At 41.3% G+C, this 72,089-nt stretch overlaps 1 long non-coding RNA gene across 1 annotated transcript; it reads right to left on the reverse strand.

Annotated features, from left to right (window-relative positions):
* Positions 1–41,279: 41,279 nt before the first annotated feature.
* Positions 41,280–47,855, reverse strand: LOC144327971 (uncharacterized). Its single transcript, XR_013393156.1, has 2 exons — positions 46,322–47,855; positions 41,280–44,587 (listed from the first exon to the last, which is right to left on the reverse strand). It is a non-coding gene; the product is annotated as an uncharacterized LOC144327971 (long non-coding RNA).
* Between the last annotated feature and the right edge of the window lie 24,234 nt (positions 47,856–72,089).

The following is a 72,089-nucleotide window of genomic DNA, read 5'->3' on the forward strand; positions in this document are numbered from 1 at the left end:
GCTATGCCACTGCTTTGAAATAAATGAAGAGGCCAAGGTATATGCTTAAGAACATCAATGGAGTGGTAGAAATATATATATATATATTCCAGTAAACACCTTAGAGAGTAACTAAATTTGTTCTTGGTATGAGCTTTCATGTGCATGCACACTTCTTCAGGTAGGTGGACTTCCATTTCATGTGGCTCAGTGTGGTGCCTTCCATGGTTCTAGATTCAGTAGCACCTTAGAGACCAAATAAGTTTGTTCTTGGCACGCACACAAAACATCTTAAGAAGCTCATACCAAGAACAAACTTAGTTGGTCTCTAAGGTGCTACTGGACTATATACAGTATTTTTTGCTCTATAAGACTCACTTTTTCCCTCCTAAAAAGTAAGGGGAAATGTGTGTGCGTCTTATGGAGCAAATGCAGGCTGCGCAGCTATCCCAGAAGCCAGAACAGCAAGACGGATTGCTGCTTTCACTGCGCTTGGAAGAACACTGCTGCTTTATTTCACTGTTTTGCTGTTCTGGCTTCTGAGATTAAGAATATTTTTTTTCTTGTTTTCCTCCTCCAAAAACTTGTAGACGCACCTAGTTTTTGGAGGAGGAAAACAAGAAAAGAAATATTCTGAATATTCTGAATACTAGAGTGAAAAATACGGGATATATCTACTGCATCAGACCAACACAACTACCTACCTGAATGGAGTGGTAGTTCAGTGTATTCCTTTTCCCTGGAAACCCCAGCTGTTTCTATAGGCATAGCACCCAACTGGGTTCTGCTGTCTGGTCTTGCTAAAGCAATATAGAATGTAACTTGGACAGTGGGACTGAGTGTCGTGTAAGGGCTTTTACTGTGGTGGGTAGATTTAGAACCTCAAAAGTTTTCTTTTGGATGGATCTGTGTCTAGTTCCTATTGGTAAAAATCCAAAGATATTATAAACAGTTTATTTGCCAATGCAACCTAGCTTAAGTATGGGGAAATGAATAGTTGCGATTATTAGAAAGTGCTTGAGGAAAGTACTGCAAGTTTGTAAAAAGAACTGCAGTCTTCCTTACAGAGATTTGGAATTTCATTTGACAGAAATTACTCCTCATTTGTTTTATACACAAAATTATTTCATGTTCTCTCTTTTTAAGGAGCAAGTCTTCAGGCGCAAAACATTTACTCGTTGCTGAATTGTAAGCTAGGCTGCCAGAACAAAAGAGATCTTAAATCTAAACAATGAGAGACTTTTTGTTTCACTTCTGTGATCATTAGCATATACTAAAATACAGAGTTATGAATAGCAAAAAGTACAATACATATATGCTTAATCTAATGTACTGAATTTTTAGGGAAATTATATTTCAGGGAATTCTGAGTAAAATTACCTGTTTCGAAAGTCTCTGTTCTCCACACGTCCATACAAAAGGGGTGTTTATTAATTCCAAAGAAATGGAATACGTTACATATGCAATAGAGTTTATCAGTTGCCATTGTCTGCATTGACAATACCTTCCATGAACAAAGTAAAAATCAATTTACACATGCTAAAAGGAACAGAATCTGAATGTTACTATAATTTGGAGATACAGAAATTTAGTGTGTAATCCCCCCCCCCGCAACCCCGCCGAAAACCAATCTTTAGAAAGCTAGCCCTACTGAATTCAATGGAACTTAATGTGCTTCATAATGAAGCCTTAAGGGCTTTTGGTTCAAACTCTTACTGCTACTTGTTTTAAGGGGTAGAAGTGAATGTATGACTCAGTGGTAGCAGAAAAACTGGCCATGCTAATAGACTAAAAATTCTACACATTCCATTCAGGAAGTATGGTTATGCTGAGATTATGACTCATGTATCACAAAAGCATAGATTCACATATATGAATACGAAGTTTGCTCTACTGTCCTGTATATGATTTCCCTTTCAGGAAGCAATTATGTTTTCCCAGTAGTGCAAGTATAGTAATTACAGCAAAACAGATTTCCCTAAGCAATTAAAAATGCTTATTTGTTGCCCCCTGCCTACTCTTTCCATTCATGCTCTTTTCAAATTTACTGATTATTTTTGCACTCACATCCTCTTAGTTCTGAGATGGTGGCTTGAAAAATCCCACCATAACTTAATGTTCAAGAAGCTTTGGAACATAGAAAGTTTTCTTATACTGAGTCAGAACATTGGTCTGCCTAGCATGGCCCTGTCCACACTGACTGGCAGTGACTCTCCAGGGTTTTAGACAGTGGACATTCCCAGCCCAACCTGGATAAACCAGGCATTGGACCTGGAAACAGATACTCTACTGCTGAACCATGATCATTCAATACAATACATTGCACAATGCATTCCACAAAGGTTTGCCACAGTCAGCATGCACACATAAGATGGCAGCCCACACACCTGTATCTGCCTTCCACACAGCCCTTACCAGCACCTTGTTTCTTTGTTTGTTCCCCACAGGGCCATCTTAAGCATATCTGGCACCGTGGTGCAAAGATCCCTCTGGCGCCACCCCCAGCAACTCCAAAACAAGGGAGGGGGCTGTAGAAAATGTCCTCTGCCTTTCCTACCGCCCCGATCCCCAGTGTGGTGGTGGCAATCAGGCAGGAAAATGTGCTGGCGGATTTGCTCTCTGGTGTCGGGGCACCCGGGAAGGCTGCACGCTGCCTTTTGCCAGGAAGCAGGAGGAGGACAACGACCAGGAACAGGGCCGTCTTTAGCATTTGCTGTGCACAGCTTCCCTCCTAATCCTCTGTGGGGATCGTTCTCCTCCTGTGGAGGCTTGGGAAGGAAGCTGCATACCCGCCAGCCATATAGTTGGTGGGGCGCAGCTGGCAGGCATGCAGGGAAAGGGGAGGCTGCCGGCAAAGCCGCGCAGCTCCCCCACTTGCTAGGGCGCTCTCCTGAGAGGCCGGCGCCCTGGCACAACGAACCACTAACACCAATGGGAAAGACGGCTCTGGTTCCCCATCTCTTACTGACTGATGCTTCATGCAGAAAGCAATGAAGGAACCTTGAGCCAAAGGATGTGCCCAGATCGCTGCACAAATCGCCCTAGGCACCCTTTCACCCATGGTGGGAAAAGGAAAATCCCACCAGCGATATGGATACCTTTCCCCTCCTTTGTTTTAGTAGAAAACAATCCCTCACGTAACCAAGCATATAACAGGAATGGTGGTTCAGTCTTCAACTCACGGCCTTTACTTTCCTCCAAAACTCCAGTGTGGTGTAGTGGTTAAGAGCAGTAGTCACGTAATCTGGGGAACCGGGTTCGTGTCTCCGCTCCTCCACATGCAGCTGCTGGGTGACCTTGGGCCAGTCACACTTCTTTGAAGTCTCTCAGCCCCACTCACCTCACAGAGTGTTTGTTGTGGGGGAGGCAGGGAAAGGAGATTGTTAGCCGCTTTGAGACTCCTTCGGGTAGTGATAAAGCGGGATATCAAATCCAAACTCTTCTTCTTCTTCTCTCTTAATTTCCTTTGCCCTCTGTTATTTTTCTTATTTTTGTATCGCTTTCAAGGAAGGTCACACCTGATTAGAGCTATTTTCTCCACTTTATAGCATTTACCCAGGCAGGGGGGATACAGTATGGGCCTCACGGGTACCTATAAGGCCCAGCCTACATGTGACATCCTCTCAGCTTCCGATGCCTGAATTTTTTTGACAACAAGCTGCATCTCATCCTCAAAGAGCCAGGGTATCTAACCCTTTTAAAATGCATAAATAGCAATCCATACAATCCTGGTGCAAAGGATACCCTTCTGCCATTTTCTACCAGCTTCACCTTGGAATAAGTAGTATCTGTTAAAGGTAAAGGGACCCCTGACATCTGTTATCCCCCCTAATTGTGTTTTCTTTTTTCCCCACCCCTCTTTAACTCTCCAAGCAAGTTAACAAAGTTTCAATGGATTTTTTATTTTTATTTTCATTTTCATTTTGAATGTCTCATTTCACCCCATTCAGCTCTCTGTGTGTCCATCTAAAGTCTACAACCCACCCAAATCCACATTTGGTACATCAGCCTCCTCCTCCTCTCAGCTTTCCCATTTGTTTGCAAAGCAATTTCCCCTAATATAATGTGTCTGGTTGCTATTTTTATGAATAAGGCACATTTTACCCTCATATATGGATTTTGTGCACATTACTTGGCTGGAGAACTGCATTGCAGTATTTGGAGATGTTTCATAAATTGTTTTGGAAAGGGCAAATTAGGAAAGATCACCTTTAAATGCAAACTGGGACAGATTTCTCCCCCATCCCTAGACGTAAGAATGAGAGATCTGAACTGCACTGAAGGGCAGAGGAATAATGAAGGACCCAGCCTGTGTCTTTGGCTGGGTTTTGTCTGTTTCCTACACACATTTTCAAATGTGCATAGGAAAATGCAATAGAGGAAACTTTAGCAACCTCTCTCTTGCTGCAGATTCAGATAACAAAGACGATCATGACTGCTCCCAGAATACACAACTGCATAAAAAGAAGCCAGCAATGATGGAAGTTGAAGATATACTGGTGGGTGGGGAGCAGAATAGTAGGGGGAGATGAAGACTACAAAGCAAAGCCTAATTTGGGAACTAAGCCTGGGCCATCACTAAATGTTTACTTTCATTATCTAATGTGCCAGTGGATTTGAAACACCGGGGTGGAATTTCGAGACTTTGCAGATCATTTAAAAGCTTAAGAGATTATCAAACCAGTCATTTAAAATGACATTTTCACTGTGCAAATATTTGTCTATTAAATAGGCTGCATGGCACAGGACCTGATCAGCCTTGGCACTGTTACAGGATCTTCATACACTCCAAACCCCACTGTTTCCTCATAAAGCTGTCAAGTCTTCGTTTAATGAAACATATATAAACTCAATGATGTTAGCCATGTCTTGGCAAGTTAATTCATTTTGCCATTTACTCAGTGACTTCTTCTAGTGGTTTTTTTTTTTTAAATCAATTTATCATTTTAGGAACACCCCGCATTTTCCCAGTGCCTTAAGGATGTGAAACCTAAGAACCTGTTTAATATTCAAGCAATCAGAACAGTTCCCTGTATAAAGAACAAAACCTGTTGAAGTCTTATCATGTTATTTTTAAGGCAGCAAATTATTTGAGTTTTCATTGGGTAACAGCAGCTAAACACGCCATGTTAATAACCTCAAAGAATCTTTCAAATGGATTTCTTGATATTCTTTTGGCCGATCTGCTCTGCTGCAAGCTTGCTTTTAAACTGTAGTCCCCGAATCTCTTAGCCCACTGAAAACAACACCAGAGTGAGAAAACAGGAAAGTGTCCCTTTAGTTATTCAAAAAGTATCTGGTTTTTCATAATAAAAGTCCAGCTGAAATATATCTCACAAATGTGACTGCACATTTATTTCGAAGAGAGAGCCTCCACAATTTGAGAGGCTTGGTAAATGGACTGAAGGTTTCGTAATGCAAGATTTTTAGAAAGATGAATAGAGGCTTTTACAGGGAATTTTGCCTTCTGTAAAAATACCCAGGCCTAAAGCAAAAATAGGTTGGATAGTACACTCAGTTAATCTGGTACACTTTTTACCTCTGGAGAGCAGGCTTCAAATCTTATTTAGGTCATAAGTGTGTGTCTGGAAGGGAGAAAAGGAGGGGGTAGATTGGCTTGATGGTCTCAGCACAGCTCCTGAGGGATGATTGTCCACAACATACTCCTCAGCAAAAAAATACTACTGTAAGCAGTCTCTGTGCAAAAGAAAGAAATCAGATGCAATGCAGGTCAGGACCAGGGGTTGCTTAAGAACATTAGTTATTAGTAAAGCCTGTACATTTTCAGCTGTGAAAATAAAAACATGATATGGGTGTGTTGACATCAGTAACCCAGTTTGTCAGGTTCTCCTGACCCCAATAACTGTGAATCTGAAATAGCAACGGTGGTGTATTCAACCCAAACTTGGAATTGCTTTCCAAGAGATAAATGCCTGATTCTGTCAGTTCAGGTTTTTAAGAAGGTTGTGAAAACTTTTTCCATTTAATAGGGATGGATGGATCATGTCAGTTTCACATTTGTTTATTCAATTATATCCCTGTTCTGCATTAATCTGTCTGTCTGTCTGTCTGTCTGTCTGTCTGTCTGTCTATCTACAGTGGTACCTCTGGTTACTAACTTGATTTGTTCCGGAGGTCTGTTCTTAAACTGGATCCATTCTTAACCTGAGGTACCACTTTAGCTAACGGGGCCGCCAGTGCGTGATTTCTGTTCTCATCCTGAGGTAAAGTTCTTAACCCGAGGTACTACTTCTGGGTTAGCAGAGTCTGTAACCTGAAGTTTTTGTAACCCGAGATACCGCTGTATATCTATCTATCTATCTATCTATCTATCATCTATCTATCTATCATCTCTATCATCTAACTATCTATCTATCTATCTATCATCTATCTATCTATCTATCTATCTATCATCTATCTATCTATCTCTATCTATCATCTATCATCTGTCTATCATCTATCTATCTATCTATCTAATCTATCATCTATCTATCATCTATCTAACTTTCCATTAAAAAGCCACATTGAAATTTGTATTTAAATTTGTAATTTATATAAATATGTAATTTATTATGTATTTCATCACAAAACACTTATTTGGGTACATATAGGCATACAGATATGTGCATATTTATGTATGTATGTATGTATGTATGTATGTATTTTATTGCCTTCATATCCCACTTTTTTCCACAAGGATCTCAAGGTGGCATAAATGGTTTTCCCCCCACCCCCACCCCCATTTAATCTCTACATCAGCACTGTGAGGCAGCTGAGGCTGAGAGGCGGTGACTGGTCCAAGGTCACTGAGTGGGGATTTAAACCCTGGCCTCCCAGCTCATAGTCCATTACTATGCCACAGTGGCTGTCTCTCTATGTATATTTATAGGGAGATGGAGAAAGGTGAATGCATGCTTTATCCTAAAACATGTGTTTTACAAAGCATTTTGGAAGGGGACTTTTTCTGAGCTGAGAATTGTAGTGCAAATTTTGAAGAACTGCAATAGCCAAAGGAAGAATTAAGTTCCAATCTGCACATTAGTCCTGAAGGAACGGATTAGGTCAGTTCACACTGGAATTAGAAATTGCATTCCTCACACATCCCCTGCTTTTAGTTGAAGGGTTTTTGCATCTGCTGCAGCTGCTGCTGTGCATGTGTGTTTGTGTGGGGTGTTGTTGTTTTTTGTTATTGACTATTAGATTTTATTGTACTGGGTCTATTAAAGCGGACTGCTTTATTGCAAATTGAACGGTGTGTTTTAGTATTTGTTGTAACTTCCATCCAGACAAATAAGAGGCATGGTCACAGTTCAAGGACACATTCCAGCAAGGCAAAAGCGCTCACTGGACTTAAGGAGTAGGGCTGCGAGGAGGTCTTGGCTTGGGAGGCTACCAGATAGATTCTCATGGGCTAGGTAGAGGGCTGAATTTGGCCCCCAGGCTTGCATTTTGCCAGTCCTTCTGTAGACTCAAACTACACAACCTCAGCTGGGAAGCTGAAAGCAGAATAAAGTAGCAATAGCTGTGGGTGGGTACTCAAATCCTGTATCCCAGGCACCCGAACCTTTATCCCTTTGATGGTCTCTCATATTATCCCGGAATGTCTGGCACCATAAAATTATCAGCTCACATTTTGAACAGGGAGTCTTTGGAACTGGCTGAGCAATAAATACATTGTACATAAAACTTTTCTTGCTGGGAAAACCAAAAGAAGAAAAAAAGAAAAACTCCATGCTTTTTGGTTTGGTTGGTGTGTGTGTGTGTTTATTACAGTGGGGAGGAGAATATTTTTATTTTTGGGAGCGGGGGGTCCGAATCCCACAGAATTTTCTGCAGCTTTTTTTGGTAAAGAGGAAGTAAGCAAAACTTAGCCAATAAATTATTCACGAGGCGTTCTTTGTCCAGCTCTGTTTTTATGATACTCCTTGAGGTTAATTAAGCCTGTGGAGAATTTTCAAGTTAAGGGGGGAGAAAGTTATGGCAGCAAGAAATAACATGTTTGTTTGTCATTAGCTTGTGGCTTTGCTCTCTTGTGGTTTTTTCCCCCCCTCCACGAAAACCACCCTGTGCTAAGCAAAGCTAAATGCCCATATTGCATTCTGGAGTGGCAACCAGCTGTGACTCTTTGATATGCTTCCTTGCAATGTAGCTATATGAAGTTTTGCACGGGGTTCTTTTTCATTTTTTTGAGGGGGAGGAATGGAATCTGTACCGAGAAAAGACTACAAGTCTTTTCCCCATCCCTCTCTGCAACACGAACAGCACTCAGACAGAATGAATGCTATGCAAATACCAAGTCTTCCTTACCTGATATTGGCTCCAGGAATATTACTTTAATGGGGATCAGACAGCAAACTGAATGAAGCTTTCTAGTCCTCGTTCTATTGGTTACTCTCCTCCCAATGTTCGTTGGAGGGGGCTGGGTGTACAAGCTGTAATTTTATTTAGATTATTCATATCCTGCCCTTTGCACAAGTCACAGGGCAGTTCACAATAAAGCAAATAGATATAAATCCATGAAATGCATAAAAATAATGTGGCAAATAAAACTTATAATAGCAAATAATGGAATGTCAACACTAGCTGTAGGTCCCTCCTCTGCCAAATGCCTGCCAAAACTGGTGCCCCTTAACCATATATAATGATGGAAGGATGGGTTCATCTCAGGAGAGCCACATATAAGGAGCTGCCACTAAAAAGGCCCTTTCCCACATCCCTACCCCATTTATACTGCAGAGGGACAACCAGGAGGACCCCATCTGTTCACTGTAGAACACAGTTGGGTCAATCTGGAAGAAGGCAGCTTGCAGATATTTGGTTAAGGAACTCTAACATTATATCATAGGGCTTGGTGTGCTCTGGATACTATTTGGAAGTACGTAAGCACTACTAGTGGTTGGTTAGTTTCCAATACAATATGTCAGGGTTGGTGTTGACTTCTGGCACCCCTAGGTAGGTGTCAGGTCTCAGCAATCATTGCCTATGATTCTATGATGTCTGCCCTACACACACGCACACACAATCTGGCCCAGCACACTTGTCAGTGCCACATGGCCAAATCTACTCACCTTTTATTTTCCCACAATGCCCCTGACCCAGCTTAACTCTAGGGCATTGTGAGCAACTAAAGGGTTAGATAGAGCCAATCACCCAGTTACGGTGACCACTGTAGTCTGATAAATCTGTCAGAACCAACTGCCAGAGAATGGGTCCACCAGCTATCCCTATGGGTATGTATCCCTCTAACATAGTTGTACTGTAGTGTCCAGAGAGTGGACCTCCTGCACGGAGTGTTCTAGTCTTCTATTAATAATGGATTGGATATCATTAACGTCCTACTGGACTTTTCTCAAGGGCCTTCATACAGTGGGTTTAGATTAGGACAATGTCATCAATGTATCTCTAAGAAAAAGAGAAGCATTTCAGCCGTGTTTCTATGACTTTTGCACACATGTTCTCCAGTCAGTCTTTGACTGGATATAAATCAATATAATTCTGGTGATTATGCAATGCAACATATAAAACATACACCTGTTAACTGGCTCCAGGGATTTTGGTGTGTGTCTGTCTGCAGGGAAAGCCACTCAAATCCAATTTGGAATATCAGCTTGATAACTTCCACTAGTTTGTCTAGGAAAGCCTCTTTTATTTCTTACAGAGGAATTTCATTCCAATGTCCTTTACCTTCCCCCATAGATGACTGACTTTAAACACAAACACACACACACAGAAAATGTAACATGAAGCTTTCCTTTTTAAAAAATGACAACAAAAACTGGGAAGTGTGGTCAGGAACCCTCCTGCCTTTCATTCAGTTTCTTGGAATGAAAGGCTGCTTGTGAGAAGATAGCTCTATTGTTACCATTATTTATATTAATAGGAAGAATACTTATGCAGGACCCCTGTGGATGCACATTGATTTCACACACATTTCTATCAGCTCTGCTTGAAACCACATATTAAAACCCACCAATCTTTCCACTACTGCCTGATGAAAACCTCAACAGAAACAGCTGCATTTCACATGTGGTTTAACTTAATATCCTAGCCTGCATGTATAGAACTCCACTGCTTTTTAAAAAGGAGGAACAGTCCTCTTTTGTTTTAAATTGTGAATAAGGCCAGGTTTGAGAACACAATGAGGCTGATAGCACTTCATTACTGCAATGTCCTGAACGACTTCCTTTTATTGCATGTAACATGACAACGGGAGCATGTGTAATATTTGGCCAGCGCATAAAACTGTTAGGCAGCGATGTTGTAAACAAAACCCTGAAGCATTTCAGAGGACAAATGGCACTGAAAAACCTTGCAAGCTTAGAACAAAAATATATCAATTGAATTAGTTTATCACATGTGCTTCCTGGTTTCTTAGATTCACTTGGTTACTGGGTTGAGTTACTTCAAGTAATTCTGCAATGCTGCTGACTGTTTAGCTGTCGAACACTTAGGAATCAAGTCCTTATGAATCATATTCCAAAAAAGGAGGGGAAATCCTGCCTGTTTTCTCTACCACTCGGTGACTGTTTGTGTTTGATTTATCCTTATTGCTGTATCTATGTGCTTGACACATGGGAATGGTCTAGGAAATGCTAAAGTATGCACAGGCTTCTAAAGTCAATCCAGGCAAATGGTTTTTGGAAGTGTCAACCAGATCACCTCTATCTATGTGCTTGTTGACATTCCAAAAGAAAGGCTAGTGAAATACAACTAACCCTTGCAAAAGCCGTGCTGGCTCTGCTTCAGCAAGGCTTGTTCTTCTACACACTCTTCAATTTTATCTTTGACAATGCTATTTTTAACCAGTTTTCTTGGAAAAGACATTAAGCTAGCCAGGCTGTAGTTTCCAGGATCATCTCCCTGCACCCCCTTTTGAAAATTGGTGTTACACTTGCCATTTCCCAGTCCTAAGATATGAAGAAAAAGTTATACATTTTTGTTAGAAGATTTCACGTCTGAGTTCTTTAAGAATTTTCAGGTGAATGCCATCAGACCTGGCAATCTGTTAGTTTTCATTTTGTCTAAAAGACCTAGAACGTCATCTCTTGTTGCCTCTATTTGTCTTACTTGCTTACTACACTCTTGTGCAACTTAGTTCAGCCATGGGATCTGCCCTATGTCTTTCAATATGACATACTACTACAAACCATGGGTTTATCTCAAGTCTGATGATACTTCTCCCCTTTGCAAGGCAGTGATGTTTGGCTACTTTTGCACAAACATATGAAGATTCGAGTCTAAAATAGAGGAAAGAATGCTTGTTAGGAAATGATGGGTACATTTGTTCCTTTAGTCATTGGGGACTGCAATCACAAAATAAGATTCTCTGCATGCTTGCTAATCCATGGTAGCTATTTCCAGAACCAGCTTGCTGACCTCCCCCTTGCCCTCTCCCTCCTGGTAAATGGCAGAGAAACCTCTGCTGGAAAGCTAGTATTGAGGCTGTTCCCCAATGGGCAAGATGCTTCTGCTTGCTGCACAAATCAAGCTGTCACATAATAATCACTTACCATAAGATAGAGAGGGTTATATAGATCAGATCTGAAGCTCTGGCCCAAGGTAAGGAATTTGTCGATAATATGTACGTTCTCTCACATATAGCACACCCACACTTCTAATGGCTGTCCTCCATGATAAATTATCCAAGACATTACGATCGATAATTATACAAGATGTCTGTGAATGCTCATCTGAGGCTGGCATGACTCACATGTTCACTGTTTCCCTGCAAGCTGATATGTTATATGCGTCAAGGTAAACAGTGGGCATGCTTTCACAGTTACGCACAGTATGACAGAAACAGAGTTAGACTCTATTCTTATAGTGAAGTGCCTGTGCATATATGGAAATAAGAAGTTGTTTTATTACTGAATCAGGCTACTGGCCTATGCTGTCCATCAGTAACTGGCTGCCAGCATCTCTGAGGGGTCTCAATTCCTGCTGAGATCCTTTCAACGAAAGATGGCAGGTATTGAATCTGGGACCCCCTACTTATAAAACATGGTTTTTTTTAACCATGTTTACCCTCTTGTAAATGGAATGTACACTTATGCATTCAAAATTACATTCCATCAAATCTAATATGTGTGCATCCAGAAACCTTTTGGGCTGCTCCTTCCTTTCTTCCACCATGTAGTGGCTGTTGGTGTTTGATATAGCCATATTGATCTAACTTTAATTCACTTTAAATTCTGGGGTCTGCACAGATCCTAATGGGTGCAGGAGGTAACACATTATTCACATTCAACTATTCCCACCACCACCTTTCATTCTTTGTTGCCCTGAAAGTAGGATTCATAATTTCACCAGGTTTGCTTGCACTTTAAGACTGCATAAGGGTGAAACAGTGAAGCATGACTAGTAAGAAAATGAGAAACCTGGAAGGAATTAAGGTTCTACTGGGTGTTATGAAAGCCAGAGTTTCAGAGAAACCAGGAGTAAGTAAACTATTGGACAAATTCTGACAACTTAATTGGATTTGACATGGATTTGTTGGAGCCTGCGAGTGCCTCTGCACCTGGCAAAAGCAGGCAAATGCTGTTATTTCATCAACATTGAGCAATGGTTAAATATGATTTGATGTAAGATTTCCCCATAAGGCTACATGGCTGTAAGTCAAGGTGGTAAACATGGATTATTAGAACCTCCAAAGTATTGGAAAGGCCCAATGGATTGTTTATATTCAGTTGCCACCTCAAGAAAGGAGAAAAAGATTTTTATTTTATGTTGGGGCATAAGAAACATGCCCCTTTCTACAAGAAGGAATCATGCTACCGACCTGTGTGCTTCTTAGAGATATTTCAGCAAAGTGTTTTACATTGTTCATATCACATTATCATACCTGTCTTTATAATGGTAAGAGATAAGGCTAAGGAAGGAAAGCTTTTTAGTGGCCGAGGTCTTCTCGGTGTGATCTCTTGGGAGTCGTTCTCTTCCTCACACAATGAGCAAACTAATCCATTAAGGTTAATGGAAAATAAAATATGCATTACATAATGCACCACATTTGTTCCTCAACAACAGCAATGCTCATTGCATTACACACACCTTATTATTAGCATTGTGGATGAATAGAAAAAGTAGAACCTTATAACTCCTTAGGTCTTCATAAAGTTAGTCAAGAGTGTTACCAGATTCATGCCTAATATGGAACTCATTCACTTTGAGAAAGATGTGCTATATATCCAACTTAAGAGTCATAAGTCAACATGTGTTTCAAAAACTTATAGATGTGTAGGAAGATGTTCTTCCTTCCTACAGATTATTTAAATCTGGAACAATACTTCATAATGGTAGGAAGAACCCTTAGAAACCATTATAACCAGGACCGGGCTTTTTTCCCTTGACTATTTCTTTATTTATTTGCTTCCAACTATTCTTCTGAAGTATTGAGGAAATGAATGTATTTCTATCCACCAAAGAGTACAAACAAAACATAGGGATAGAAACAGAAGCCAGGGGGTTTACATTTTAAGAGTCTTGTATCATACGGGATCTTACTGTTTCAAATAATTGCAACAATTTCCATTGAGTTAAGTGCAACAAGTAACAGCCAAAATGCAGAAGTCTACAGTAGATATGTGAGGCCTTCCCAGCTATATACTTTCTACTGCAGAAGAAATCATTCTCTACCCTTCAGAAAGGGGTCTGCATTCAGGAAGGAAAATCAATAAACTCTCACTGACAGACCACTCACACACCCCTGTATTTAGATGGACTCTTTAGCTCTACCCCAATATATTAGGTCCCAAAATACCCAATTATCTTCCATTTATGGCAGTTTTGTCCTTGTTTTCTTACTGCTGAGCTGCATAGTATACAGCAAAGATGAAGGTGAGATAACACTACCAGTGATCATATAAATTGAAGTTGACTCATAGCTTCCAGTACATGGAAAGTAAGTTGCAGGGGTAAGTGACTTTCCACCCACCTGAGATCATCATCTTGTGGTCAGGTACAGAGGAAACTCTAAATATTGTTGCATCCCAACGAAAACTCAAGGGCAATATAAATGCTATGTGTTCAGAACATGAAGATTCACAAGCCACTATCAAGGTATAGCATTTCTAAAGAGTCATATGTGGGCGGGGGGACTGGCATTCTGTATATGACAGTTACAAGGTATATTATTGCTCCCCATAGAAAGTAGAAGATAAAGGGAAAGCTTCTGAACAATACAGAATACCACCCCCCCATAGCAGATGACCGAGAATAAAAGGTTTAAGCAATGGAACAGACTGGTCCCAGTAGATGTTTTCCATCAAAAACATAAAAGCTCAAACAGAAGAGGTCACAAAAGTACACACTATTAATATAATGAGAGAGAGAGAGAGAGAGAGAGAGAGAGAGAGAGAGAGGGAGGTGTCAGTGAATTAGAACTGAAGAACTCTATGTCACTTGAAACATAGGCCTTGGGGCATGCAATACAAATGTACACAGTGTGGAATCTGCTCATTTGTATCAGATTAAAAAGAGGGTCTCAAGCCGTCATGTACCACAGTAGCTAAAACCATCTGGTAATTGAATGTCAAAAATGAACTCAGTTCATGGTGGGGTTTTCAGAGTCAAATAAGCTTAGCAAGCAATTCAAAGCCTGCCTTCTTGGTATTTTTTTTTTTAAAAAATCATAATTAGTCCCCCGCCCCAATAGAAATAATCTTTCACACGTTAAAAGGAATTTGTAAATGCTACAGCAGAAGTAGGATTAGCCCTCACTTGCCTTTCAATTATTGGATGATTGAAGGTTCTTTCTTTGCTTCATGCTGCTTGAGGTATGGTATGGGTAATTTGGAGCATCAAAATAGCATTTGATTTCTCTTTCTCTCTCTCTCTCTTTCTTTCTTTCTTTCTTTCTTTCTTTCTTTCTTTCCCTTCCTTCCTTTATCTTGTCCTCTTTATGTAAGGTAAATTCCAACCAGCCTTGAACAAGAACTCTGAGTGGTTGACATTAGTATCTAGGAGAGGGAAATGTGGAAAGACCTTCCTTCCTTCCTTCCTTCCTTCCTTCCTTCCTTCCTTCCTTCCTTTCTTTCCCACCTTCATGAAACCAGTGCTGTCCAGATCTGCCCTCCAGTTTCTCCAAGGTTTCCTTCCTCTGAAAAAGAAGTTTCCATTCTACTTCCTCGCTCTCGGGGCACTTAAGATTTTTTGGGGGTACAGTGTTTTGAGCTTACTTTATCACTAATAAGATAAGGTGTGCTGAGGGTGCCATGTTGTTGTTGTTATTATTATTTATTATTTCAATTTCTTATCTACATTCACCAAATTACATTCACCCAAGGAAGGTTACAGCAATTTTAATATACAACGTTAAAAGCAGATTAATTACAGACTCAAGAATAGACTGTGTCCTAAAAATATACATCTCAGATTTCAATAGCCAAGGTAACAAAATATGTTTTTGGCATACAATGGAAACTACAGATTGAAGTTGCCAGACACACCTCTACAAGGGAGGAATTCTGCAACTTAGGGATCACCAGGGAGAATGCTGTCCCCTCGATGCCACCCTCATAATTTCTGATGGCAGTGGAACTACCAAATGTTCCCTCTCTACAGATCTTAACACTCAAGTGGGTCAGTAGGGAAGGAGGCAGTCTTTCAGATACTGTAGTGGGGGCTTTAAACGCTTATGTCAACACTTTGAAAAGGGTTTGGAAATTAACTGACAACCAATGCAACTATTTTAAAATGGGCTGTGTGAGTTCTGAATGGAACCCTAGCCAGTAATCTGGCTGCTATATTTTGCACCAGTTGAAGTTTCCAAGTAATCTTCAAGGACATCCCCATATTGAGTGCCTGGCAATAATTCAGTCTGTAAATTACTGTGGCCACACCTAGTGAACCAGTCGTAGCTGGAAATGGACACTCCCAGGCATCAAAGCCATGTGAGTCTCCACAGGCAATGTTGGATTCGGTTGTACTCCCAAGCTGCAGACCTGCTTCCAGGGGAGTGAACCAGAACAGGCCATCCATTTCTTCAACTCCAGGACTCAAGAACACATAACACTTGTCTTCAGTCACAGTGTGTGTATTACATCTTCATAATATCTTTATGAAGGAAGCGGGTGGTGCTGTGGGTTAAACCACAGAGCTTAGGACTTGCCAATCAGAAGGTTGGCAGTTCGAATCCCTGCAACAGGGTGAGCTCCTGTTTCTTGGTCCCTGCTCCTGCCAACCTAGCAGTTCAAAAGCACATCAAAGTGCAAGTAGATAAATAGGTACCGCTCTGGCAGGAAGGTAAATGGCATTTCCGTGCACTGCTCTGGTTTTCCAGAAGCGGCTTAGTCATGCTGGCCACATGACCCACAAGCTGTACGCCAGCTCCCTTGGCCAATAAAGTGAGATGAGTGCCGCAACCCCAGGGTCAGTCAGGGGTCCCTTTACCTTTTTAATGTCTTTACAAGCCAATGGTCAGGGGTCCCTTTACCTTTTTAATGTCTTTACAAGCCAATAATGCTTGTTTCTAAAATCATCAAGCTATGGCATCTACAGGTAGAGCTAGGAAAGACCCACTTTTTGTCATTGTAGGCAATATTGAATGCAATGGACCAATTCCCTGACTTGGTATTAAGGATCTTTCTGTATCTATGGGTAGACATGTGTTTGATGTGCATGTGCAAGATTTTTCTCCATCCTAGCTAGAGACCTTCCCCACTATGAGGTTTTCATTTCCTTAGAAGCAGGATAAACATCTGAGGCATTTTAATAATTCTGGGTATAATTTAGGCTGCAATCCTATGCACTCTTATTTGAGGCCAGGTACTATTTAACTCATTGCAGCTTACTTCATGTATGGGCTGTTAGTTTTTTTCAAGATGAAAATTGACTGTCTATCCATCTGCAGGAGAGCATCACTAAACCATCAAAACATTATCATGGAAGGGTACCATAAAAGCACTAAATCGACATAAAATTATAAAACCATAAAATAGAGAACAAATAGCCAACACCATGTCAAATTAATTCTCTAGAAATCCTTGGTGAAACAGGAACATTTTCAGCTCGGACAAAATAACACAATTATAGAGGCAAGTCTGATTTCCCTAGGAACAGTGTTCCAAAGTACTGGTGCCATATACTAAAAGCTTTAGTTTGCATAGAAGCTAAATAGTTATGTGATAACTGTGGGGCAGTCAGGAGGGCCTGGGTTATCTGGTTATCTGGTCAGTGTATAATGGACAAGACTGTGCTTCATATAACCTGGACCTAGGCCATTTGGAGCTCTGTACATTAACAGTAGTACTTTGAAACATAGCTGAGCAATGTACTGGCAGCCAGTACAGAGCTTTCAGCATGGATGTAATATGTTGCTATGGAGCTGCTCTGGCCAACAGTTAGGCTTTTGCAGAATTGCCATGTTCTGCCTCCACTCTTTGAGGCCTCTGAATACCAGGTAGGGTGAGTGTTGTTTTGTTTAGGTTCTGCTTGTCAACTTGCTATGGGCAGCTGAGTAGCCACTGTAAGAATAGGATGATGGACTAGATAGGTGTTTGGCCTGATCCAGCAAGGCTCTTCCCAGCCACACAGAGAGACCAAATACAGCCATACACTTATTTCCCATTACCACCAAAAGAGTACAAGTTGCATGCACATACGAGCTCTGTTCAGTCCTTGAGATGAAGGCATGGTTGGGGTTGAGGATAACTTGGTTCTAAAAATAAGGGGATAAAAATTCCTACTCATCCACTGGAACTGGGAGAGCATTTGTTATCCTCAGATGCAAGCTTGCAAAGGCTTTTGCCGAAGCACATCCCATTTCTTTTTCATTCTGTAAGAAGCTAGGTTTGTGAGAGCAGTGAGGTTAGATCAGGTTAATGATGAACTTGACTTCAAAAACAAAAAACGTGTTGTCTTGGTGCAGAGGCTTACACATACAATAAAAGCATTCCGAAACTCGACACTGCTTCTTCCGTCTGCCAGGTGACCTGTTCACACAGCCAGCTTGCAACACTTTCCCCCCACCGTTCCACCAAGACAACAAACTGACAGCAAACAAGCCTTGCCCATTTTGCATATTCCAATCTACCATTTCAAACAGAGTCCTTTGCTTTTTATCCTAAAGTGGTACTTGTTAAAGGAGCTGTGACCACTCAGGCTGTTTCCTTTGAGGATGATAACACTGCTGCAGAAGCTTCATTATTATGCTAATCGAGCACAGTCTGAGCAGCTTTCATAACTGCCACATTAAATCATCTACCAAGGGGAAGCCTCAAGAGCCATTTACATTGCACCATATGCATATTAATGAGGCTGGAAGCTGCAGAGTTGTTTTCGAAGCAAGAGGCGGGTGGCTTGGAGGAGCATAGAATGTCGAATGCCTCAAAAACCCCAAGATGGTTAAACTTCAGAAAGGTGTCCCACCCCACCCGTACATGTTCATCATAAAGAATTTGCTGCTCCTGTCAGTGAGGGGAGAAAACAGAACAGAGATGTGTGACACAAAAGGCAAGATTTCTAACAAAGGTAGCAGTGATCTGGTGCAGAGGTTCGCACAAATCCCTCACCACAGCGCCAATCGCTTTTCTCTAGAGCAGTCTTCTTCCAATGTGGGGACTCAGGTGTTGTTGGACTACAACTCCCATAATCCCTCACCATTAGCTAAATTGGCTGAGGATGATGGGAGTTGTAATCCCAACAGCACCTGGGCAGCCAAAATAGATGAACGACATGGGTCTGGTTTAAGGGGACTAACCTGCATAGGATGTTGCATAGGACTCCCATCAGCTCCAGGAAGCATCACTAGCAGCCAAGAAGTAGAGGAGTTGACACCCAACAACATCTGGAAGCCACAGGTTAGCCATTTTTGCTGTAAATGAATACACGGCATGCACAGTGAAATCAGATCACTTTTTAATATATGGCCAGCCTAGTCCTACAAGCCTTGTTCCAGCCACCTCCTTCATGTGGATTGGAAGGTGGGGGGGGGGGGGAGAGTCAGAGTTGCATCTCCGCAGTCAGGTTCTTGTGAGATCTCACAGTAAGATAGTCATGATTCTATGATCTCATGAGAGGTGTCTGAACCAATTTTGAAGGCACTTCATTTCTTCAAAGTATGTTCCTTTGGGCAAGTTTGTGACGCTGCCATGCATTAATTCCCAGTAAGAGAAGCCAGCAACACTGCAGCTTACTGGGAGGGGCAGGCACAAGGTAATGGTGAGGTCAGCAGCACCTTGCCCCTCCCACGCAGCAAATCCAGTAAGCCACAGCAATGCTGCTGATGGGAGGTCAGTGAAGTGCTGCCCCACCAACTTCTACTGTGTCCTTGTTGTGGGAAACCCTGAACTGTGTGATGCGCTGGTTTACTTTATCTGATTGCTAATTCTTGAATCTTGCACTTTTCTTTATCTCTTCCTAGACTATGGGTCTGATATGAGGTCGGATTCCCTCCTTCTCTGCTTCCTGCCCCTTTGAAAACACACAGCAAACATAATTCCCGAGCAATATAAATAAAATGTCTTCATAGCCTGTACACTGTGGCACAGCATGCTCTGTATTGTTATTTGTTTGGTAAGGTGTCGATGGCCTGCTTAGAACTTGACGACCTTGTTAAGTATGTTTTAGCAACTTTAAATTCCTTTCCAAAAGAGCCCTTAGATTTACACTTAGAAATGACTCAAATTGATCATTACAATGGGTGCTACAGCAGGCAGATGACTCTGTGTACGTGCCTAATTAACTCTTTAGAGGCATCTGTAGTGGGTTGAGCTTGGTGAACCTCAAACTGTTTAGGCCCTGCTATTTGGTTTAAAATGCCCAGACATAAAATTAAAATGCACTGAAATGTTTAAAACATTTAATTTCAGTTTATCTATTTCCTTAGCAATATATGGTGCAATATTTTCTTTGTACAACATGCAGCAACCATACAATCTAATTGCAGGGAAAGAGAGAATATTTTATTTGCATCCTCACTGATTATCAGTTCTGCCAAGTGTTTCCCTGAAAGCTTGTACAAAAAAACAGCAGAATACAAATTTAATTCTATATGTCTGGGTGTGACACAATATCATTGTTAAGAAAGTTGAAAGCAAGCAAGCAGTGCATTTGGAAGAACGAATTTATGTTAAGAAGTGCAAATATCTAATTGGAGTTGCATTTCTTTAGGAATGTAATCCTTTTATAGAAATATTTCATTACATACCATGAGGAGATTAATCATTGCCAAATTTAGAAATGGGAATGAGTGGAAGTAGAAGTTTGAGCTGCTTAACCATTAAATTTGGTAGCACAGACAAGCAAACCAAAGTCTTATTTTATGGGATTGGCCTTCTATACAATGATAGTCAAATTATTAATTTATTTAACAGAACCTTTGAAGATTTTTCTGGATTCTGTTGACAGAATTCCCCAAATATAAATTAATAAGATTGCATCCATCTATTATTTCTCTTATGCACATGAAAGGAGTTATTCCATTAACTGAATATACTTTGTTCTAGCAGAGTCCTCCACTAACAGAAGAGAGGAGGTGAAGAGTATTGATTTGGCTGGCCATTGTGAGAACAGGGTGTTGGAATAGATGGGCCTTTTGGCATGATCCAAAGGAGCTGTCCTTATGTTTTTAATCTCCCCATCTCCTGCAACAGAGTATTGAGCTGACCACTTGAGAACAGGATGCTAAACTAGATGAGTCTTTGGCCTGCTCCATTAGGTTCTTCTTACGCTCCCCCTGCAGCTTCTCATACAACCATCCACATTGCCCTGGAGGGTCCCCTCAAATAGATTTTTTGGGGGGAGTGGAAGGGGTGTTTAAAGAGGAAAGGAAATCAATTTCCTCCACTCCTTCATTAGAACAGGCATCTACTGGATCGAAAGCGCTTTCCTTTGCAGAACAATTGGATTCTATTCACAATGTTCTACAGGGCAAATGAGAATGGCTACTTTGCAGGTTTTACTCACTCCCAAAATGGAGCTTTCAGTTTTTTTAAATAATGCCAACTATGTCAAGGTTAGTCTTCTTTGCCAATATATATCCGGTTGGTTACAAATGAAATGTTTGAACATTATAGGAAAGTAGAGGAATGGACTGGCTATAGATTGGAGGGTTGAGATAATGGTTCAAAGTCAACATGGTGCCCATCTCATTAACAGATATTCAGGGGAGAAGGAAAGGGTCCAGATAGGTATAGGAAGGGTGGAGATGCTCTCCTTCTAGACCTCTATAAGTATGTGAATGTAGCAAATACTAAGCATGGCATGCATTATTAGAGAGCCAGTGTGGTGTAATGGTTAAGAGCGGTAGACTCGTAATCTGGTGAACCAGGTTCGCATCTCCGCTCCTCCACATGCAGCTGCTGGGTGACCTTGGGCCAGTCACACTTCTTTGAAGTCTCTCAGCCCCACTCACCTCACAGAGTGTTTGTTGTGGGGGAGGAAGGGAAAGAAGAATGTTAGCCGCTTTGATACTCCTTAGGGTAGTGATAAAGCGGGATATCAAATCCAAACTCCTCTTCTTCTTCTTCTTATCTGTTTACAGTTATTTAGAGTGTTTTCTGGAGATTTTATTTATTTATTATATTGGTGGGGAATATCAACATACGCTGATTAGTTTGTAAAGTATTTGACTCTTCTTACAGATTTCCCTATTCCACAGGCCTTCTGTTAAGAATTTTGCCATATACCCATGACCCCAACTAGAACACCATGAGAAATGCTCCCTTCCTAGTTGCTCCTTCCTATCTGGGCTTTTTTTTTAAAAAAAGATGGGCTCCAAAAATAGCACATGCAACCATTTTATCTCTGTCCCTTATTTTCGCTTGTTGTGGCTTCTTGGATGCATGACTTTTAGAGAAGAGGAAATACAGTGGACCAATATCTGTTTGCAATTGCTGCTGACTATGGGATCTGGATGTGCCTGCAAGAGAAATAGTTCGGAGGCAGCTGTGGCTATATTTTGCATTCTCTGTGGGTTTTCTTATGCAGCTGTGCTTGTCAATTCACCCTGTGTGGGCCCACCATTATCACCGGCTTGCCTGGCCTTCCTGCTGCCTACCTAATTGTGTTTGTGGAGCATAGCAAACTGAACAAATTATTTTCAAGTTCTTATCTTTTTCTTGTTATTCAAGGGTAGCATGGTTCAGTGCATGCTGTTTAATTTTACTTACTTTGCTGGCTGATTACATGCCAGAAACCAATAGGAACAGCTTCCTTATCAAAGCATCGTATACGAGAGAAATGTTGCAAAGTAGATACGGGGTGGAGGATTTCCACAGATATTTGAAATTTGGTAAAGGCTGCCACTCCATTTTGTCACTCACATTTTTGAGTGACAAATTGCAGATCTCCTTATTTTAACAAACAAACATTAATTATTTTTCATTTCAGGATTCCATTTGTCTTTGTCACCAAACGTCTTGCAAGCTAGTGTGTTGTAGCGGTTAGAGTGTTGGACTTTGACTTGGGAGACAAGGGTTCAAATCCCTACTCAGATGAGAAGCTCACTCAGTGACCTTGAGCCAGCAGTTGCAAAGCTTTCCTGGAACACCCTGAACCAATGTAATTTCTGACCATTTGGGGGACCATGGAGGTGACCAGGAGTGGGCACTGAAGTTTGCCCCTGGCACTACCACCACTGAATAATATAACCCCTCCCCGATTAAACAAATTGGGTGGTACTCAACTAAGTTTTACTCAGACTAAGTTAGTTCCAATGATACTGTCAATAAAACTTAGCTGAATGTCATCAATTCACATGAAGGGAGTCTTCTGAATTCATTTTGGGGCAAATAGAAAGTGAAGCAAAATGAAGATGATGGACTACACCAAAATGGTGAAATTGACTGGGAAAATCGGAAACCAGAAAGAGAAGAACTTTAAGAAGGAATGGGAAAAATTCACAGTGTACTTAAGAGAACACTGTAAACAATTGCCTTAAAACTTTGGCAGGATTTAAGGTAAAATTGGATTATTTAAGAAAAATAGAGAAAATAAGTGAAGCAGTGGGAAAAGATTGAAAATGGTAACCGTGGAAAGGTGGAAGGGAGTCAAAGGATTCAGGGAATCCTAAATGATGTTTATTGTTTGAATTTAAATTTGCAGTGTAAAACTCAATAAAAAAGATTTATAAATGGAAAAAAGAAAGTGAAGCAAATAGGCCCATTTGGCTCCATTTGCTTTTCTCTCAAAGCTAATGAACACCTTCCATGTGAACTAACTAATATTTTAAAATTACATTTTGGAATTCAAGTACTTGGCATTCATTGATTGCTTTGATTTATCAGGGTCAGATCTAAAATTACAAGAAGTCGTAAGCTGTCAAATATGAATTACCATTTCATAACTATCAAATACTGTCACTTATCAAATACCATTGCTTATTATCTATCAAATGGTATAAGATTAAAAATGCCATTACATGTCAACTATCAGATAGGATCTAATATTAAACACCACTCTGTGACAACTATAAAACACTGCTAATTATGATGTGCAAGTTGTTGTCAAAATACCTTCAACGTTACTCTAGGTAGTTTCAAAGCACATGAGAAGCTGCCGGCTGAAAGATACAGTAACTTGCAGGCCACTAGAAACCTTCCTCTGAAATGGGCAGTCACAGGGTCATGTTTGGGGTGTTTCATGACACAATCTTCATTAATAGCCTATGCAACCCCTTGTGAATTGAGTGTTTATCCTAACACAAGCCCACAGAATCTTCAAAAGCATGCACAGGATGTGGTTTAGCTAGATAATTTAAGAATCTGAACTTAATGGTCTTACAGTGTCACTGTCCCTCTTTAGATGGTTATGTGTATGACTTTACTTACTTTACTTACTTCACAAACTGAAAATATGGGATCCCCTGCTCATTATATTGAGTGGAGCCAGCCCTGCACTTTTATTTATTCATTTATATTTAAGGTAAAAGTCATCGTGCAAATCATCGTGATGCGGAATCATATCATCCGGTCAATACAAAATAAACTTACATGGCATCTATGAGATGATACAAAATATCAACTGCCTGATACTAAATATTTTAATAAAACATTAACTATTACAGTAAAGACCTGAGAAAAATTCCAATAATATTTCATCATTTCATTCAAAGAATATTCAACTTCATGGGGGGGGGGAGGGAATGGATTTTCAAGACAACAAATTAGTTTCAGTCATATTTTTGAGTAGGGTATAGAAGACACTTTTAGAAGGCATCTGAAGGCAGCCCTGTTTAGGGAAGCTTTTAATGTTTGATGCATAGTAATGCATCAACTAAATTTAATATTTGGTTGGAAGCCGCCCAGAGTGGCTGGGGAAGCCCAGCCAGATGGGCGGGGTATAAATAATAATAAGTTGTTGTTGTTGTTGTTGTTGTTGTTGTTGTTGTTGTTGTTGTTGTTGTTGTTGTTGTTATCCTGTAACACACTCACCAGCGAGCCTACAAACTCAAGCCTATGTTTCAGCTTAACTCCACTGCTGCCCCCAAGTGGATATCTTGGGTTTGTTTACTGGCTGCCACTGCTAAATAGCCTTGAGGACTTTGCTATTTTTTTCTGTGTTTTTCACTGTCCCAGTCCTACTGGGTAAAGTGGCCTACTAATTAGCCATACTAAGGCCCTCAGACTTATTTCAACCAAACTCAGTTGTTTCTAAATGTTACTAAATGTTTTTGTAGGTAACAAGTTTTGGAAAATATGTTCCCACTCCCCCTTATTTTCCATTAGAGCAAAACAGAAACAATAGAGAAGAACACAACCTAAAACTAGACTACGTTGTTTCATTAACGATGCCAATACTTACCAAAGACTTTAGTTCAGCTTCTGAGTCCGCTTGCCTGCTAGCTTCTTTCTTCTGCAATGTTCCAACTTCCACAGTATTCTAGCTCATTGGTTTCAGCTTTGCTTGCTGTTGCAATCTCTCTCTCTCTCTCTCTCTCTCTCTCTCTCTCTCTCTCACACACACACACACACACACACACAAACACACACAGAGCACAACCCATTGGCCATCATGTAGTATCCTTGCCATGAGGTATCCTGAACCAGCTTTTCAAAGCGAAGAGCAGGCAAGTCACAAAGCAGAACCAAGTCCCTGTTTGAAGCAGCAGCCAAACGTCTTTGGCTGTTGCGTGTTCAGATCCCGAGACCTCCCTCCTTAAATAAATACACATTTGATTCCAATTTTAGTTTTGGCTTTTGGCAGAATTTAGGCCACAACTTTATTGATTACAGAAAGTGAGTGGTTGCATAGGCTCTGGTTCAACTAGCTCCCTACATCCTTGCAGGTAGCGCTGACCCAGAGCTCTGTCATAGGTCAGCCAAGGGTGAACACCTGAGGTAGGTGAAAAGCCTGGGAGCAGACTCTGTTCACTCCCCAGATGCTCCCCTGGACTCAGGAACAGGCACAACCCCCTTTCAGGGGTTGACCAAACCAAGTTGATTCCCTGGATTCCTTTAACGGAATACCCTTCACATAGGAATGGTGAGACTGTTCTCCCATCCCTATCACCCAAACCAGTGCCTATCCACAACCTTACAAGTTGTGACATTTTGCTACACAGCAGGAGAAACCCAAATGGCCACAGCCAATCAGCCAAGTGGGAAAATTCCTGCTGTGCCCCTGTCCCAATGACAGACGACACACGACGGCATGGCAAGGTCAATCGCAAAAGACCCCAAATATAGGGAGAGGTGGGCGGGTGCTCCAATGCACGAGCTGAAAGAGGAAGCTCTGGGTCATGTGCATGGGTATATATATAGGACCCTTGATCCATTTGCACTGCAACCCATTGGCTAGATCAAACCCAGCATTGAGGGACCTCCAATTGGGCATAGTGGCTATCCAAATGACCTCACTCACAACCAAGAGGTCAGTCTCATAGATTTCACCGCAACACGTGCCCTCTTTGAAGGACACGGTTTGCAAAATAAACTCAAAATCCCTCAGCTACTCATTGAAATGTAAACCCATCACCCACCCCAAAGTGCTGAGAGTTTCACAGGCCTCCCCCCAAGTTGATATTTTCTTCATGAGAAGGAAGCGGTGGGGGAACTTCTTCCAGCCTTTCTTTCTTTCTTTTTGCCTGTGTCAATTCATCAGTGTTCAAATCCCAGTATCACGTGAATTCAGAACTTACACATTGATGATGCTGAAAATAGAAATTGTATTAATAGACCTGGAAAACTGAATACCCTTGTAATGGAAGAAGTACATATGTAACATCGTTTCCTAGCTTGGTAAGGTGAGTTATTTCACCTGAGGGACAACTTAATACAATAGAGTGCATAAATCTGGAATGCTGCCAATACCTCTGTATTCAAGAATTTCATTCACATTAATAAGCTGACGGTGTGTAGATCTCAATTAGTAAGATAAGCTGGAGCTATCAGAGACAATTCAAGGAACACATAGCAGATTTCACTGATCTTCATCTTTAGGCCATGTGTACAATGTTTAAAATGTGTAGGTATGATGCACACAAACACAGATTTATGAGTTGGTGACACCCTTAATATTTTGAAATATAGAAACTGGAAAAGTGACAAAACACCTACGATAAATGAGTGGCAGGTCCAAATGATAGAATATCTGCAGTTGGCTATGATGACAGGGAGAGTTAGAGGCTATCCAAAACAGAAAGTACAGAAAGAATGGAAAATCTTTAAAGAATATCTAGAAAACTTTTGTTATAATAAACATCTCCTGGCAGAACTAGAATGATTCTTGCAAAACAAGAAATATAGTGTTTTTGGTATCTGGTGAAAACAAAGAAAGTAATACAACAATTTGGAATTGTGTGTGAAAAAATAATAGAAATAATAATACGAGGAGTCTAATCGGAAGTCAGATGTGTTTATTTTATTTCTCTCTTTTTAAATTCTTCCTTTGACATTTCTTCTTCCTCTTCTTTTTTTCTTTATACCCTTTTTCTTTGGTCTTTTTTCTTTTGATCTGCTAAGAAAGAGATTAAGAGAGAAAAGCTAAATATGAAAATCTGAGTAAGTTAAAGTGATGTTCTGTAACTTGTCAATCATTGTTAAAGATGGACAATTGTAATGAACTGATGTAGTTACTGTAGTTTTTCATGTTATTGTTGAATCTTAAATAAAGTATGTGAAACTCCATAATAATAATAATAATAATAATAATAATAATAATTTGAATTATAATGAAGGAAATGCCCATACCAGGCTGCTAAAAACTAGTGTTATTTTTCTAGAGACACCTCAGTCATTGCCATTCAAAAGCAATATCTCTGGTTCAGGCAGTGTGATGGAATGCTGTTATTTCCATATTTTTTTCTCCCTTTCTTGCACAGTGTGGAGGCCATAATCGAGGCTTATTCAATTCTGATTATAAAGTTAGACCAAATATTAAATAATGCTTTCAGAAAATCACAGTGTGGCTACACCGTTGATCGAGACAGCACATAACTTAGGCACTTTAAGCTTACCCTGGCTGCCCATTAAGTTACTGAGCCAGGTTCAAAATTATTGTATTAATTTATGCAGCCCTTAGCAACATGGGGCTGAGATAGCTTAAGGACCAACTGATGCCTTATATCCTAGCCTGGTCACTGAGATCTTTGGGGGGTCTGTTGGTGGTCTCTGGTGGTCCAAATGACCAGCACGTAACTACTAGAAGCCATACATTCAGTTTTATGCTAAATGCTTATTGTTTTTCCTGTACTGTACAACACTTATAAATGTGAAAAATTAAGTGGTATATAAATGCCTTAAATAAATGAAGAGCTACAGGTTTTGTATGTGCTTTGTATTAGTTGCATACTGCTCAATGTGTTATGCTTCCTAATGTGCTTAAAGGTAAAGGTACCCTTGACCATTAGGTCCAGTTACGGACGACTCTGGGGTTGCGGCGCTCATCTCGCTCTACAGTGGTACCTCAGGTTACATATGCTTCAGGTTACATACGCTTCAGGTTACACACTCCGCTAACCCAGAAATAGTGCTTCAGCTTAAGAACTTTGCTTCAGGATAAGAACAGAAATCGGGCTCCGGCGGTGCTGCAGCAGCAGGAGGCCCCATTAGCTAAAGTGGTGCTTCAGGTTAAGAATAGTTTCAGGTTAAGAACGGACCTCTGGAACGAATTAAGTACTTAACCTGAGGTACCACTGTATAGGCCGAGGGAGCCGGCGTTTGTCCGAAAACAGCTTCCGGGTCATGTGGCCAGCATGACTAAGACGCTTCTGGCAAACCAGAGCAGCGCACAGAAACGCTTAGAAAAAACAATTAATTTGTGAAGCCTTGACTTAGTTTCTTCAGTTGGAATCTAAAAGAACCTTTGATTACTACAATTGGTGTAAAGAGACTATTACAGCAACTTTGTAAAGGTATCTATATTGTGGCAACTGTGACCAATAGACATTGATGACTTCCAGTGCAATCCTATACATGTCTACTCTGAAGTAAGACCTATTGGGTAGGTAAAGGAATGCGCTCTTAATCATTCCCCTCCCATCTTAACAATCCTGCAACTTTGACATTTCTTTTAGATTTCTCTCTTACGCTATTTTATGGTTAACTCTCTCAAATCCTCACATAAAAAAACAAAAGAAAACAAAAACAAAATTATATCTGTAGTGTTGTTTTTATCTCTCCACTGTGTATATTTATACTATAACAAATTCAGGTCAGTGACTTTCTTTCCTTTTGTTTTTATAATGATGGGCGCAATGGGATACTATTTATGTTTGATTCTATTAATAAAAGCTACCATTACTGAAAATTGGCTTATTCATTTTCAGTGCATCCACAATGGGATGAGGTTATGCGAAGAGAAATCAATAAAGCAGATTTAAGAACACAGCATAATTGTAAACTTTTCAACAGAAGAGACAGAAAACATTAAGTGGGTTTGTAATGCAACCCAAGGAATGGTGACTTGAATGTACAGTAGTAGATTTCCGTCAGTATTTATCAGGAGACTGAGAGATAAGATGGTGCTAGAACGTGATTGGAAAAAGTAATACATATAACCGAAAGATAAGTGTGTTTAACAACTGACTTTATCAAAGTGAGTTGCTGCAAATAGGATGTAGAACTGCAACTGGTGATTTATTCTACTTGAGAAACAATTCATTCTGTGTCACACGTACTTCATTCCTGCTTCTCTTTCAAAGTAAATACAACTTAGAAGATGTACTTCTGCACACTCCGAACTAGGACAAATTCATTCTATCCCAGCTGCAAATGGAACTATTTTGGTATGATTCTTAACATTCTTTTGTATGTCAAAGGTCTTTATTAAGGGATTCTGAAGGGACTCACAGCAAAGGCAGTGACAGACATGTTGCCTATAATTCTTAACAATGTACCCTTAATAGGGTTTTATCTAACTTGCATATACAATTATTATTTTTCTTTCACAGCCCAAATTATATCACTGTAAAAAAGTGACAGAAAACACAAACACAAAAGCATCTCCCACCCCCCACAAATTCTTAGCTGTAGTCACACAAAATCTCTCGTAAGCTGAATCTTGCTGGATCTCACTGTATCTGCTTTTCCATCTCTGCTTCCTCTGTGATCTTTGGATAGGCACCAGAAAACTGGTTACAGGTCACTTTCACAAGAAAAATAAAAAATTAATAATAAAAATTTATTATTTATACCTCACCCATCTGGCTGGGTTCCCCCAGCCACTCTGAGGAACACCATAGAAGTGAGCAACTTCAAATTTTGAGGAACTTTGCTTAATCTTCTCAAATACATTGCATAAAATAAGTTCATCACCAACTTGTTTCCAAGGGCCCTGGACATACCCAAAGGAGAAAACAGGCATTATCCCAACTGTTTGGAGCTAATAAGCTAGTTTCCCATAGTGGTGGCTGCTCCCTGTTTCATCTGTACCACTAAGCATGTGCTACCCTGTTAAAGTGATAGTAGAGGAGTGGGATACACAAACAGCATGAAAGACTGTGTCAAGCATAATCTACAGGTCATTGGAATTCCTGTGTGCCTCCATTTGATGCTAACCTGGTTAACATTAGGATACCTTATACATTGTTGTTGTTGTTGTTTAGTCATTTATTCGTGTCCGACTCTTCATGACCCCATGGACCAGAGCACGCCAGGCACTTCTGTCTTCCACTGCCTCCCGCAGTTTGGTCAAACTCATGCTGGAAGCTTCGAGAACACTATCCAACCATCTCGTCCTCTGTCGTCCCCTTCTCCTTGTGCCCTCCATCTTTCCCAACATCAGGGTCTTTTCCAGGGAGTCTTCTCTTCTCATGAGGTGGCCAAAGTATTGGAGCCTCAGCTTCACGATCTGTCCTTCCAGTGAGCACTCAGGGCTGATTTCCTTCAGAATGGATAGGTTTGTTCTTCTTGCAGTCCATGGGACTCTCAAGAGTCTCCTCCAGCACCATAATTCAAAAGGATCAATTCTTCGGCGATCAGCCTTCTTTATGGTCCAGCTCTCACTTCCATACATCACTACTGGGAAAACCATGACTTTTACTATACGGACCTTTGTTGGCAAGGTGATGTCTCTACTTTTTAAGATGCTGTCTAGGTTTGTCATTGCTTTTCTCCCAAGAAGCAGGCATCTTTTAATTTCGTGGCTGCTGTCACCTTATACATACTGCATCTATTGACTGCCTGGTGCCCAAGTCGCTAGTTCAGGCATCCCCAAACTCGGCCCTCCAGCTGTTTTGGGAATACAATTCCCATCATCCCTGACCACAGGTCCTGTTAGCTAGGGATGATGGGAGTTGTAGTCCAAAAACAGCTGGCAGGCCGAGTTTGGGGGTGCCTGCGCTAGTTGGTATAGCTAGAAGAAAATAAGGACTCTAACATTAGCATACCTTCCAAGTTTCCTGTTTTAAGAGGGACATCCTGACAGAAGTATGTCTGTGGCACCGGCGGAAGAGGAGGCCACAGAGGAGACTGTGCCTTTCCCTAGGCAACACCAGCTGCTGCAGTGTCTCCCAATGCTGAACAAATCAATTTATTCAGTCACTGACCAGAGTGGTTTCCCAATGGGCCAGTACAGCCTTTTCTTAGGCCGTTCTGTGTGGGTATTTTGTCTGTTGTTGGGGGGGGGCAATGCCTGTTCCCCACCCATGAAATAGCACTAGGTTGTCCACATAACAGCTTTTATATTTCCAAATGTGCCCCTCATGCCTCCAAAGTTTGGGTGCCCCTGTATGAAAATGCTGCCCAAATTGAGCCTTTTTGAATGGCTGGATAACAAACTTGTGCACTGATTCATCCATTTTCTGATAACTGCATCTCTGCAGTTTTACTGTTCTGACAATTTTGAATTCATCATTCTGCTAAACTTTTACATGTATAAAAATGGTGCATGTGCACTTGCTTTAGGAATACCAAGGCGGCAAAAAAGAAAAGGAATTGTGGACTAGGCATGCAGTTTTAAATTGCTCCTGAAAATATAACCCCCTGCTACACTGCTCTGCAGAGGTCAAAAGTACAATTAATATTGATGCAGTTGTAGGGCAACAAAAGAATCAAGTCGGCACATTCTTGACTTCCAGACTAGTTAGCACTAATATGTCCTGGGTCAGCATTACTGCAGCTTAGATTTGTGTCTCCTATATTTATCCTGCCAAAGGTTTACCGCTTTAAATTATCTAGCTCTGTGACACAGCATAGCTTCACTCACAATAGATCTTTATTGGGTGGGTGGAGGTCAGGGTAAAATAAATTGCATCAGTGTATTTGTGTGATCAATTGATTGCAAGGTCAAATGCAGCTTAAATTCAGAGGGAGCGCTGGAGACCCAGGACATTTTCTCGAAATCAATGACTGCTTGAAAAGGTGTGATAACTAGAGGCTTTGGACCATTAACACCATCTGGTCATTAAGTCCTTGAAATTGTTATAGGCTTTATAACCTTTCTTATCTAAAGCAAACAATTAAACATTTTAATTACATCATAGGGATGACAGGAGATAATTGAAATTATCAGGAAGTAATGTGGCCACATTAATTTGAGTTACTGTGCCACTGTTTACCTATGGAGTTGCCATGCAGTTAACACAGACAAGAATTATTACCCAGTAGCTATTCAATTAGGCCTGTATCTAGGTTGCTTCTTCCATAAAGGATGTCACAGGGAAGAGGAGATGGAGAGAGACTTTGCTTTCTATTCATTCCCCAGTTCTCAAGTATAATTGGTTGTCTTGTGCCAGGAGGAAATTGTAGGGACCTATCATATGATTTTGGATAGTCCATCTTAACATATGGTCTGTTTAAAACTGCTTTTGATACCAAGGGACCAAAACAAAACATTGTTTAATACACCACTGAGGGAGAAGGTTCAGCTGCTTCCCCTCTATATTTTTTTTTAAAACCTACTGGGTTTCTGCAAACTCCATGCATGAGCCACTTTGGCTCTTTGGATCTCAGCTGTATATAGTTTTACATTCAGCTGTATATTGTTTAACATATTTATGCTCAACTTTTCAAAATCTTACAATAGCCAGAGATAAAGGTGCACCTGAGGCATAATCAGGGGTGATCTGAAATGGGCGGTGGCAGAGAAAGAGCCCACCACTCTCTGTCCCCGAAAACAACATCCTTGAGTTGTGTGTGTTTGGGTGCTTTTAAAAAATCAAGGCTTCTACCATTCTTCAATAAATTATACTGCTTTCATCTACACCAGTCATGTCCAGTTGGTTTATTCCGGCCCCGGTGGCAGTATATTGTGGTAAAATCCTTTTAAAAAGCTCAACAACTTGGGGTGGCCCTTTGGGTGGCCCTCACGGCCCTTCACTTCATCAGATCTGGCCCTCTTTGAAAAAAGTTTGGACGCCACTGATCTACACAAAAAGAAGTCATGACATTTGGGCGGGCAGAACAGTTTCCCTCTTCCCGTCTATCATGTTTCAGACCACTTCTGGACATAGCCCTCACAAGCTTCTGAACACCTCCCAAGCCTCCAAAATCATGGTTCAGTCTTTCTCCTGTCACCCACAATCATATTGATACATTTTCATTCGCTGAGAGGCTTTCTAGATGCTGGTGGAAATATTGCTACCTGAACTTACTGCTTTACACCAGCTTCTTGTGCATAGGATTGCTCCCTACATTAAGCAAGATTGTTAGATTGATAATAGGAAGCGAATTCTAAATTTATGGCAGAGCAGAAACATTTTTTTAGAATTATGCAGCAAGTTTTAACTGTTTTCCTATATTATAAGATATTTGAACACTGAAACTTTGAATTGAAAAAATATTATTGATATTTAATATTTATCTTATTGAACTACTATTGCATGCTTTAATTCTTCCATACCGTACTGTAGAGCTTTCAACTAGCAAAAACCTTCCTGGACTAGGTGACCCTTGGGTCCCTTCAAATTCTAAGATTCTATTATTCCTTCCTTCCTTTTAAAAGCAAGTAATTCAGAATTCCAGAATGGGTGGAAAATTTGGGTAGGGAGAATTTTGGAAACACCTCTAAGATGCCTTTGCATAAGGTGATAATCAGAAGAGGGGGTGGCTATGAGTGAGTTAGAAAACTTTAACTCTTCTACAAGCAGGAACAGCATTTTATAATAGGAAGCATTTCACACAATGTTTCTGAATTTGATTTCTTCAGGCAGCACAAGCAACACTTATCTGCCTACAGTCCCATTTTTCTTTATGTCCCAATCACCACTGGACTTAGTGGACTGCCTACATGGAGTCATTAAGCTTGGTGGAAGTAGCAGGCCTAGCTTTGATCATTACCAAATATTTCTGATGGATGCCTTCAGGCTCTCAGCTTTCTCTCGCTGCTCTTGCCTAGTCTCCGCTTGACATATTCTCTTGTTAAATCACTACAATTTGCAACAGGTCATTCATCTTCCCAGCTACTTCTGACAATCCTCCGGTGCATCGAACCCCAATAAACAGGGAGACTGTGATGATAATGCCATAGAAATGTCAAGGTCCAGGGAGTTCAGTAATCACTACAAAATGACTGCGTTGAGAAAATAATTTGTTTGGGGTTGCATTCCACTAGCTATTTTTCTTTAAGCACTTGCAACACTAAGCTGTTTCATAAAGGCAAGGTTAACAGCACGGGTCCTATTTTAAGGCTCCATAAGTAAATGTAGTTTGAAGAAGTCTGCCAGATAAACAGCCTTAAATTATCTGAATCTGAGATTGTAAGAGGCTTGATAACAGGAAAAGTCAGATGTGTTTCTAGCAGAGTCATGACAAACCAGCAAATGGAGAACAGCTGGGGTGCTTTTGTCTCACGCCTGACTTGTTTTACGCAAGTGAGTTCAGAGCACAGATAAGAAGGCATGACAGGGACTTCCCAAACCAGTCCAGGGAGAGGTGAGGCCACAGAGGGAACTGGTAGCCTATGTCTGTCCTCATACTAAGCTCTCAATGATCTACTTGCCTATGGCAGGAGTGGGCAGCCTCAGGTATTTAGTGGGAGGATGTGATCATCCAGTCTTCTCTATCTTGCTTGAGAATCCTCCAGGCCATACTCCCAGGTCTCAACTTCCCCAACTTACACCTCAGCGTTAAGTGTTTTTGCCTGGGTGGAATGTCTGATAATGCCTCTTGCTTGCCTGGATTAATGTTAAAGTGGTGTGTGTGTGTGTGTGTGTGTGTGTGTGTGTGTGCGTGTGCGCACACACACAGAAATTAGCCTACTGTAAACTGCATCTCCATTGCTTCAGCTGCTTTTGCCTCTGTTCCTTCCCAGCACTAGCACATGGCCCTGGGAAGGTAGCTCAGAAGGGACTGTGGCCCTCAAGCAGATATATATTCCCCATTCCTAACCTATGGAGTTGGAAGAGGCAATCTGAGTGCTCCACTCAGGCATTTATCATCTTGCGATGATAAGGTATCATGGGCCTGGCATAACTGACAATGTACTATGCACAGTAAACAAGGAAGGTCTTTCTGGCAAATATCCCCTCTTGGGGCTAGGTGCTCAAGAAGGTGGAGATGGTCTTCCAAGACTGTTTCCAGCAATAAGTTATTGGAGGCTACTGTTCAGTGCCATGAGAGTAGTCTTCTGGTGTCCTTAAGGACAAATGTTAGACTATGCTGTCTAACATTGATATGATGAACCTGCTGAGAGCTGTCATCAAGAGATTTGAAGTGTCATCAATATGAGCATGACATTCAGCTTTTTCTCTCTGTTCTGAATCAGGAGAGGGGGCTGATATCTTACACCAGTGCTTGAAGGTGATAATGGGCTGGATGTGGAGCCAATAAAGGCTGGATCATGAAAAGACATAGATGGTATGTGACCTGGGTTCTCATGTCCAGGAGATGGGAGACAGCCTGCCGTGAATGGATTGCACTTTGCTAGAAGGAAAAGGTGGATAAAGGCTCTGGTGCCTCAGTGACTGGAAGTGTCTTTTTCCAGCTTGGACAGAAATGGCTTAGCCACTGTACTTGATGCTCTGGCAACTTGCAGTATCTATGCAAGTATTGTAACAAGTGAAATGTATCATCAGTGGCTACAAACTGAAAGCCATAGAAATAAGGCAGCTTTCCAGGTTAGTTGGTGGAAACCTAGGAAAGCAATGCTCGTTTTTGAGATATGCAAGTTACTTTCTAGGGCACCTTCCTCCAAAAGCTTGGCTGGTTTAACAATTTAATTGGGGTTCCTCTCCCACTGTGCCATGAAGAACAGATTTAAGAAACAATCATCATGTTACATGATGCCCTTTTACATCGTGAGGAACTTGGCATGTGTTGCATTATGCAGCAATGTGTCGTTAAACTTCATGGCAGGATACAAAATAATCCATCAGGAGGGAAAGAGAAGCCTTTGGGGATCAAAGAAACTAGTGCACACTTGACTAATTGCTGTTTGGTGCAGCAACAGAAAGGGGGAAATTGCCATTTGTTGAACAACTGCTCAGGGTTGCTTTTAATTATTTGGTTGGTTCTTCTCATAAAGCTTACCTAATTACTATTTGAGCTCATTCTCTGGCTGATCCAGTGTCTGGGCCTCCTGCTGTCTACTTTGGTGCTGATATAGGCCTTAGAATGGGAAATGAATTTGGTAGGCACACTGATTAGGTCTTCTCCAGAGTCCATTGAATATTATTGCAGAAATGAGAACCTCAAACAGAGCAATTTTGAAGTTGGGTTCTTCCCCCCTGCCATTTTAGTGCAATCAACCTCAGGCCTTGGAAATGTAAATAGCATAGATGTGACTCTGACTGCCATCTCCATGTAGAAGAAAACTAAACATTAGAAATGGGTCTATGCCTAGTAGGCAGAAGGTAAGCCATATTTCACTAAGTTGACTGCTGGCCAGTTTCTAGTAGACCATTTAAGCAGCGGTAAGAAACATTGGGCCAGGGCGATAAATGTGGTCCTCCAGTCCTCTCCATCTGACCCTGGGGGCTCCCCTCAAGCCCCATTCTTCACTGGCTCTGTTTTGCACCTTCCTCAAGTGTTTTTGACTGGCTGGAATGTACCATTGAACACTGATCATGACTCTTTCTTGCCTGTACAGTGGCTAGAGGGGTGTGTGCGTAGAAACTAGTCTCCTGTACAAAAGGTAAAAGTTACATGCAATGTTCTGCCCACTTTTGCCCCTGCTGCTACTCACCTCTGTCATGTGGCCTGATAAATCAGATCTGACTGCCAGTGTCAGTGCCTCTGAATACCTGTTGTGGGGGGACATGATTGGGGAGAGAGCTGTAACATGCATCTTGCTTGTAGTATTCCCATAGATATCGAATTTGGAACTGTGAGAATAGGATGCTGGCATATATGGCCCTTTGGTTTGATCCAGGAGGGTTATGCTTACATCCTTAGCTTAACGTGGTTAAATACATACATAAGTACATACACAAGGGGTTCCCTATTGTTATCAGAATCAGTGTGTGGGGAGAGGATATTTAAATTTCCCTTGCCCCCAGTTGAAGTCTCAATGAATTCCGACAAGCACTGCAATTGGCATTAGGAAAACAGCTTCTATTGGCACCAATGGATTTCTGTCCTAATGCTAACTAGTCCATAGTGTATGTTTGCCATAGACATTGTGGTTGGGAGGAAAGGCTTAAAACTTTCTTCCCCACATGCTGTGATTGTAATAAGGTCCACCCCCCTCCCTACAAATTTGTTACTTAATTTTTAAAACTGCACAACATGATCGTTAATCACGTCATTGATGTTACATCTAGTCTGCCCTTTAACTGTTAACGGATCATCAGTGTGCACTTTAATGCGCAGTGGTGGATGGGCTTTGCATATTCTTGCGCAGAAAGAAGATATACAACACAAGGCTGAAGTCATCTCACTCCTGCTACATATGATAGCCTGCCAAATGAGTTTTGCAATACTTGCAGTGAAAGCTATCATGCTTCACCTTGGCAGGCTTACTTCTGATGCTGTCCTTGGATGGAAGAAATGTGCTTCTGTCATACGAACACTTGCATGCATGCACACATACAGCACAGCAAAGTGCTCCACAATGAGATGATTTATGAGGAATATTAAAGAGTCTCAGTTTGGTCACTGAAGAAGTGAAGGAAAAGGAATTTATACCGTACCTTCCCTTTTTATCGCTTTTGCTTTGCGTTATAGAATAATTTGTCAAGAGCAGCTAAAATGAAGAGTGAGTTGGGAGACTCAAGAATTTTGCTAGGCAGGCATTAGAATGAGGAATAATATTTACGGCATATATCCTTCATGCTGTTAATGTGCAGAAGTGAAGTATATTTGGAAAGGGGGCATCATCTAAGTCTTGAACTCTTCTGCACCTTGTGTCTTTTATTTTTCAAAACAACCCAATTCCCTGCCCTCCATAACCAAGCAGTACCTCTTCAACTGGGAAGTACGTAAGTGATTATCTGTCATTAGCAGGAATCCTCACAGGCTTTCAACACGGAAGTCAGACCAGGGCATTGCTGCCCCCTCCAGGACTGATCTTTATGGCCAGATGGTCTGTAAACCTGGCGAATGCACAGTGGCTCATTACCGTGCTTGCATGTAACCCCAAGACCATCAGGGAGCCCTCCCAGCTGTTTTGCTTTGCCACACACAGAGCAGCACTTTCACGGAGCAATTAGGCAATCTCTCTCCAAGTGATGAGTGCAGTATCTGTATCTGAAATGAGAAAATATTTACTTAGGAAAAAAACATAATAATCAGAAGCGCATTTGAAAATTGTCAGTGGAACAAGCTGCTCTGAACAAGATCGTCTGTCTCGGCTCCTCCATACCACCACAATCTCAGAAAACTGCACTGTATAACTTAGTGTGACTTGCGTTTTTGCAGAGGATCATGCCGCAGATCTGTCGATATACTTATCACTTTGATGCGACACTTCAGCGTGGTTCTTCTGGATGAAGAACTTCAGGACTTCCCACTTCAGGAACTTCCCACTTCAGGAATGCACCAGTGTCTATTGATCCCAGGCTTCCTGCTGCAAGGCTCACAGTCACAGCTTTGTGTAGGAATGAAGGGAAATTTGATTCAGTTCACATTCAAGGTGAACCTACCCAAATCTCACTTTCTGAGATGATACAAGACCCATAACACAACCATCTTTCATAATTTGCACTTCTCTGACTTTTGCAGTTCTGCAGCCAAGTAATGTGTACAAAAATGCCTATGCATAACTTGGGAAAGTGTGCATAAAATGCATATATCAGTGAAAATAGCATACAAAAAGGTAGTGCATAAGAGATTACCTTTGTAAGAAGAAGAAGAAGAAGAAGAAGAAGAAGAAGAAGAAGAAGAAGAAGAAGAAGAAGAAGTATATAAGGCCAAATTGTCATATACAAGATGTGTATATAAAGAGATATTCACACTAAAATGAGGATTTAAAAAGCAAATTGCATGATATAGAAATAACAAGAACGGGATCTAAGAGTAGAAAGTTGAGAAATAGAGATAAACTGAAATTGACATACACACCTCTAATTTCCTGCAGCAAGCTACGAAGACAGGGGAGGAGCTTTTGAGGGAGGCAAGCAGGTAGGTGGTTTTGAACTTCATCAGGGTTGGGATAACTGTAGCCTCTTGTGCTGAATCAGGGCATAACAGCATTTTATTCCTGTGACTATAAACCACTGTAACCATTTTGAATTCTGAATTTTAAAATTATTGACCTGCTGATGAAGGACAGGTAATTATCTTTATTATACACCTCAGAAAAAAGTCTGCAAACAGCTTTTTCTGCCCCCAACCCTCCCTATTCCTCCCCTTTTTGTGTGACATTTTTGTGATGTTTTTGGGTCACTTCTTGGTTTGGCACGACGCACGTATGTGTGGTCGCGCACATATTGAACTAGCCCTTTCAGATTTGTACCTTGCATCTTTTTGGCAGAAATCACTTAGAATTTTCTTGCCTGCATAAATAATGTGTGCATGTGTACATATGCACACACACAGCTTTAAAACTTGCCACATCCATACAAAATTTAGATCCATTCTAAATGTGAACTCAGAGAATTCAAAGACAGGAATGAAACTCTGGACACCTTCCTGCAGTTGTCAAACTTTCAAAGCTATTAGATTTTGCAATAGAGGGATGTAAAGAGGACCCTTTCACTCTTTGAAGTACAGCTCCCCACAGTTAAACTTTGATTAAAAAGAAAACCACATGTTCTGACAACTTTATGCAGAGAGTTACACTTGCAGACATCCAATACAATTCCTGTAGGGAAACTAATTAGACAACCTCCCTCACCCCACCCCAGTTGGATATTTTCCCACAAAAAGGTAGCAATGTTGACGGAAATTTAAGGTTTTACTGGATACACAACCAGACCCAAAGGCACCTGTTTTCCTTTTTATATTGTAAAGGAAAAGGGATTGAGGGTGAGAAAAGGTATCGGCTTTAAAACTTTGCAAATGAACAGGATGCAGACATTCCTACAAAAAAACCCCACATGTTCCAACAAAAAAGTGCTGTGTATTTCATTGTCAAATCTGATCCCTGTAACCATTCTCACCTGTCTCTGAAAGGGCGCAGTTCAGTGTATTTTACATTCCCTGCAATTCTGCAAATACAGATAATATTTTAACAACAACAAAACATTGGAAAAATACTGTGATGTCTAGCCAGAGTAAATTGGAGACATTCTGTCCTTCATAAAACAGACTAAAGTTTAAGCAGTTGTGTAAAAGATATTGTGGTCAGGCATTGCACAATAATAATGGGGTTATTGCAAGCCTTAAGCTACACATGGTGCCATAAATGTTTCACCAAGTTGATTTTATGTGCACTATGAAAGAATTAGAGAATCCAACAAGGCCTCCCCTGACATTGTTTTAAGGTAATGCTGACAGTTGCACACATGTTTTTTAAAAAAGAAATGAAAAAAACAACCAAATCACAGTTGAACTTTAAACATTAGATGCATCTATATATTCCAGGATTCAGTTACTTGCCTATACATTTACATACCACATTTCTGCCAATACATGTAAGGTGGTGCACAGTTTAAAACATTTAACAGAAAACAGAAGAGACAAGAAACAAAAAGGGAAAGGCAAAAAGGGAAATTATAGCAACATAATTTGGCAAAACCACTTTCTACTGAGCCGGGCCACTAGCGCATCTGTGTTTTGCAGTTTTGTCTTGTGATCTTCGTATGAAAGGTGGTACACAAATTTAATAAAATAATAAGAATAAAATCTAACTCAGTATTTTCTACAGTGACTGGCAGTGAGTCTCCACGGTTTCAGGCATGACTCTGAAATGGGGTCTGAACATGAGAGAGGTATGAGAAGAGAACGGATGGTAAACTATGGAAGGGCCCTTTCTGTGGTGGCACCGCCATTATGGAACACCCTTTCAGGTGAAGTGCCTTTGTCCTCTACATTATTATCATTAGGTGCAAGGTAAAAATATTTCCGTTTACTCAGGCCTTTAGTATGTGAAGTGCAGTACATTTACAGCAGCAGGCAATTATTGGATATATTTTAAAATGTGATTAAGGGTGTCTCTCGCCACCAAGGTCATCATAGCCTCCAGTAGCAAATGCTGAATATAAAAAGGCACACACCATGCTATGAACCTGCTGCTTGGGTGCTCATATATCAGGGACATTGTTCTGTCCTAGGTGGGTTCTGGATTGAATAGAAACTCCTAGAGAACAGAGCTGTCACAGGACAGCAGTGACACACCCAAGGCCCCAGACAAACAAAGGCTCACATAATAATAATAATAATAATAATAATAATAATAATAATAATAATAATAATTATTTATACCCTGCCCTCCCCAGCCAAGGCCAGGCTCAGGGCGGCTAACAACCAATAATAAAAACAAGTTGAATGCATACAACTTAAAAACAAGATTAAAATACAACATTAAAACATTAAAATACAGCCTCGTCACAGTGTAGCACCCTGCTTGTGGTTAACGCTTAGCTGGAATGAAATATTCAACGCAGCAACAGAGAAATTAAAATAATAATTTATTTGTCAGACAAATAAATGTGAGGCACAGTGGTATATGATTACCAAGCTCTGGCCTGGCCTCCTGCCATTATGGCCAGCACTTATATTTCCTTAATCCAGCCCCCTTTGCTTCTCCTCTGGCTGCATCTGTCCAACCAGCCTGGTTGGAATTCCTATTGGCTGATTGGTATGACCAATCACAAAAATACACTCATTTCCTATTGCCTTTTATGGGAGACAAAGAGCTATATTTCCTTCCATTTATAATTGGCAAACAAGTATTAATATATCTTTACATGTGTCTCAACAAGGAATCTTAATTACCAGCTCACCTCTTTGCCCTCCTTGCCCTATTGCCTTCTAAAACAAATGGTTAATCTTAAATTTTTATCTTAAACATATGTCAAGGATCTTGAGTTTCACATCAACATTGAAAGATCTACTTCATATGAAGGTTTCTAAACAAATGTCTGACAACCATATATATCAGAACTGCTCGGATGGCGTCTCATTTCTGGCAGGGGGGCTAGGCTCATCTGCCCCCCTGGTCTCCTACAGCAATATGACTCTATGAAATAAGAATTTAACATTTCTTTCTTTCTAGATCCTTTGCATAATTACATTTAAACCAATATATTTAAGATAATATATTTCATACATTATCATAGGTAACCTTTTAAAAGAATAAAGCTTCTCAAAGTAGAAGGGAAGGAACTCAGTAAAAAACAGCTTTTAAAAGGAACCTCTTCAGTTCACCCCCCCTTTCACCCTCCTTTCCAGCCTCAAAATAAAATAGGAAATAAAAAGCCTCTTCCTCTGTTCATACTCCAGCTAGTTGTTTTCCATTAGCTCTTCCTCAAACTCTCTCAGTTTAAGAAAGAAACAGTTTTAAAAGACTTCCCAAAAATGCTTTAAAAAGACTTCCCAAAAAGCCTCTCTTTCTGCCAGCTAGATGCTTCTCCATTTGGTCTTGGCCTTTTAACCTTAGAAAGAAGATCTGGCTCAAGTTTAAGGCACATGGTTTTATTTTCCGTAACCTTGCTCTTTAACCTGTAATTCCAGCTTTTATGACTTTGAGAATTGTTTTCTGCTATAAATCAAAGGGGGGGCCCCTTGTCTTAGGAGAATGGCCAAGGTTTTCTCTATAAACAGTTGGCCTTCTTGCCTGGCATGAAACATTTGAAAATCTAAGCCCATTTAATTTAGGAACCTGATCAAATATAAGCCAATATATGCCTTGATTAAAAATGCAGTCTATATTCAGATGCCACATTCCCCCCTTTCAAGCTCAAGGACCTGGCTACAAAGCGTCCTTGATAGCTTGATCTTCCTAAGTTAAAGCTCTGTATAGGGCCATGATATGAGGTAGAGTTTCATTCGAAATCATCTTGCTAATTGTACGTCTAAAACATGAGATGATACATGGCATCATACATAAAACCATTATTACTACCGTCAAGAAAAACAAGCAAGACAATAGTATCCCTTTGAGTCCTGTGACATTAAGTAACCAATTGGTGAGCCATCCCATATCCCATCCTTCCCATGTTTATACTGGGACATGTGCTATATTCTCCATCTTTGTAGCCAACACACGGATTGCCTCACCATTATCAGAAATGTTAAAGCAACAGGCATTCCCTGTCAAGTTCAAGACTCCACATAGACCTCCCTGCTTGGCAAGTACATAATCCATTCCCATTTTCAGCTGCAAAATAGCGGCTCTACTTTCATCCAGCTGTTATGCAATAAGTCTCAAACTCTGGGCCATTGCATTGGTTACAAGTTCCACTACTGCTTGTAATCGAATTATTCTGTTTAGATTATAAATAGGATCCCGTGCCCCTTGTATGAGCTCACCAGGATTCCAGGAGGCAGGATCATAATAGGCTATAATGCGCTCTGGTGGCCAATCATTAGTACCGCTCCAACTTTGGGTACTTCCTCCTGCTATACGAGAAATATCAGCATTCCTTCGTGTTCGCTTAGCTGAACTAGTGGGCAAATCCACATTGGTGGTAATACCCATCCCAGGAAACAAGTCCCACTCCATTTGGAAGGGAGTTTCTTGTATGCCCATTCTCCACATATCCACCACAACCATCGGGTCTGAGGTTTTTTTGGTATGTGGAGTGTATAAGGCGAAATATCAAAAGGGGTATAGAGTTCACAGTGCAGTATGTTAGATTGCCTTTCTCTGTCACAGTTATGTTCCATACCACTTTCCATGCATGAATAAAAGGAGGTGCACAGGGCAAGGTATTCCGAGTTCGATAGGTAGTACCGTGTGCCCAGGTATGACTATTCTTAATATAATCCCAAGTATAGTGACAATGAGAAGAGCCTATCATGGTAGAATCAGCTGCATCTGATGATTTATGTACACAGAATTCCCCTTGTACAGGTATAGTTGAGTTCCATCCGGGGAAATTCTGTACTTCTGTTTGGTGTGGCATTTCGCTTACCATACCAATGGCATTTAATGGTATCAGTAATAAGGGCATACCTCCCTCTGAATCATCTGGCCCAAGAGAGCAAACAAGGCAATTGGTCCTATTTGCCACATTGCCTACCATTTCAGCTAAGCCTTCCCACATATTGTGGTCATGGCTGAATCCATATTTAACAAATTTGGTCAGATTCAAGGACCCTTCCCCTTACCAAGGGATCAGGATTAATAATAAAATCATGTTGATGTCTAGCATATGCATTCCTTCCACAAAAGATTACCTTATTGTGATAGCATAAAACTATTAGTCCCAATATAATTCCCCCAGTGACAGAAATGGGGAACTACCAAGACCAAAACATATATCCCAAGGATCCCCAATGTGTAATATCTCTGATAATTGTTCCACAAGGGGGCAGTCAATCAATTGTATAAGAGAATCTTCCCGCTCACAGTCGCTGGTTCAGACGCTCCTCAAGCTTCAGGCGTGCGCAGGTCAGCCAGCTTCCAAGTTGTGGCTGCAGCAGGCCGGTCGTCTAATGTTGCCCGTGACCTAACCCGTTACCGGTAGGGCTAGATACAGGGGTTTTTAGAAAGAGTCAGTTTTAAAGGATTAGAGGGGTCACCTTTGCACGTCCAACTGCCTTCAGACTTCTTCAAACGAGAGTGATGAATCCAGGGGGTCACCTCAGCTACCTTCACCGCTGTTGGAGTAGAAAGCAAGACGGTGTAAGGTCTACGCCACTTAGGTGCAAGTGGATCACGTTTTCCACTCTTTCACCCATATGCTATGCCAGCCTGGAGCTGATGAATCGGCTTGGCAATGCTGCACGGCGTGTGCTTGAGGGCCCACCTGTTAAGAAAAAAACAACAACAAACAAACAAACACGGGAGAGAGACAAAAACACGGGAGAGAGATTGCACTTATCCCTGTGTCACATGGTCTCCTATTTGTTTGAGGTCAGTTGGAATATCCTGAACAAAGGAGGGCGGCCTCCCATACAGGAGCTCAAAAGGTGACAACTTAAGTCTTTTTGTGGGTGCGCACCGAACACGAAACAGTGTTATGGGTAACACATCTACCCTCCTGAAACTTTAGACACATTAGTGGGCTTCTGGCATGCCCTGCAAATACCTTGCACAAGCGTCTGGCGGTAGGTGGTAAGTCTGGCCAGGTGAATTGCATTGTTTGGATCCCAATTAGGATCTTCCAAGGGAAAGTTGTCTTGGAGATGACGGTCAATATTATAAATATTTCCCACTCTGGCCTGCTCACGCAAATATATCTGTGCCTTTTCAATTATGTCTCTCCTTTCCTCAGTGGTGAAGAGAGTATTACTATTGAAGTCACCAAGTCCATCATAGCCTGAGGTTTTTCTGCGAAAGATGGGGCGTTTTCCAATTCATCAGACTGTAGTTGTGAATGGAATACATTGCAGGGTCGAAGTTCGAGGTGGCCGTGGTCCAGGTTGCCCATTAACCAGCACAGGCTCCTCAAGTGCATCAAATACTCTTCTGAGAGGGGCTACTACGTGACCTTTTTCTTCACTTTGCTCTAGGGGCCTCAAATCATAGGGGATGGTATTTGTCCCAAGGCGTTCTTTTGGCAGCTCTATACGCCTAGCTGTATTGCTTGCTGACCGATTAAGGTCTCCCTGTAACTTCTGTAATAATTCTCTAGGACTTGGATGTACAGGGGTTTGGGGTAGGCAATCAGTTGTTCCACTAAAGGAGACTGTAGATGGAGTTCTACTGGGACTCACAGATGGAATAACCACTTCTGCTTGGGCTTCATTATAGGACTCCAATGCCTCCTGAAGATATTTATCATAATCTATCAAGGAATCAAGTTCTATGACTCCACCCCCATTATTCATTCCACTTTCTTGCCTTGGGGTTACAACTGGTGGAGGGTTTGAATTTGTTTGGCAAGATTCCTTTCCTAGCTTTGGCTTTTACAGCCAATAATTTGCATCGTTGGACTTTGCATTCCCTTATCCATGGAGGATTTTTATTTAATGTGCTCAGCCAGGAATCTATATATGAAAATTGTTCTGGGCACCCTCCAGTTTCTTTGGTGATGTTAGACCAAAGTTTGCTTACTAAATTTATATCAAAGGTTCCTTGAAATGGCCATTCAGTATTTTGTTTTGGCCATTCTAGTTCACATAACGTTCTCAAGCGCTCTGGCGTCCTTTTGACTCCATATGCCCCTGAGAAGGCTTTCTTAAAATTATTTCACATACATTCAAGAGGTGTATTTCCCCCCTTTGAACCCCCAACTCCCATTGTATGGCCCTGTGAAGTATCCACTCAGTCACTCACACACACACCTTACTGGGAAACGAAGTAGCACTCACTCCACACTTAGGTCAGCTACACATTGTACTTTCTCACACATGCAATGCGCAAGATACTTCACCCACACTCTACCTCCCAATCTTCCCTTTTGCCCTACACCAGATCACCATCTGATGTACCCAGCCACCTAGCGTACTCAGTTCCCCTTTACTGAGACGCAGAAGTTTGATCAGGACTTCTCTTCCTCCCAATTAATTGGAGGGCCAAAACCCTTTAGTGCACTTACCCTTAGCTGGTTCCGTTTCCCCCCGGTCCGTCGCCGTCGGTGGGCAGGGTATCAGACAGACGAGACTGCTGCGTTCCCCTGGAAAAAAATTTTCCATTGCGCGCTGAGTAGGCAGTGAGTGATCCTCTGTCTTGTACCCTGCTCAGTAGGCGAAGGGGCTGCGTTCCAGCAGACCACTTATCCGAGTCACAGGGCACCATAAAATGTAGCACCCTGCTTGTGGTTAACGCTTAGCTGGAATGAAATATTCAACGCAGCAACAGAGAAATTAAAATAATAATTTATTTGTCAGACAAATAAATGTGAGGCACAGTGGTATATGATTACCAAGCTCTGGCCTGGCCTCCTGCCATTATGGCCAGCACTTATATTTCCTTAATCCAGCCCCCTTTGCTTCTCCTCTGGCTGCATCTGTCCAACCAGCCTGGTTGGAATTCCTATTGGCTGATTGGTATGACCAATCACAAAAATACACTCATTTCCTATTGCCTTTTATGGGAGACAAAGAGCTATATTTCCTTCCATTTATAATTGGCAAACAAGTATTAATATATCTTTACATGTGTCTCAACAAGGAATCTTAATTACCAGCTCACCTCTTTGCCCTCCTTGCCCTATTGCCTTCTAAAACAAATGGTTAATCTTAAATTTTTATCTTAAACATATGTCAAGGATCTTGAGTTTCACATCAACATTGAAAGATCTACTTCATATGAAGGTTTCTAAACAAATGTCTGACAACCATATATATCAGAACTGCTCGGATGGCGTCTCATTTCTGGCAGGGGGGCTAGGCTCATCTGCCCCCCTGGTCTCCTACAGCAATATGACTCTATGAAATAAGAATTTAACATTTCTTTCTTTCTAGATCCTTTGCATAATTACATTTAAACCAATATATTTAAGATAATATATTTCATACATTATCATAGGTAACCTTTTAAAAGAATAAAGCTTCTCAAAGTAGAAGGGAAGGAACTCAGTAAAAAACAGCTTTTAAAAGGAACCTCTTCAGTTCACCCCCCCCTTTCACCCTCCTTTCCAGCCTCAAAATAAAATAGGAAATAAAAAGCCTCTTCCTCTGTTCATACTCCAGCTAGTTGTTTTCCATTAGCTCTTCCTCAAACTCTCTCAGTTTAAGAAAGAAACAGTTTTAAAAGACTTCCCAAAAATGCTTTAAAAAGACTTCCCAAAAAGCCTCTCTTTCTGCCAGCTAGATGCTTCTCCATTTGGTCTTGGCCTTTTAACCTTAGAAAGAAGATCTGGCTCAAGTTTAAGGCACATGGTTTTATTTTCCGTAACCTTGCTCTTTAACCTGTAATTCCAGCTTTTATGACTTTGAGAATTGTTTTCTGCTATAAATCAAAGGGGGGGCCCCTTGTCTTAGGAGAATGGCCAAGGTTTTCTCTATAAACAGTTGGCCTTCTTGCCTGGCATGAAACATTTGAAAATCTAAGCCCATTTAATTTAGGAACCTGATCAAATATAAGCCAATATATGCCTTGATTAAAAATGCAGTCTATATTCAGATGCCACAACAGGAGGAGAAAGGAAAAAAAAGAGGGGGAGGGGAGGGGTGGTGCAAAGTCCAATCCCAGGCAAGTAGGGAGTCTGGCAAAAGACACAGCACTGGCAGAAAAACGTTCAAGCAACTCTACCAACATGGCTTTTTGGCTGCAGCTGCTGGAACCGCACCCAAGTTCTAGCTGAATTCCATTACCTGTTGTCAAAGAGAGGTCTCCTTGTGAGGAGGACCTTACTCCTGAGAAGATATTGACTCCCAATGGGTCTTCCCTAAACTTTGGCACTTCTCTTTATGGGTTTCCATCTACCATTCAAGGCACTCATATGGGCTTGAGGCCTGTTGGCCTCAAAGACTGAACTCTCCTCCTGTATGGATGACCCTCATCCAGCCTTCTTGTCTGAGAGTCCTCTTTCTCATCAGAAGATCTATTCAGGTCCTGGGCTTCTGTGGAAAGCTCCTATCTCTGCCACCACAGTGCCAAGAATCCCAGGGTTCTCAGCCTCGCTTGCTTATACCACAAGTGCCTGCACTGGTGTATTTTTAATTTTTTAACTGCCACCAATTCCTTCAGGCCTCACAGTCATTTGGTAACATGCTTGGACTTGGATATGAGATGGACTCCAGGGACTAGGTTAATTTAAACTGGTTTATTTAGAGAGTTCTATACACAAAAGCAAAATCAAATGCCTGTATTTGGGCCTAAGATGCTAGTTGGCAGTTTCCACACAGTCCAGAGCTGCTGCTGCTGCTGCTGCTGCTGCTGACTTTAGCATCTAAATGGCTTTTGCCTCAAGCCTAGTAGTCGATCCCAGCCAATTACCTCCATACCAACACCTGACTGACTGACTGACACTCTGATTCTGACACACAGACACTGACTGTTGATCTCCAATTGACCGTTTGTTGTCCAACTGACTGGAGCCTCCAGCCAACCAGACTGAAATGTGCCTCATCCAATCCAGCTTACTCAGTTTTGAAGCATTGTCTCTCTGCTAACCTTTCACCTAGCAACCAAAGCTAAACCAGCTTCTAACATTATAAGAATATAAGGCCACAGTTGTCATAGAATATAGCTTTCTTTAAAACAATAACAGAAACACATGGCATTTTCTCCACAGTTTTGCTGCATAGCTGGGGCTTCAAGTTATCTTGCAGTGAGGAATCCCCCACCTGAGGAATTATTATTATTATTATTATTATTATTATTATTATTATTATTATTATTATTATTATTTTAAATTAAATTTCTATACGACCCTTCATCTGAACTTCACAGGGCAGTATACAATATAAAAACAAACAAATGCATACCATAATAACAAATGAAACACTACCTCCCAGTTTAAAAGACTGTTTAATTAGCCATTTAGCCAAGTGTAATGATGTTCAACCTTGTACTGCTTTCAGTTTGTTGTAATGCTGTTAGTAAACAGATGTCTCATTTACTTAACTGTACCTTGTTTGTTAGAATCATGACAGTCATGGAGGCAATGATAGATGTTTAGGTAGATTTACAATATATCCATTTTCCCCACAAAGAGGGTTGAGGGCCTTGGGTATATTTAGGAGAACAGGTGGGGGTTTTTTACCTGTGGCAACATAAATGTTTGAAATGGTTCCCCATAGATGTCTGAAATGGTTTCATTTTCAAAGAAGATATGAAACCAGCAGAAAGAAGCTTGCTTCCTTTTGGGATATGGTATCAGTTCCAGAGGGATGCGGGTGGCGCTGTGGGTTAAAGCCTCAGCGCCTAGGACTTGCTGTCCGAAAGGTCGGCGGTTCAAATCCCTGCGGCGGGGTGCGCTCCCGTCGCTCGGTCCCAGCGCCTGCCAACCTAGCAGTTTGAAAGCACCCCGGGTGCAAGTAGATAAATAGGGACCGCTTACCAGCAGGAAGGTAAACGGCGTTTCCGTGTGCTGCGCTGGCTCGCCAGATGCAGCTTGTCACGCTGGCCACGTGACCCGGAAGTGTCTCCGGACAGCGCTGGCCCCCGGCCTATAGAGTGAGATGAGCGCACAACCCAAGAGTCTGGCAAGACTGGCCCGTACGGGCAGGGGTACCTTTACCTTTACCTTTTATCAGTTCCAGACTAGGGAATTAATCCCACCACTACATATCTGGAACCCAATGGCAGTACTCTAACCCTCTTTCCTATTCATATTAACACCCAGTGGGGAGTTCCATTAATAGAATCAATCCCACAAAAATTAGCTGAAGCTGAAGTAGGAAATTCTGCTCCCAGTATGGAGCAGACTAGAGGAAATTGAAAATCCCTTCAGTATGCTGCACTTTAGGTGATAATTGCTGCATTCCAAGGAGTTCAAATTTGTGGCACCCACTTTACAGTGGATTGCAACATTTTGATTAGCCAGACTGAAGCCTCACTACTAAGCAGAGAGAGAGAAACTCACTGAATACACACAGGGATAATTTATTGGTTGCCGTCGCTCTGCCAGGGTACCATGCAGCCAAATTAATTATTGAAGAAAGTCTAATATTGAGATCTTTGGGACTTCAGGCTAAGACTGCAGAACGTGTTTCCTGTTTCTCTCCATCAAGCCAATAGCCGGATCCCACTTACTTAGTTCAGACTGTTTGTATTATATCTTTGGGATTTAAAAACCAACCTTCTGCATCCAAGAACTACTTTGTTTAGTTCCTTATGTTTGCAAACGACTTTTTAATTACAGAGCTTAATGGCTAGATAATGCATTTTTGTAGTAATAATTTGGTAATGATCCAAATGGCTGCTGATTTTAACTACTGTGCCAGCTCAGATTTCTGCAAAGAGTTTACTTTTTTAAATGTACATAAAAATTCAACAACTCTCTTGCCCTCAGAAAATTACGTGGATCGAGCGTTGCTTCTTCTTAACCAACTACATGGTATAAAATCAATTTGTATCAAATGAAAGAGGATAGGAGACTATAACCAGTAGCTGCTTCCCACAAGGTTTGAATTGATATGAATGTAGGTCCTAAGATGTAGGTCATACGAAACAGGGAGCACCTCCCATAAGGATGAATTTGTGTGACGGCAGTGTTGCATCTGGCCCCAGAGAGAGGTGGGGTGTGTAGGCACCAAGATATAGAAGCAAATTTCATTGCTGGCTAGAGATCAGAGTAAAACAGGTTATTCATTCCCTCTTCGTCATTTGCCTTGGTACCACCTCACCTTTGTGTTGCAGTCTAAGTACCACTGTTTGCATAAGGGCCACACATGATATCTTCCCCATCAGAGAGGGGTTTGCAGGAAAGTAACAGATTTAAGCAAGAACACCGGTCATTATAGGGAGACATTGGAATGATGGAGCTGTACTCCCTAGACCTACTGCTCATGGCTGTTGAAATGAATCCCTTTAAGGCTAACCTGAATTTGAATGTTCAGGGGGATAGTGAACACCTGAAAGAAGGAGGAGTTAGGCAGCACACTACCTTCACTGAAAAGCAAGATCAGACTCATCCTAATTTGAGGCAGTGTGAGTTGTAAAGTAGCTTCTGCATTATAATAATGTCTCAGTTGTAAAGGTACAGTGAAGCTGATAAAGTTGTGACCCTAATAATTCAAAAATGTGTCATCTTCCCGCCCCCGCCCCAGGTGTGGACACCATAGAATGGATATATTCATGCTATAGGATGGAAATATGTTGTATATATCCATGAATTTCTTCTCATGGTAAAAGAAGACTTGTACTTAAGATGGAAGAAGGATGCTTAATCTTAAGCAGCAACTAATGGCCACCTCATGAGAAGAGAAGACTCTCTGGAAAAGACCCTGGTGTTGGGAAAGATGGAGGGCACAAGGAGAAGGGGACGACAGAGGACAAGATGGTTGGACAGTGTTCTCGAAGCTACCAGCATGAGTTTGACCAAACTGCGGGAGGCAGTGGAAGACAGAAGTGCCTGGTGTGCTGTGGTTCATGGGGTCACGAAGAGTCGGACATGACTAAACGACTAAACAACAACAACAACAACAAGTGGCATGTTCATAGCTGGTTCTCCTTGCAGGTAAAGGTAAATGTACCCCTGCCCATACGGGCCAGTCGTGTCCGACTCTAGGGTTGTGCACTCATCTCACTTAAGAGGCCGGGAGCCAGCGCTGTCCGGAGACACTTCCGGGTCACGTGGCCAGCGTGACGAAGCTGCTCTGACGAGCCAGCACCAGCGCAGCACACGAAAATGCCATTTACCTTCCCGCTATAAAACGGTCCCTATTTATCTACTTGCACTTAGGGGTGCTTTCGAACTGCTAGGTGGGCAGGAGCTGGGACTGAAAGACGGGAGCTCACTCCGCCGCGGGGATTCGAACCACCGACCATGCGATCGGCAAGTCCTAGGCGCTGAGGTTTTACCCACAGCGCCACCCGCGTCCCCTTGCAGAGGAATTATTTATTTAGATGAATCTTGAGAAAAGGAAAAGTTTTGGTGATTTAGCTCCTCTACAATGTTGGCGATATTCTCTTTAATGAGATATAGAAATTATCATATTTTTCATTTAATGCACCAGGAGCATGTCAAAACATCTGATCTGATTCAAATCTAAGTTGTATCACTTTCTACAGGAGATCTACATTGTATCCCTTAAAAAGCAACAGTGATGGGTTTCCCCCAACTCTTGTTTTTGAAAACAAATTCAATTTCTATATAAAATTGTGACTGACTACTTTATTTCAACCATATAGCAAAGAATTTGACATGGGTTCCTTTAGAACATCACAGCTGTCTGGTGCAATTCATGCAATTATTAAATGATCGTCAATTCTAGCTAATATCTGATTTAGTTATTTAATTATCATTATACCACTTATATGTCTAGGGATTGGTCAAATTATTGTGTTTTACTGCTACTAAACTAGCTGTTCTTCTGAGCTCTGCCTGGTAAAATGTTGCTCTTAAAAGTGAATGGGTGATTCAGGCTGCAATCCTGCATACACTTAATTGGGAGCAAGTCCCACTGAATTTGTTGGGATTTATTTCAGAGTAGACATGCATAGAATTATGCTGTTAAAGATGACCTAAACTGGGATGGGGCCTAAAACAGGGAAGAGGAACCTTATTGGAGTGCATTGTTGCACTCCATTTCCCATCAGCTTCAGGCATCATAGCCAGTGGTAACCACTCGTAGATGATGGGAGTTGTGGTCTAGCAACTTCTGGAGGCCCACAGGATCTCTGCCCCACTCTGAAATGTCTGTCACTGAATGCTTCTCCACTGTGTAAGGCAGAAACGAGCATTATCAACATGAGTTACGGTATATAGTAGGGAATTGGCAAAGATCTTGCCTCGTCCTGTGAAACAAACAAAAACAAGGGATAAAATATAGGCCAATGCATACCTACCTGAAGTTATCACTTTGCTAGGATTGGAGTTGCTGCTTTCCTACAGTATCTTAACTGATTTTTTTAAAGACTCAGAACACCAGTCACAGAAAAATTGAAAGGTCAATGTAGTACCTACAAAATATGATGTTGTAGACCTTTTAGGGAAGAATACTGCCGCTGTGTGCTATGAAAGCTTAGTTTGGTGAGGGGACCAGTGGATATTTAAAGGTCAAGCAGGTTCACATCATTTAAAACAATAATCTCAGAAAATATTTTTAAGAAATCTGGCAAAAATAAATAAAGAATAAGCATACTTGTGGTTCACAAACTTAAATTACAGCAAGATCATATTGAGGAGATAAAATTCAAAATGGGTATAAAAATCGAGTGGGGCCAGAAAGTACATAGCTTCAGTTAATACATGTGGTTTACAGACTTTGCCATGATCCTCATCACATGGACTCCTTCGGTTAAAATAGGATGAGATGGTTTGAAGTTCAGCATGCCAGCACTATTCAGCATCTTGAAATTATTCTTCAACGTCTCAAGTGAGAGAAATATTTATTGTGTTGGGTTGAAAATGCATCTTTCTCACAGTCCCAAATAACATATTATGCTTTTCAAATGCATTGCAATTTAAAATCCTAAAAGGATTCCCTTCTCGTTTTACCTGAAAACTAGGCATTTCTTATACTGCCACAATAATCTAGCCAAAAAAGCAATTCACAAAATTATATATTGCAAGGAGCAGGTGTTGAAGGTGTGGTTTTCACAAAGCTTTGAATGGCATCTATGGATTGGGAGTGATCATGTGTAAAGAAAATGCATACACACTCCCCTCTCTTCTGACTGCAGGGCATAAAGTTGAGTAAGATTTGCTTTGTGTCTACTCACAATATTGTATTTACCTTAAGTACAGTGTGGTGTTACCCAAAGAAACAGTCATTAATTGCTTTGGTTTTCAGCCTTAAAAAAAATAAAAATACAAACAAGTTGCACTGAACATACTTCAGCTAAACAAAAATGCTGATTAAATGATGTGTGTAAAGAATATTTTTGTGAGATTTCACTTAATATGAGCATCCCTCTCATGTAGGCACAGAAGTGAGAAGAGAATCCTAACTATAGGAAGTCAGAAGAATTTATCCCTATGAGTCTGGCAGAAGGAAAACAAGCCTTTGACTTACAGCACCCTTTTGCCAGTGTACATTCTGCTGGGTTGCTAGTTCATGTGACCAGGCTGAAAGGGGGTCTTCCTTTTTTTATTTCCTGTCCTACCCCAGCCATGCTCTCGCTATGCGCCTGCCATACTCCCAGAACACCACTTTTCCTGGACTTACCCTGGCCTCTCTTCAGCCAGCTTTGGCAGAGCCAGGATTGGGGACTGACCCTCAATGTATCTCCAGCTGAGCTGGGATGAGTGATTTTAGCTGGCAAAGCCCCAACTAAGACCACCCTCAGCCAGCTCAACCAGAGATCTACCTATTCTCAACTAGCTCAGACTGGTGCATCTTGGGTTTGCATTGCACTGTAAAGGTTCTTGATATTTAACTCTTACATATGGAACCTGAGACTACATGTTGTGATGTATTCTCATCTCCTATAGGATCCTCCTAGGATCCAGCTAGGCAATTCCACCTTGCATCCACCTGCCCCAACATTCAACATCCCATGGTTACTGAGTGCTTTCAGTTATCATTGAGCTGTTTGGGTTCTAGATTTGCTTTCTTTTTGGCTTCAAAAAACATTGGGGTTCCATTGAGCATCCTGTCACCTTCCTCCCATCTGGGCTCATTTTCTGTTGGCGCTCACCACTTGAGATTTCTGTTGGATGGATTGGCATTACAGATGTTCACATGTTCTCACAGCAGGGTTCTCCACAGGTATAACCTACCACAAAGATTCTCTGGGACAGGTCCCATTACAACGAAAAGGCTGCATACCTTTGTCTTCTGCAGCTCCCATTCATTTTAGTGGGGCTTTAGTGTAGAAGAACCACATGATGAATTGTGTTCCATGTCTTTGATGAGCACTGTGGATAAACATGGAGGGTATTTTATAGGCATATATCAAAGTATTCATTAGCAGTAGAAGAGTTCAAGCAGTATGATTAATTCATTAAGCACAGATTTGCCATGTGAATTTTGATAAAGCCTTTTTAAATCAGAACTATATCCTGTGAAAGTGGGCTCAGTGCTGATGTCATCACTGTAAAGAAACCAATTTCCATCTCTGCATTCAGGGAATACCTGATCTGTATTCAGGCAATAAATGATACTTCGTTAAAACTCCAAAGCTATATTCTTCCTACTAGTTCATGGATGGAAATATTGCAGTACTTTAAACAACGAATTAATGAATGTTAGAAGACAGATCTCAAAGTTATTTCTTACGGCTTTCCGAAGTTCTGCATAAGTAGGATTAGTTGATAATCTTCTTTCCCATCACTGTACTATAGCCACCAGCAACTGTATTCATGGACAACTTGTGGATCTGAATGAAATTGCACTTCTAGATGTTCAGTAAAAACACAGAAAGGATAGCAATGAACATGGAGCTGCAAATAAATTATACAGTATACAACCTGAGCCACCTATGGAGGGGTTCACAGCACTGACACCCCAAAGGACCTTCTTTCTCCCATATCCACAGCCTTGGAGTCAGAAATCAACTATCTGACTCTCTCTCCAGCTTGCTGCCTTTACCAGCCTACAACCTTTTTATCCCTCCAGATCATATCACAGCTATCCCCAATGGCTCTACTTTAAACCCTAGCTTTGTCTTCTAACTCTGAGCTGAGGGAGAGGCTTCACCCATTTGCTTTCTTTATGACCCATTACCTTTTCTTTGTTCTCTTAATGGCTCATCACTTTTCCTTTGTTTTCCTAATGGCTCGTCTCCCAGGTGATTTCCTGAACACAGGAAAATCCAGGGATTAGTAGTCTGGCACCAACAAACCCATAACAGTATAATGTAGTACTGGCCACTGATGTATGTGGCTTTAAAATAATATCAGACAAATTCATGGAGGAAACAGCCATGAATAGCAGCTAGTCACATTGGCTATATTCTACCACCACTGCTGAAGGCAACTGTCTGAATACCATTTGTTGGGAATAAGGATTTTGGAGAATGTGCTCACTACAGTACCAAGGTCTCCTTCCTTCATACATAATATCAAGCTCTCTGCCGGTTTAAAATGGCGAATCTCTCTCCATAGAAAGTATGAGATTAAAGTAAATCTAGTGAATATTTCATGATGCAATAATATTTTTTCACCCATGGTCCCACTTTCTTTCATCTAAGGAGTAATAAGATTTTGAAGAATTATAGAAAGAAAAGGGATTTTTTCGTTAAGTGTTACCTTATGTATGACTTACAGAGACAATATTTTTTCAAGGAAATATTTCATCAACATCTTGGCTGAGGTACCCTGTCTGTATGCATAAATCTTCTCTGTGTTACTTGAATGTTATACATGGTTTTGGTGATTCAGACTGCAATAGTTTAAACAAAGAAGATCGCCTGGGCTTAATAAATTCAATAGTAATAAAAAAAGGGAAAGGTTAACTTTAAAAGAAAAATATTTATATTGGAGGTAATTACAGCATCTTGTATTTATACAGCACCTTTCAAATCCAAGTGCTCCTAAAAGTACTTTAAAGATGTGATTGAAGCAAAAGACTTAAGAGCCAAATCTTTGGTTTTATCTTCATCACCTACTCCTGGCTTGCTGTGTGGCCTTGCACTCGTTCCCTAAGTCCCAATTTCTATTGAATACCCACACCTCTAACAATCTACATAGCACCAGGCTGTCACCTTCCTGGACTGCATGTTATAAAAGCTACCCACCCACATATATTTGGCCGCACATTGCTTTGGTATCTTGGTCCATTGTAGGAAGCAAGTAATATGGCCTTTCTTGTATTTTTTTTACTTAAAAAGGTATAACGATGGCAAACTTGGATGGCTTTTCATCAAATTCAAAGAGGGAGAGATCATAATACTCCCTCTCTTATAATACTAGAACCCAAGCCCATTAAATAAAGTTGAATTTTGGAAGGTCAAAGTGACCTTACACAGTGTGCAAGCCTGGGCAGTGTGTATGGAGGTCCTGGGCTGCCCAGACGACAAGACTCTAAGCCTCACTGACGTGGTCCAAAGGAAATCAGAGTGTGACCTCCACACACACTGCCCAGGCTTGTGCTTCAAGGAGGTCATTTTGGTGCTGCTAATACAGCAAAAACAATGAGGGAGGCAGCAGTTATGAGTTACCAATCTTCTCCAGTGTTTGACTTCACCTCAGGAGCTGCACGTCATTGTCTCTCAAGACAATGTAGGATGGCAGTATACCTCTGAATACGAGTTTCTGGAAATCACAAGCAGTGAGAATGTTATTGCACTCAGCTCCTGCTTGTAGGCTTCCCACAGACACCTGGTTGGCTGCTGTGAACACAGAATGCTGGGCCAGATGGTCCTTTGGTCTCATCCTGCAGCTCTTTTCTTGTGTTCTTGTGCAATTGTTATACCTATGTACCTCAGCTATTTTCCTTTCAACAAAGGCCTGGATGTTCAAGCTGGAGAACAGAGAGACATCATTCTTTCATCCAACAGGTTGCATTAATAAGCTGTGAGGAACAACTAAGAAACTTAGGATATGAGAACACTTGGATATATTATCATAATCCAATCATTTTTCCTCAGTAGCAGAATTCAAATGAGGCAAACCATATCTTCTCTAGTTCATATGGTAGAGATTTGAAAAGAATGAGTATAGGAACATAGCCCTTTATACCTTGTTACAGCTTTTCATTCAATTTTTTTTATTAAAATATATACGGATCCATTTAGGATTGTTCTTCTACCTAGCAATTAAACAAGTAGAGTGTTAAACTCATTAAGCTCTAGAGCTGAAGTTCCTAAACTGTAGTCCATGGGAGTTACATTCAGGAGATTCCCAGCTTGCTTGCTTTCGTTCTTTTTCACTTTCTTTTTTAAAAAAGTATGTTTCTAGCATTTGTAGCACCTTTGAGATAAGGAAAATGTGCAGACAATATTCTCATTCTGTGTGAGAGAAAATAGTCTCCTCCCCCATCATTGTTTTACTTCCCCCACGCTACAGAAAAATACCTGTGGATGCCCAAGAACCGCACAATAGTTTTATCCTCACAATAACCATATAAAATAGGGCATGTATAAATGGCATGGCAAAGTGACTTAATCTAATGAGTTGAATAGAGAAGTAAAGATCTCCTTGTCTAACTAATGTTGGGACTCTATACCAGGGGTCTCTTAATCATAGAGACAAGTAAGATTATCCCCCAACTTTTTTTTTTAAGTGTCAATCCTGTCCTTGGAGTTTACAAGCTAACAGTTTAGCATGAAGCAGTCAGAAGAATCAACCATTAATACAAGGCAAATTGGCATCAGCTCCAAGGGACTAGCATTCGTCTTTTTTTCACATAGCTTGTCCAACAGTTATATTAATAGCTGCATCTCTCTAGCATCATACGGAGTATGCTGCTGATAAATCTGACCCTACAAATTTGTAGTGTTGAATAATATCACCTTGATTCATAAAATCTCTTTCATCTTTCCATGCGGAGGTCTGTAGCTTGTTCATTGCTCAGCTAGTCACCGAATCTGCTTTATGGCTTGAATATCTCTATCATCCAGTCCCATAGGGAACATTTAAGAAGGCAGTATTGCTTCCTGTAAAAAGATAATAAAACTTGAGAATCTTTTCGTCCATACTCTAATACAACAGGAAGTGGACTTTTTGTCCAAGGCTGAACATTTTCTCTTCATCCCTGACCTTGAACATTTCACATTATTACTGATCATATTATAACTCTCAACAACCTGGGAATCCAGTGCTTTTATAAAAGCTTCCAACCTTCCCAGTTTGTGCCGGTTACTTTCCAACCAAAACATTTACAGTGGTACCTCGGGTTACATACACTTCAGGTTACATACGCTTCAGGTTACAGACTCCGCTAACCCAGAAATAGTACCTCGGGTTAAGAAGTTTGCTTCAGCGTGAGAACAGAAATGGTGCAGCGGCGGCACAGTGGCAGTGGGAGGCCCCATTAGCTAAAGCAGTGCTTCAGGTTAAGAACAGACCTCCAGAACGAATTAAGTTCTTAACCCAAGGTACCACTGTAATCACAACAAGTCCCTTAGAAGAAGTCCGCTCTTGTAGTTAGGGGCTGTCTGTGTGTTAGGCAAGGTGAAGCCATTTGCTTCAGGTGGCAAATTTGACCCCCGTCTCACCCCTGCCATCATTCTGCTGCCAGCTACACTGGGACTTTTCCCGTTCCGCCAACACAGCCCCATTGCCTCACTGCTGCCACTGTGCCCTGGCCACTACTGTTAAGTCATGGTGGCTGTGCAGGCACAGTTGTAGGTGAGGGTACAGTTCAGATTTAAAGCTCTCAGACACAGAGCTTCAAATCCCAGGCTTGTACCTAGAAACACAGCACAAAAGGCAATCCAGATGAGCACAGACTCACATTGAAAGAGCTGTAGATTTGTAAAAACAAAACAAAACACACCTTTGCAGATTCATAGCTGCAGTGAATCTGCAAAGAGGTTATAATTATTTTTTACAAATCTACAAGCAAGAATACACACCAAACACACACTTTTGAATTAAAGAAACCCCCACTCTCTCCCCCACCCCACTCCCATAACTGATTGTGTAGGAAAGTGAAACTCTTCTGCCTCTTTTACACAAAATAAAAAAATAAACCTCTGGACCTATTTGTCTAAAATTTGGCAGCCCTAATGCACTCCAGGCAGTCTCCTGTACCTGGAAACATCATCCACTTGGGCCAAAGAGGGGGAAAGTTACAGCTATTTTTAAGATTCCCCATTATTGTAAATGGTGGAATTTTATACAAAGTGGCTTGGAACCCAAGACACCAACTGAAGTTAAGGTGCACAGAATGACTCAGAAACAGAATTGAATCTTGGGGGCCATGCATATCCCTATTAAATATCACCTGATGTCATTGAAATACAATACTTGAGGTGGTTCGCACATTCCTCTGAAATGCAAAGGATGAAAGAGCATGTGTGAACCAGCTGTAAGAGCAGAAAAAGACACTATTATTTTACTACTCAGCTTGTGTATATATAGTGATTGTGTTATAGATCGAAACAACTAATAAATGTTAAGTGATCTCAAGTATGTATTCTAAGAGATATCAAAGGAGGTTTATTCCTAGAAGATTTCAGAGGCGTTTCCCCCTCCCCCCAACCAAGGCAATTTATTTGAAACCTCAATCATGCCATTTTGCTCAAGGTGCACTTAAGATGGCGTACAAAACACACACAGAGAGAATTTCCGCACAGAATAATAAAACAGTTAAAACCCAAAATAAACTAAAATGCTAAACTTAATTTATCCTAAGAATGCAATTGCATGTGATATTGCAAAAGTAGTGTCATCATGTCCCTTGCATATCCACATATTTTAGCAATACCAGAGCCTTGTTTTACAGCTGCATCTTTTAGATAATGAAGTCCCAAGTGCCAACATTTCTATTATTCTATTATTTAGCAACCAGGAAGAAAAATCTGGTGTTTCTTTTCTTACTGCATTTCCAAGGGTACTGTGTTTTCCTCTCTTTCTTTCTCTTTCTCTTCCTTTTATTTTTTTTTTTACAGTGCCTGACCCAAATATCTTCCATACTTTTGATAAGTATGGTCATTAAGTGCATGGATTTAGATGATTTTCCATGATACAGTTTCTTTCAGACAAGCAGTGAGTGACGCAGTCTTTCTGTACAGTGGAGCTGTTTTTTATGCAACCCAGCTCTGCTAGTGCACAGTTGGGGGAAGTTGAAAGAACTGGTTGTAATTCTACTGAGATTTCTTTTATAAAGTTGAATGGAGCTTTTTGTCTATACTGACCTAAACCTAAATGGTTACATTTTCCTCTTACCATTTTCCTCCCGAGGATACCACATGCCAGTAAGCATTCCTGAAGCACAAGGAGAAGCTAGATTGGAAATGTTATTGATATGTTATTGTGATATAGTATTTCTGTTCCGTTTTCTCATTGTATTTAGAGTATATTTTAAAATGCATATTATTAGAAGACAGCAGCCAAAGAATTGGCTTGTGACATCCCATATTGATCCTTGATTCACACATATAGCTCAGCTGGTACAACATGAGACTTTTAAGGTCACTGAGAATTGTCCTTTTGACAGTCTGTTTGCTTGCCTATTTTTTCCCTATCAATAATGTGCAGATACTCCTACTTCTAGATCCTATGCATATTTGCTTATTTCTGTTGCTTATTTGTTTAATCCAATCTTCAACTCTAGAAAATTATCCAGAGCAGCTAACAATTTAATAATTGTTTATAGCTGCTAAAAGAATCTCAATAAAACAACAAAACTTTGGAGAACATGAAATGCAGACCAGTAAAACAAAACCTTACAAAAAAATCTAAAAAGTTAAAGGTTCTCCACCTGATTCTGAAAGATAACAGAGCTGAAAAGACACCTGCTCTCATGGGTGGAAATGCTTTGTGGGGAGGAAAATCCAAGTAGAGCAGCCATCACTGAAAAAAGATCTATATTTCCTCCTACCTTTCCTTAGATAGCAATGAGACTTAAGACGAAGGCCTCTATCAATGATTTTAGGATTCGTGCAAGTTCTTTGGGGACTGAGCAGTCCTTAAGTATCACTGACCTGCCCTATAAACTATCAGGCTTTGGGGAGCTTTCTCCCCCGTGGTAGTAAATAGGAAGATCAAATGAAAGGAATGTCTTACCGGTTAGATTCTTTAATTATCACAATGAGAGACAAAACAACACATCTCCCTAGAAATGGTGGTGCTCCCAATTAAGGCTCACTCCCCACTCTGTCCCTACTAATCTTCGTCTCTCCTACATCTTGTAATCTGAGTTTGTACCCTCTGCACTTTCTGTTCTGAGCCTTTCTGAGCTCAACTTTGGGGAGGGTGGTGGAGGAATGCTGCCCAACGACTTTGAAATCTGTTAACCCTTTCTCCCCCAATGTTTCTTCTTCTTCTAGCTGTTCCCCATCCAGTATTTCCCAGCTGCTGGCTTCTGAACTATGCACCTCTGCAAACCACTGTTCCAAATCTGTGCTGTCCTCCAGTTCCCAAGGAGATTCAGGATCAGGGGGAGGGGGTGGCTTCCACCATTCCACCTCAGTGCAGCCCTCCTCAGCACAATCCCTTACATAAACAGACCCTAGTTGAAAACGTGTCACATTGCATCTTCATATTTGAAGAATGCCTTCTTCCTCTACTGTTTGATCTGATAGTACACTTGATTAATTTTCACTGGCACTTGTCCTTAAGTAAAATTAAGTGAAAGGAGAAGGCAACTTTGACGGATGCGGGTGGCACTGTGGGTTAAACCACAGAGCCTAGGACTTGCGGATCAGAAGCTTGGCGGTTCGAATCCCCGCAGTGGGATGAGCGCCCGTTGCTCGGTCACTGCTCCTGCCAACCTAGCAGTTCGAAAGCACATCAAAGTGCAAGTAGATAAATAGGTACTGTTCCGGCGGGAAGGTAAACGGCGTTTCCGTGTGCTGCTCTGGTTCGCCAGAAGCGGCTTAGTCATGCTGGCCACATGACCCGGAAGCTGTACGCCGGCTCCCTCGGCCAATAAAGCGAGATGAGCGCTGCAACCCCAGAGTCAGTCACGACTGGACCTAATGGTGAGGGGTACCTTTCCCTTTACCTTAGGTTGTTTGCCAGAATCTGTTTAGTACAGTGGATAATCCAGACATTGCTTCCCAAACTAAAATGCTGGTGAAGAATAATGTCTGAGTGCTTCCTATTGCTGATGAGATTAAGAATGGGGGAGAAAAAATAGCTGTGAAACCTTTAGCTCTCAAAAGAGGGTGAACAGGAAAAAAACCTTTCCAAAAGGATTGACCATATTGACAAAAGCCTGTTCTCCTTGAGTATTTGTTAAGAAACATATTATATATTTTGTAGCCTAATGTTTCTGTTAGATCAAACCCACTATTTAACAAGTCAAGTGAAGATTACACTTTCAGTATATCTACAAGAGTGTCTGTATCCCAAAGGATGTCTTGTGTTCAGAAATCTCAGGCTCAGCTTGAACTTGTGGCCCTCGATTCTGGCAGCCAATAGAAAGAGTAAGGTAGGAGGGGGAATATTCTTTAAGACACAGGAAGGGTCATTGTTTTTGAAAGAACCACAGAATCCGAGGGGATTTGTAAAGATGAACACACACAAAAAACCCTTTGGCAATTTGGGACATCTGGTCCATACTAAAGAATCGAAAAGGTCAGAGAATGCTTGCTGTGCAGCAGGAAAGAAGCAGAAACTCCACTTGCCATAAATACAGACATCTGAACGAAACTGTATTAACAAACTTTGACATCGTGGAGAAGTTAAGATGAATGATCTTCCCACTGAGTTTTATCCTGGAAAAAAAGAAAGAAAAGAAAAAGGAGAACAAATGTCATATTTGTCATGAAAGCATCCATCTTGTCAATCAGTTCTGCAGTTCCCCAACCATTTGAGGGGGGGGGGAATATAATCCAATCCCCAGCGGTGTAGCTAGCCACTTGGGTGCCTGGTGCGGTGCACGCATCCTGCAGCCGGGGACAGGGTGAGCTGCCCATGGGGTGGGGCGAACCAAGGCAGGGCGCACCACATTGAGCTTCTCTACAGCCTCCCCCTCAGCTGTAGGGTGGCTGAGGCGGTGGGCAGACGGAAGCCCCGCGCTGCTCTAAAAAGCAGCACAGAGCTTGCAAGGTAGTCCACCTGCTGCCTCCCCCTCAGGAAAGACGCATGGCTCAGGCACACTGCAGGCCCTGCGGTGTGGCGCCCAGTGCCCCTTGCCTCACCTAGCTACTAGTGATGTAGGAAGGTAGGTGCGGGAGGTTTTTTTCTCTCCAAAAAAAAGGTGTCGTGGGCCCAATTTTTATTTTTATTTTAAAAACACATATTTTTGCCATTTTGTCACCTCAGTGATAACACTTGAGGCGGCCTGCAGCCACCGTACCCCCCTTCCTACTCCACTGCCCATCCCCTTGAAAGGAGAGAAGCATGAGGGTAGAACTTAATGCAGCTCAGCCAATCCCAAGGAGGCATGAGTGAGTCTTCAGGGCGCTCATTCCAACAGCCATTGCTCTTCAGCAGGCTTCCTCAACCTCGGCCCTCGAGATGTTTTTGAGACTACAATTCCCATCATCCCTGACCACTGGTCCTGCTAGCTAGGGATCATGGGAGTTGTAGGCCAAAAATATCTGGAGGGCTGAGGTTGAGGAAGCCTGCTCTTCAGGCTCTCTGCTAGTACAGTGGTACCTCGGGTTACAGATGCTTCTGGTTACAAACTCCCCTAACCCAGAAATAGTACCTCAGGTTAAGAACTTTGCTTCAGGATGAGAACAGAAATCGGGTGGTGGTGGCGTGGCAGCAGCGGGAGGCCCCATTAGCTAAAGTGGTACCTCAGGTTAAGAACAGTTTCAGGTTAAGAACGGACCTCCAGAACAAATTAAGTTCTTCACCCGAGGTACCACTGTACTGGATTTGCTGATTGTCATGTGAGGTCAAACAGTATATGTGGAGTTTGGTACTTGTTGATTGGCCTGGAAAGTGAAGTCCTTTTCCTGTCTGCTCTGTGCTGCAGAACTACTGTGGAGTCAATGACAGTTTTGGCTGATCATTTAATTTGGCTTCTTAGGGGTGGGTGTGATACTCTCTCTTCCTCTCTCTTCCTCTCTCTCTCCCCCCCTCTCTCTGTGTGTTTGTGTGTAGGATTCACACTATTCTTCTGACTATAAATTATTTCAACTTGTATTTTTATATTGTTATATCCCATCCCAATACTTTATGCGGAAGGGTGGGTAAGAATAAATAAGAAGATGATCTGGTAGGTTTCCTCAAGACTTGTGACCTGATGAATCCCAGCTGGTACTGAGTTCGAGAGCCACCATGAGACTGCTATGGGGAAAGCCCATCTGAAGGCCACTCTTGGCATATATAGTTCAGGTGAAAACCTATCAGCAACTCAGAAATGCACACACTTATAAATCCCAGCCTTAATATACATAAGGATTTGACTTGTCACTTTTATTTTATTTTTTTTAAAAATGGAATCCCTTCAATTATGGTGCAGCACTTCCTCAATAACCCACAGGCCTATTTATAGAATTAGCCAAGGCTGTTTTGGCAAATGCATTTTCTTCTTCTTCAAGAGCTATTTTACACACCTAGTTCCGAACCAGTTATGAGTTGGAATCCAGATGGTAGCTTTGGGAATCCAGCTGTTTTTGCTCAAGAGCCACCGTCACTCTACAACCCCCCTGGTGTGTTCAACGAGCATCTCAGCTCTGTTCCCCTGTTCTCAAGCCGAAGAGCTCCTAATCAAGCATGGAGAAATGAGGATCATTTCCTTTTGTTCTTCTTTTTAATTAAATTTATTCCACCTCGGTGCCAGTGCTCATTCTGATCCTTTTGCTATGCAAATGATGAAGTTAACTTTTATTAGGAGAACAAGGAGTGCACACTCGAGAGTTAAAAAGCTGGCTTTCCCCCCCTCTCTCCAAGACTACTTGTGCTTAAGTGTAATCTCAGGTGCTCATGTTACCATGCACAACGCTGTCTTCCACTTCCAGTTAGAATAATTAAAGGGTTGTCTGGGAACGTCTTGCTTTGTTTCCTTTTATTCAGACAGAAACACAAAAGCCCACATTATATTCTGACTTTAAAACCCTGATCTCCTACAGTTGGCAGCTTCTGTGGCTGAGTTAATGTTTGCCTCATCTCTCCATTTGTGTTCCAGCGGGCTGTTTCCAATTCACATTGATGCGTAAAACCCCATGAAGGGCTTTTACCTGATTTTACCCTCGCCATTTAAAAATTAGAGGGAAACTAACATTTTCATAGGAAAAGGAAATGTTGACCTACAAAGGGATTTCCTCTGAATCTGGAGCATTCAGCCGGCGCAATTAGATATACTAAGGGGAACAAATTAGCATATGCCTTAAATAAAACATTGCAGTGAAATCTGGTTGCTGTCATATTTTCTAATGGAAGGTTTGATACAAATGTTAGGGAAAGGTTTGAACTTTCATATTATGTAACAAGCATAATCATTCACCATGATTAAAACTGGAAAATAATAATAATGTAACAGTGGAATCATAAGCAAGTTTACTCAGAAACAAATTCAGTGGTGCTTTCTCCCTAAGAAGAGAATCAGTGTTAGTATTGAACTTTTTTGTTGTTGTTGTTCTGAGGGACATTTTTGTGCGACAGATGTGAGGAAGTCATGCTCATATCTTGCATTCCTTTTGGGGGCAGCCTACAGGTTGTGTCTTTCCTCTGCAAAATGCAATGAAGGAGTAGTTAGAAAAGGACTGTACCCCTGATTCTTTGTATCTTATGAGAAAATTAGGCAACTCACTTGATGAGTGAGTTGTTGAGTGAGTTTTCTGTATCTGAGTGCAATGCCCTGTGCTGTCTACCACAATCTGGCTCCCTTGAGAGGTTGTTGGATTCCAACCATCAGCCCTACACTGCATGGGCAGTGATCAGGGAAGACAGAATTGACATCTGGAGACATCTGGAGATAATGTGGCATTCCCACCACTGCACCCTGCCATGCTAAACTCCCCACTGCCTTGCCCCTTCCCTTTTCTCTCTCTCCATATCTGGTGGCGAGTCTCAGCATTGGGACGTCAGGTGAGCAACACCACAAAACTTGCAATGCTCCACCAACCAAGACTGCATAGAAGAGGGCTTTCCATAACTGAGGAACCACTGTGGAGAAGCCTCTTTCTCATGTCCCAGAGTGAAGGATGAGATCATCTTGTTTAGGAATATGTCAAGATCAAACTTCTCAAGCAGCTAGCAGCTTCTTTCCCCCCGCCCAAAGAGCTGTTGGTAGTCAACACAACATATTAGGGTGGTCTTGGTTAGGATGAGTGGAAATGAGAAGAATATTAGCAGGAGGAAGAAGCAGGGGAATGGATCCCAGACACTCATTTATTCCTGTTCAGCAGCCATGCTTTGCTTTCAGCATTCCATTCTTGTATGACCCAAGTTAATTCTGCCTTTCCAGAGACTGGGAAGAAGGAAAGGCAATTCTATAGCGGGCTGTGATCATCTTACCCTAGCATCTTTTCACCATCCCTTGAAGACCTCTGCCTTCCACCAGCCCCTTGAGGGCTCATAATGTGATCAACTGATGCCATGTTCAACTGATGCTTTCCTGCTGGTGGTTATGTCTTCATTATTGCAGTTTTATGGTTTGGTTCTTGTTATTTTAATCTGCATTTGAACAGAAACTATACATCACCCTTGGAACTTGGCTGGAAGAGCGGCCTAAAAATATGATAGATAAACAAGATGGCATTGCCATCAATCTAAGCAGGCTTCATTTTCCCTCAGTGACATGACTACATTGTCAGATCTGATTTAGCTACCTAGTGACATGATATCACGTTCACCATGATTCCTGAATGGTAATGATCACTCTAGGAACTGTCTTTTTAGGAATATTGACTTTCTCCCTCCTTCCTGTTGCTTGGTATACTCCCATTTTTATATATCCTCATTTAGCTTTATACTGTTACATTAGATTAGCTTACTTGTATTGTTTTATTATATGATACTGTGTGAATTTATTGTCTGCATTTATTGACATTATGATATTTTTTAATATCCCTTATTTCTTTATTTTTTCATGGAAAAGTGGCATACAAATTAACAGATGGTGGCGATGACCAGTGCTTTTATTTTTTTCTTTAAAAATGTTTAGGGGTACTCTCATTTTCCTACTCATATTGAAATACTACCCCTTGATGAGGCCAAACGTAGATTCACAAAATGTTTAGGGGTATGCGTACCCCTGTGTACTCCCAGGGGAAAAACCACGGGCGATAACAATGACAAAAAGGAGACCAAAGCCTTAGCCAGAGAAGGTAGGGGGGTGAATTGTACTATAGTAAAATTGGATAGTGAAAACATGCAGTAGAAACCACTGGGGAGAAAAAGAACATTCTCACTACTTTGCCATGAAAATAATGGTGAACGTTTGGCACATACCTACTTTAGTATACGTCTTATTCTAATTTCATATACGTTCCATCCAAAATGCTGTGACAGCATAAGCCTAGACTTTGTTCCTAGTTATATTGATGTACCTCCTTTGATCCTTCATCCATCTGAATCTCCCCCACCCCAATTTATACTTGTGCAAGATGAGAATTAGGCACTACAGGTTCATAAAGCCAAGTCATTTTATCTTTGTTATGTTTTACTCTGAATATAAATTCACAACATATGCTCTGAGCTCTGAAATATTGTACACATCCCCATTCTAAAATAGTACATATTTCATCTCATGATTTCATAATGTAAAGCTGCTTTACTGGCATTTGGGGTATTATTCTTAATACACATCTACTGCATGAACGGGAACAGTTCCATAGATCAGGCACCAAACATATATGAATCAAAATGTGCATTTAGGCCCAATATTAAAGATTTATAGAATACATTTGTGAATTATGGGCCCATAATACTTAATTCCTAGTAAAATCCTCAACAGAGAAAGACATTGCTCTGCTTGTTCCAGCATTCACAGTAGCTGTTTCTTTCTTTTTAGCTCCAATATATCTGTCACTTTGGAGGAGGCTTTGAAAATAAGGAAAAGACTTAGTCCACCCAGTGTAACTCTTTCGTTGGTGTGGCACAGCACCAAACTTGCTGCTGGAATTGTTCCAGGGACAGGAATGGAGTTATGGCAACAGACGGCTTGTCCCACAATATCCAAAGGCTTTGGTAATGGTACACTGCTATTTATTCTATTTAAAGGAAATTTAATTGATGGGCAAATTAATAAAATGTGTGTTCTTACACTATGCTCGTGTATTCAAGTGTCTCACATCCAGGGATAAAGACATAGTGGGTATCATGGTCCCATCACACAACAATGTTGTTGTTGTTGTTTAGTCATTTATTTGTGTCTGACTCTTCATGACCCCATGGACCAGAGCAAGCCAGGCACTCCTGTCTTCCACTGCCTCCCGCAGTTTGGTCAAACTCATGTTAGTAGCTTCAAGAACACTGCCCAACCATCTCATCCTCTGTCGCCCCCTTCTCCTTGTGCCCTCCATCTTTCCCAACATCAGGGTCTTTTCCAGAGTCTCTTCACACAACAATACTTAACTTAAAAACAAACAAACAAACAGATCAGATGATGGATCTTCTTCCAGTGTCCTAGCTAGTTGTGCTTCAGTGTACCTGGATCAATACAGAGTGGCTGTTCCTTTATCACAAGGTGATGTGCAGGCCAATGACCATGTTCTTCCTTGCCCATTGCTAAGGTGCCAATTGTGTATTCCTGGCATGAGGAACACAGTCATACAAGGCAAGGTTGGAGAGCTTTAATGAGTGCATGCCAGGGATGGTTCTGAGGAGGGCTGCACTGAAGAAGAATGGTGGGAGCCACCCCCTCCTCCTGATCCTGAATATTCCAGGAGCAGGAGGACAGTATAGATTTGGAACAGTGGCTTGCAGAGGGGCATAGTTCAGAAGGCAGAAGCTGGGAAATACTGGATGGCGAACAGCTAGCAGAAGAAACAATAGATGAGAGAGAGTTAACAGATTCACAGTCTCTGGATAGTATCCACCCGCCTTCCCCAAAGTCCCGGAGAGCTCAGAAAGTGGCAGAACAGAAAGCACAGAGACTACAAGCTCAGATTACAAGATGTAGAAGTGTAATAGTAATAATAATAATTTATTATTACGGTCAAAGACTAGTTCAGAAAATGTAGGAGTGATGTAGATTAATAGGGACAAAAGGGGGAGTGACCTTAATTGGGAGAACTGCCATTCTGGTTAGATGCTTTCTTTTGTCTTTTAAGAATTCCCTTTCATTTGATCTGCTCATTTACGGCTGCAGGGGAAGAAGCCAGTTCCCCAATGCTTGACAGTACAGGAGGCTTCTCACTTCACAAGTTGGTCCTCCAAGGAGATGACAGGAATCACAACTGGAGAAGGGCTAGCACAGGGAAGTACACTCCAGGTAGTACAGGGAAAGACTCTTGCTTGAAGCCCTGGAGAGATGCTGCCAGCCAATTTAGATGGTACTGAGCTTAATTGGCGAACTGGTCAGACTCTGTATAAGGCATCTTGTTATGCTCCAATGCAGGTACAGCTAGTGTACTCATTCCCACAACCCCACCCCATCACAAGTGAACCCATAATCAGAATACCTAAGGAGGGCTACAGATGGCTATTTGTGGTATTTTTATCTTGTTCAATTTAAGTGTGTGTGCAAGCATGTCTGCCATAGGAGGGCATTACTTTTAAGCACATTAAGAAACTGGGATAGGCAAAAACTTCCTGCTGATATGCACTGAGGAGCAATCCAAGGTTTACCCTGTATAATGTATGAAAAGCCCACAGGTTGCTATCCCATCCAATTACATCTGCAGTTGCCCCCCACCCAACAGTACAATCTTACCCAACTGTGCTCTAAAATGAAATCGTTGCTCGGCACTGCACTGTTGAGGCAATAATATTCCAACTCCCATTTCTGCTAAGTTTAGTAGTCAAGTTCACCTCTCTTCTTAACTTTCCATTCCTAAAATCTATCCCCCTCCCTTTTTTTATTCCATCATAATTTTTTTATTCCATCATAATTGCAGCTTTGCTTCATCTTAGATAGACTCTCTCACGTTTTGAATGATTGAGAAAGGCCAAAGGTATGTGGCAGCTGGCATTAAATAAAATCCATCATTTGACTATCCTCCTCTTGGGGGCAGGTTTGCATCATTCTGGGCAAGAAGAAGAAGTCAAATACTCTCTAATATGGAAAATATTGATTTAGTGTCATCAAAACTGTCCCAAACCCTCACTTGACATCATACAAAGTAATATAGTGCATTGCTCCAATAGTCTGAGGTATATATTTTTCTTCTCTGGTGTCTATAAACCGTGTGCTTTAAGATTAAGTGGAGGCTAGAAACTCAAAAGAACAGGAGAAAGGCACGAAAGGAACTTTCTTTTCTTTTGTGGCTTTATTTCCACAACAAAATATGAATTGTCTTACCGCCTACCCTTTTGTATCTATATCTAGGTATGACACAAGATATACTTAACATTAAAACATTACAGTGGTACCTCGGGTTACATATGCTTCAGGTTAAACACACGCTTCAGGTTACATACTCCGCTAACCCAGAAATAGTGCTTCAGGTTAAGAACTTTGCTTCAGGATGAGAACAGAAATTGTGCTTCGGTGGCACGGCAGCAGCAGGAGGCCCCATTAGCTAAAGTAATGCTTCTGGTTAAGAACAGTTTCAGGTTAAGTACAGACCTCCAGAACGAATTGAGTACTTAACCCAAGGTACCACTGTATAACAATTTAAAAATCTTAAAGAGAACCATATGAACTTTACTGAGGAATTTGCTTCCCTATGATGTAGTGAGGACCACCAACTTGGACGATTGGGCCACTTAATGGGGAAAACTAGTGTCCAGATCAAGGAAAGTAATAGTACCACTCTATTCTGCCTTGGTCCAACCACCTGGAATACTGTGTCCAATTCTGGGCACCACAATTTAAGAAAGATGTTGAGAAGCTGGAACATGTGCAGAGGAGGGCAGCCAAGATGATCAAGGGTCTGGAAACTAAGCCTTATGAAGAACAGTTGAAGGAGCTGGGTGTCTTTAGCCTGGAAAAGAGGAGACTGAGAGGAGCTATGATAGCCATCTTCAAATATCTTAAGAGCTGTCACGCAGAAGAGGGAACTTGCTTGTTTTCTCCTGCTCTGGAGGGTAGGACTTAAACCAATGGCTTCAAGTTGCGATTCTGACTAGACATACGGAAAAACCTTCTGACAGTAAGAGCTGCTCGGAAGTGGAAGAGACTCCAACAAGAGGT

The sequence above is a fragment of the Podarcis muralis genome, chromosome 6 (assembly GCF_964188315.1).
Source record: "Podarcis muralis chromosome 6, rPodMur119.hap1.1, whole genome shotgun sequence".
Lineage (NCBI taxonomy): Eukaryota > Metazoa > Chordata > Lepidosauria > Squamata > Lacertidae > Podarcis > Podarcis muralis.